Source organism: Dipodomys merriami, unplaced genomic scaffold, assembly GCF_024711535.1.
Source record: "Dipodomys merriami isolate MVZ:Mamm:240054 unplaced genomic scaffold, mDipMer1.0.p SCAF_30, whole genome shotgun sequence".
Taxonomy (NCBI): domain Eukaryota; kingdom Metazoa; phylum Chordata; class Mammalia; order Rodentia; family Heteromyidae; genus Dipodomys; species Dipodomys merriami.
In genome coordinates, this window is record NW_027204493.1 from 15804608 (window position 1) to 15876696 (window position 72089).

The 72089-nt window shown below is 39.2% G+C and overlaps 1 protein-coding gene across 7 annotated transcripts; it reads left to right on the forward strand.

The window, feature by feature from the left end:
* The first annotated feature begins 272 nt into the window (after window positions 1–272).
* On the forward strand, window positions 273–58975 carry Gpbp1 (GC-rich promoter binding protein 1). Of its 7 annotated transcripts, none has more exons than XM_070041207.1 (13): window positions 273–352; window positions 1954–2895; window positions 16723–16842; window positions 30704–30827; window positions 31188–31411; window positions 35670–35736; window positions 36685–36744; window positions 43864–44048; window positions 45962–46102; window positions 49993–50160; window positions 51160–51347; window positions 55181–55283; window positions 58481–58975. In XM_070041207.1, exons 3-13 carry the CDS (start codon window positions 16780–16782, stop codon window positions 58637–58639), a joined length of 1482 nt encoding a protein of 493 aa, XP_069897308.1. In that variant the 5' UTR covers window positions 273–352; window positions 1954–2895; window positions 16723–16779; the 3' UTR covers window positions 58640–58975. The 7 variants fall into 7 exon arrangements, with proteins under 7 accessions (XP_069897308.1, XP_069897306.1, XP_069897310.1 ...); XM_070041205.1 differs by having other exon boundaries at window positions 329–641; XM_070041209.1 differs by lacking the exon at window positions 273–352 and adding an exon at window positions 477–641 and having other exon boundaries at window positions 1954–2910.
* Window positions 58976–72089: the final 13114 nt, after the last annotated feature.

Here is a 72089-nt window from a genome sequence, read left to right on the forward strand (position 1 = left end):
GGGCTCCGAGTGGAATCCGGCAGGGGAGGGGCGGGAGGAGGGGCTCCTCTGAGAGCGGCGGGGAATTCCCCCTTCCACCGAACGTTCCCGATTGTTCACTAGCTTCACGTCAGCAGCAGGGGGTAATCCCCGACTCCAGCTGCTCCTGACGTCACCACGTGGAGCCACCGCCCCCCGCGCGTCCTTGCCTCCAGAGCCTCCTAGAAGCCCCGCCTCCAGACGTAGCCACGCCCCTTTCCCCGTCCCCCGCCGCCGACGTAGAAGGCGGAGCTTCTCTGACCGGGGCGTGAGCAGTTGCTTGGGCCAGAAGGTTCTCCGGTGGAGGCGCTCCTCCTGCTGCCCCGCCCAGTAGGTTCGTTCTCACTGTTTCTTCCACACCCTTTCTCCCTCCTCGGCCTCCTCGCCCCGCCTTCCCTCCTTTTCTCAACCCCTCTAGTTTCTTCCCCGCCTCACCACTTTCCACGATCTCGCGAGACTTGGCCCAGAACATTGCGGATCGGGTCGGCGCCATTTTGGGACTGAGACTGGTTGTGGGGGAGGGAAAAGCGGCAAAAGGGGATTATTCAAAGTACCGAAAACCTCCTCCCGGGATCGCGCGCCACGGCACCCCCAGGCCAGGGGCACCTCTGGTGGGGCGGAAGGTAACGACGGCCTCCGCGCTCCTCGCCGGAGTCCGGGAGCGGGCGGGGGGGGGGGCGCCCGTGTCGGCGTTGGGGCTTGAGGGGTCGGGAGCGGCGTTGGCGGCGCGAGGTGCGAGGCTGTCCGCCGGCGGGGGGGGGGTGTGCGGGGCGCTCGGAGCGGAGGGGCGGGCGGCGCGAGGAGGCCGCCCTCGGTGTGGACTCGGCCCGGCGGGGCGGAGGTGGCGGTTGCGGGGCGGGCGCGGGCGGCTGCGCCCCGGCGGCCGTGTGGGGGGGGGGGTGTCTGGCGGAGGCCGGGAGCGGGCCGGGCGCCCTCCCAGGCTCGGGCTTCCTCTCGCAGGCCTCTCGCACGCGCCCGCCGCCCGGGCCGCCCTCCCCCCCCCCCCCCCCCAGCCCGGGCTGAGGGGAGTCGAGGCCGACTTGGGGCCTTCGGTTGCTTCCTCGGCGGCCGGCGCTCCCGCTCTCCCCGCCCGTGCCGCCGCGGGTCGCGGCGAGGACCGCCTCGTCCCCCCTGGCCGGGGTCGGGGGGGGGGTGTCTGAGGAGACTTGCTCCTTCCTTTCGGGGAGACAGCCATTCTCCCCGTGTGGTTTACGAGTCGGGCCCGGTTCCTCCCACACCCTCCGTTTTGGAGAAACCTGTTTTCTTAATTGGAGGAAATGGGAACCTGTTCCCGGTCCGTCCCCTCGCTGCCCCCGGGGGCGGGGAGGTCTGGCCCTCCGGTGAATCTCGGAAGCGTCCTGGCTCCGCTCCGCGCCTCTCCCCACCTCTCCGGCCTGTTAGATAGTCCGAATTCGGACGGAGCGTCTCTCTGGTATTCTCTCTCTCTCTCTCTCTCTCTCTCTCTCTCTCCCCTAAGTTGGGTGCTCCGTGCCCAGCACACCTACCTGTCCTGCTTGTTTTCCTGCGGAACGTTGGACCGAATTAGGGGCGATCTTTACGAAGGATTGGGTGCCAGCTTCTTAGTTTTAGCAATTTACTCAAGAAAGTTCACTTTTGCTCCTCCAACTCTCCCTGTGGCAGGTCCACCTCGTGTTCCCAGTTCCAAGCAGTGCTTGTCCTGCGCGATACCATCGCCCAGCTGTTTTCCACCCCTTCACTCCGAAGTCTCTTTCATTTAGTAGACTTGTGATTGAGTGCTTGTTAGGACATAAACAAACCCTTTTTAAGGCTCCTGTAGGCTTGCATATTCAGAAGAGAATTTCCAGAGGTTGACCTTCCAAGGTGGGGGCGGAGGGGGGGTTGATATTTTAGCTCAAAATCAAAACTCTGTGTAATCCAAGTTTTGTTTTGTTCTGTTTTCTGTAACTTTCACAGGTGATTGAATTATTCAGATAAGAAGATCATCTTCTAGGTTTTGTGTAAAAGGCCCCGGATATTTCAAGTGGCCATTTTGGAATTACAATGTTTTTGGATAATTTTGCCCCAGAAGTTTAATAAAAATTGGCAAGAACCATCTCTGAAGTGAATTGATAGTAGTGAACAAATTCAACAAGCTAAAGAGACCCAGTCATTTCTTCATTATTTTGGTTCACATGGATTATATAACTGGTTAAAGTTTTTCAGCTGGTGGTATTTTTTTGTCTCCCCTCCCACCCCCCCTTCCCCCTTAACTGTTCTTCAGCCCAGACTGTAAGATGTTTGATGTGTATACTGAGTAGATTCAGCATTTTCAAATTACTGTTTATTGCTGAAATTTCATGGCAGTTTATTTTTACCTTTATTGAAAGTTTTAGGAATTTTTGACCTTAGCCCTTTTCATGTCACAATGGGACAACTTTTCTAAATGAAGACATTGAAAGAATACAGAGTTTTTTTCTTTCTATCTTTTATTTACGTGGAAATTTAAGATGTTACAGTTTTGCACCAGCATGGTAGTGTTGAGATAGCTATTTGTATATGCTGGTGTTGAGAAATATTCCTCAGATGTGAAATTTTCTTTTTTATTTGTACTCCTTGGCTTATAAGTTGGATATTTTCATCTGGAGTGGATAAGTACAACAGTGACAAGTACATGGAATAATAAAGAAGACTTTGTTCTTAAACCCAAGGAACTTGGCTAATTCTGGAGATAGCCATATGAAAACTTTAAAACAGAAGTATGGGTAGCTGACTTGAAAAACTCTATGTCAAATAGTCATAGGTTAAGTATCTTCAAAGAACTTGGATATTTCAGAGGATACAAAATCAAAAAACAAACTGGAAAACATAAAGATAATAGAGAAAACAACACCTTCCTGTGCAGTCCTGTTGGAATTTGTAAGTACTGTTATGGTGAGCAAATCAAATCTTCATTTGTAAACTAACGAGAATCAAATTTAACCTATTATTCTTGGAAACCTTTCAGTTTCTTGCAATAATATTGCTTGGCTTCAGTTTCCTGGAAAGTGTGAAAATAATCATTAACCATAGTTTGAGTAAACTGAAATGCAGAAAAAATAATTTTAAGGCTTAAGAATATTTCAAATTTGTAACAGTTCTAAGTTACAAGTTTTTTAAATTTATTTTTTGTTGGTCATGGGGCTTGAACTCTGGGCCTGGGCACTGTTTTTCAGCTCATCAGTTCAAGGCTAGCACTCAACCACTTGAGCCACAGTGCCACTTCTGGTTTTCTGATTGTTTATTGGGGACTTTCCTGCCCTTGTGGCTTTGAATGTCTCAGCATCCTGAGTAGCTAGGATAACAGGCCTGAGCCACTGGCACCTGGCTACAAGTTTTTTACTTTTAAAGAAAAAAAAAAGCTCAGTCCATCTTGTCGGTATTTACTGAAGGCTTTATAGATTGATATGATGGTTAGCTATTTTGCTTTTTTGTTTTTTACTTTAAAAACTTTTTGTGATAATAAAGGTGACGGACAGAAGGGTTATGGTTACATAAGTCAGGTAAAGAGTAAATTTCTTCTTGGACAATATCAGCCTTTTCCTTGCTCCCAGGTTCACTTCCATTTTAAATGTATGCATGTTGGTTGCAGTTTGCCTTTTAAATGTATGTGTAGACTGCATTGCCCATAGAGCACTCAGGTTTGGATTTGTAGTTCTTTAAAATGTGTTATAAGGAGCTAGGAAGATTGCTCAGTGGTAGAGTGCTTACCTTGCATGCACGGAGATCCTGGGTTTGATTCCTCAGAACCACATAAACAGAAAAAGCTGGAAGTGGCGCTGTGGCTCAAGTGGTAGGGTGCTAGCCTTGAGCTGAAGGGCTGAGGGATAGTGCCCAGGCCCAGAGTTCAGGCCCCACAACTGACCAAAAAAAACAACCACCAAAAAACCGTGTTATAATAAGGTATTTGATTTTTAACCTGATACATTTTTTTTTTAAAAGCTTAGTTTAAGTTACAGCCTATTCTAACATACAAATTAAGTTTTTGAAACAATTTGTTGAAGTGGTTTTGCATTCAAATTAAGTTTTTAACTTCAAAAAGAAAACTCATTGCCAAGCAATAAATAGGAACTGAGTAAACTGAATTAAAAACTTTTTTTTTCCAGTCAGGCTCATGCCTGTAATGAGGCTGAGATCTGAGGATTACGGTTCAGAGCTATGCCGGGCAGGAAAGTCTGTGAGACTCTTTATCTCCAATTAACCACCAGAAACCGGAAGTGGCACTGTGGCTCAAGTAGAGTACTAGCCTTGAGCAGAAAAGCTCAGGGACAGCACCCAGGCCCTGAGTTCAAGTCCCCCAACTGACAAAAATAACCTTTTTTTCTATTAGTAATGTTATACTGACAAGTTTATAAGCAATGTGTGCAATTTTTTTTTTTTATGTTGGTTGTGGGGCTTGAACTCTGGGCACTGTATCTCAGCTCTTCAGCTCATGGATAGTGCCTTACCACTTGAGTCACAGCGCCATTCAATGTGTGCCTTTTTAAGAACTTCTGTAATAGAAATCTGTTTGACAAATGAGAAACTTGTAATGATACTTGTATATTTTCAGGTTTGAATGATTTTAGTTGCTATTAGCTACTTATATTTAATTTTAGTGAAGTGCAGGCATTCAGAGTGGTTTTTTTGTTTTGTTTTTGTTTTTGTCCAGTTTTGGGGCTTGAACTCAGAGGAGCCTAGGCTCCTGAGCTTCTTTTGCTCAAGGCTAGCACTCTACCATATTATCCACAGTGCCACTTCTGGCTTTTTCTGTTTCTGTGGTACTGAGGAATCGAACCCAGGGCTTCATGCTTGCAGGGCAAGCACTTAACCACTAAAGCTACATTCCCAGCCCGAGGAATGTTATTTTTAAAGAATTCACTAATATTTTAAACAGTACATTGGTGAATGCACCAGCTGAGTTTAGATTTTATTCCATCTAATTTTCTTTTTTTTCTTTTTTTTTTTTTTACTAGTCCTGGGGCTTGAACTCAGGGTGTGGGCACTGTCCCTGAGCTTCTTTTGCTCAAGGCTAGCACCCTACCACTTGAGCCACAGCGCCACATCTGGCTTTTTCTGTTTATGTGCTGAGGAATTGAACTCAGGGCTTCATGCATACTAGGCAAGCACTCTACCACTAAGCCACATACCCAGCCCATCATCTAATTATCTTTTTGAGATATGTTGTAATTTTTGAAAACTTTTTCCAAGGTGCCTTATTAGTTGTTCATTTATTTCTAGACAGAGCTTTTTTTTTTACTCACCTGTTGAATTCTGTTTATTTTCTTAGAGCAAAACAAGTATTAAAAGGATCTAGGTATTCATATACTCATATTTAGACATTTTCTGCTCTAAAATTGAGATTAGGGAGTTTAACAACTCCTCTGGCATAACAAGCTAAGGTTGTGTATATTTTCATAGTTAGATCAATTTGTAGTATTTTTTTTTTTGCCAGTCCTGTGGCTTGAACTCAGGCCTGGGTTTTGCTCAAGGCCATCACTCTACTGCTTGAGACACAGCACCACTTCCGTTTTTTTCTGTTTTATGTGGTGCTGAGGAATCGAACCCAGGGCTTCATGCATGCACTGTCGTATTTCTGTTTTTAATTAATTTATGAGACAGGCTCCCCTTAAGCAGCTAGGCTTGCCTATCCTGCAACTCAACCATAAAACCCAGGCTGGCCTCACTCCCATCTTCATGCCTCAGTGCTGGGATGGATAGCATTATACTACCAGATTTCACTTGTAGTGCATACAAATTGGTGAGAACATTCTATTCTCCTGCACTTGGGAGAACCTGTATTTTATGCATTTCAGTTTATTGATTTATTGACTTCAAGTTACTTGTCTATTCTTTAATGTGAATAAGAAGTTGGTCTGGAATTACATGACCTTTTTTTTTTGTTGGTCTTTGGGTTTGAACTTGGCCTGGGTTCTGTCCCTGAGCTCTTTTCAGTTCAAGGCAAGTGCTCTATCACTTGAACCACAGTGCCACTTCTGGTTGGTTCTCTGGTAGTTAATTGAAAATAAGAGTCTCAGAGACTTTCCTGCCCAAAGCTGGCTTTGAACTGCAATCCTCGGATCTCAATCTCCGGAGTAGCTAGAATTACAGGTGTGAGCCACTGGTGCCTGGCCTGCCTGACCTTTATTCATAGAGAAGAAGCATGTAACACCCTATTGGGGATGTTTTTGCAAATAGTTGAATAAATCACTGCATTAACCACAATTTTTAATACTTCTTTACTAGTTTTAACTTTGTGAACTTCGCTTACAGCAATAGTTCTAGGACAGATTTACTTTACCTGAATGTTTTGATATTTTCAATATTTTATACTTTCTGGCTATTAAAGTATACATTATTACTTTTATAATTAGAACCATTGTAGGACTGTTTCCCTTCCCCAATTTCTCCCTGTTGATTTTTCCCGCTTGTCCAAACTCTAGGTCTATAAGTAATAATTATGGCTGACATTTATGGATGATGGTACTGTCATATGTTTTGCTGTGTATTTTACATGGCTTCTCATGTGTGTATGTACACATGTGCCTGTGTGCTGGTACTTAGTCATGGCCTCAAATTCTGAATTAACTTCTTTTTTTTTTTTTTTTTGGGTTCATTCGTGGGGCCTGAACTCTGGGCCTGGGCAGTGTCCCTCAGCTCTTCAGCTCAAGGCTAACGCTCTACCACTTGAGCCACAGCACCACTTCCGGCCTTTTTTTTTTCTGCTGAGGAATCGAACCCAGGGCCTCATGTATGCAAGGCAAGCGCTCTACCACTGAGCCACCTTCCCAGCCCCTGAATTAACTTCTTCACTCAACTCTGGTTCTATACCACTCAAGCCACACCTCCACTTCCATCTTTTGCTTGCTAATTGTGGATAAATTTCTTTGTCGATTTTGTGCAATTGTCTTCCTGGGCTGGCTTTTAGCCTTGATCCTTAAATCTTAGCTTCCTGCATAGCTAGGGTTATAGGTGTGAACCACTAGCATCTGTTTTACATGGAATATCTTAAATTTTTTTTTTCTTTTTTTGGTTTGTCGTGGAGCTTGAACTTTGGGCCTGGGTGCTGTCCCTCAGCTCTTCAGCTCAAGACTAGTGCTCTACCACTTGAGCTACAACACCACTTCCATCTTTTTCTGTTTATGTGGTGCTGAGGAATTGAACCCAGGGCCTCATACATGTGAGGCAAGCACTCTACCACTGAGCCACCTTCCCAGCCCCCATTGAATTCTTTTTTTTTTTTTTTTTTGGTCCAGTCGTGGGGCCTGAACTCTGGGCCTGGGCGCTGTCCCTCAGCTCTTCAGCTCAAGGCTAGCGCTCTACCACTTGAGCCACAGCGCCACTTCTGGCTTTTTTCTTTTTTGCTTATGTGGTGCTGAGGAATCGAACCCAGGGCCTCAGGCATGCAAGGCAAGTGCTCTACCACTGAGCCACCTTCCCAGCCCCCCATTGAATTCTTAATAATACTATGTATTATAATATTGTACGTAACATTTCATCGGTAACTTCTACAAATAATGCTATATCTCACAATGCTATCAATACTAATAGTATTACTATTAAATATTAATGCCAATATTAAAATTGTTATTAATACTAATACCTTACATAGGTAAGTAAATTAGGATTTTGGGGAGGCTGAGACTGGGAGAAAGTTACTTAGAATTGGAATCTTGACTGAATCTCTAAAGCACTTTAAATATACAGTTGTCCATCTCTGTTCTCCACACCCTTTGCTTTTGTGGGTGTCTATGAGTTATAGTGATACCGGGAATGATCTTCACTCACCATAATAGGCAAGTGCTGTCTATTGAACAGTACCACAGTTTACTCTGAACCACAATACTGAAGTATCCCAAGTTCCAGGGCCGGTGACTTGAACCCACGATCAGCAAAAGGAGTCATCAGCACTCAGTCTGGCTGGAAGCCTTTTATTAGCCACATGGCATCTGTCTCCAGCTCTCAGAGCTTCAGAGAACAGCACCTTTTGATTTTCATGGGGGATTTTTATAGGAAGGGGTTTCATGTAGGTGGAAGCAAGCAAGCAAGGTTACAGAAGCATAACATATCCTTGAGTCACAAGAGCATGGGCAAAACAATCTTAACTTAGCATGACTGATACTATCAATACAAAAAGTCAAAACATCATTGGATTACAGAAGCCAAAACATAACCTTGGGTAGGGGTAGTCTATTTTAAATCTCAAAACATCGGAAACTCATTCCCATGCTTGGGGGTGCACTGAAATTTTCTATACAGAAAAGATTTTTATTGTAAGCTCCTGGCTAGTTCAGCAGCTCAGTACAGCTGATGATAAGCCTCAAAGTTGTCAGTGGCCGTCAGCAAAGTTTGTGGTAAACTGCAAAGCTGTCAGCCTGTGAAGTTTGGGAGAGGAAGAAATTTTAGCAAAGATGGAAAGGGGCTGAGACTGACTGCTGGTCAGCATTAGACTGGTGTTTTTCTTTACCAAGAGGTTTTGTCCTTTATCAATAATTTTGTTCTGTTTTCTGATTTCACATTTTTGTTCCCATGGATAACTTTCTTTTCTAAGGGAAAGAGGCTCAGGAGAGAGAGTAAGTTTCCTGTAGCAGGAGGGACTAAGGCTAGACAATAGAAGGAACTTTTCTGCCAGTGAATAGTAACTCATACACCTTGATTTTTTTTTTTTTTTCTGGTGGGGATCATCACAAATACCATACTGCCTCTGACTTAAAAAACTTTTTTTTGTTAGTGTAAAGATGATTGGAGAGGGGTTGCAGTTAACGTAAGTCAGGTAAAAAGTGCATTTCTTTTTGTACAGTGTCACCTCTTCTCTTTGCCTCTGCTTTCTTACGGATATTACTTTACTAATTCTATTTGAACATTATACTTGATATATATATATGTGTGTGTGTGTGTGTGTATATGTATATATATATATATATATATATATATTTTTTTTTTTTTTTTTGCTGGTCATGGGGCTTGAACTCTGGGCCTGGGCACTGTCCCTCAGCTCTTCCGCTCAAGGCTAGCACTCTACCACTTTAGCCACAGCACCACTTCTGGTTTTCTGGTGGTTTATTGGAGATAAGAGTCTCACGAACTTTCCTGTCCGGGCTGGCTTTGAACCGTGATCCGCAGATCTCAGCCTCCTGAATAGCTAGGATTACAGGTGTGAGTCACCAGTACCTGGCTGGTTCTTTTTTCTTTAGTGCTAGTCCTTGTGCTTGAAGTCCAGGCCTGGGCGCTGTCCCTGAGCAGTTTTTCCCCCCTCAAGGCGAGGGTTCTACTACTTGTGCCTTTTTGGTTGTTGGTTAGAGGTAAGAATCTCATGCACTTTAGTGCCAGGGCTGGCTTGGAACTCAGATCCTCAGATCTCAGCCACCTGAATAAACTAGGATTACAGGTGTGAGCCAGGGCAGCAGCATCTGGTTTGTGTCAGAAGTTCTTAACATGAATTCTTTTGGATATATGGATGGGAAATGGGAGACTGATACCTGAGAATTCATAGTTTTATGGCACTTTTATGTATATTGGTGTATTTTTTTTTTTTGGGTCGGTTGTGGGTCTTGAACTTTGGGCCTGGGCACTGTCCCTGTGCTCTTCAGCTCAAGGTGAGCGCTCTACCACTTGAGCCACGGTGCCAAGTGGTTTTCTGGTGGTTAATTGGAGCTGAGTCTCAAGGACTTTCCTTTCCTGGCTGGCTTTGAACCTCAAATCTCAGATCTCATCCTGAGTACCTAGGATTACAGGCTTGAGCCACTGGCGCCCAGCTGAATGTTATTTTTTAAAAGGGCCTTCATGAAAAACAGTATAATAATAAACTGAAAAGAGTTGGAGATTGTCGCTCAGTCTAGCATGTGCAAGGCTTAATTCCCCAACATTACAAACTCCAGAAATTTTTATGTTACTTATTGTCTGTGGATTGGCAATCAGGAGTAGCTTTGCTGGTGTTCTTCCCTTCAGTCTTTCATAAAATTTCATCCCAGATGTTGGCTAAGGCTGTAATTATTTGAAACTTTGGGAATTAGAGGGTGACAGTTGAAGTTTCTATGGCAGGTGATTTGAGGAGAGAGAAATGGTTACAATACCTTTTATAATCTAGTTTCAGAAGTCCCTTTTGTCAAATTCTGTCAGCTAGCTGCAAGCCATTCAATTTAGCTTGAAATCAGAACAAAGGGTTTTAGGCCAAACCTTGTATCAGTGAATTTGTGAACATATTTTAAAAACCATGTAGGAGATGGTCCTTCACAACAAGTGGTTGTCCTCATGATTAGCTAGTTTTTAGGCCACAGGTGAGCTATTACATAGGCTTAAAAATTTTTTTTTTTAAATTGTAAAGGTTATGTTCAGAGGGGCTACTGCAATTACATGAGTCAGGTAATTAGTACCTTTCATTTTGGACAATGTCACCCCTTCCCTCCCTCTCTCCTAGTTTTTCCTTTTATCCCTACCCACAAGTTGTATAGTTAATTTTCAGTATAGTGTTAATTCAGTATAGTGTCCATTGCTGCACTTGTTCGTCCTTTGTACATAGGTTTTTTTTTGGGGGGGGGCAGGTTTGGGGCTTGAACTCATGGCCTAGGTACTACCCTGAACTTCTTTTTGCTCAAGGTTAGTACTCTACCAGTTGAGCCACAGTGCCATTTCCAGCTTTTTCCTTTTGTTTAGTGCTGAACCAGGCTTCATGCATGCTAGGCAATCACTCTACTAAAGATTCCCAGCTCCTGTACATAGGCTTTTGTATATAGATTCTGGTGTGCTTTTTGGGGAGTAGATGTTAGAAACTTTCACCTTTGTAGCTGATAGCTGCTCTATGAGATTTGGAGGTAAGTTTTTTTTTTTTTTTTTTTTTTTGTAGTAGTACTAGAGATCCAATATAGGGTACCTAGGGCTTAGAATAAGCTAGGCAAATGTCTTACTGCTGAGCTATTTCCTTAGCCTTGCTTTTTGCTTTCATTTTGCCTCCCCCCCCTCCACCTTGGGACTGTGCTTCTTTCTTTTTGCAATAGGGCTGTTTACTAATATAAGTTTGATGGCCTTTATGACATTTTTGATGGTTCTGTATATTTAAAGGTATGTTATTTTGTGCAAGTGTCTGTATCTGAATTATTTTATCTAACATCAGAGATTAATATCTTTTATTGTTCAGTATATTAAAAGACATGTCATAATTGGTAGAAGCGTCAGTCAGTTCAAAAATAACCCAAAACAGAATGCAGTCATTGCATGGATCTTGTTTTTTGATTCAGTCTTCTGTTCTTTTGATTGGAGAATTGTCCATTAATGTTTAGGGTTATTATAGAGATATGCCATTTAAAGCATATAGTTTATTTTTATTTATTTATTTTTTTGCTGGTCATGGGACCTGAACTCTGGGCCTGGGCTCTGTCCCTCAGCTCTTCAGCTGAGGGCTACTGCTCTACCACTTGAGCCACAGCGCCACTTCCGGCTTTTCCTGCTTATGTGTGCTGTGGAATCGAACCCAGGGCCTCATGAATGCAAGGCAAGCACTCTACCACTGAGCCACCTTCCCAGCCCTAGCATATAGATTAGTAGCATGAAATAATTTAATTACTGTGTAGTCATCACTACTACTCATTACTAGGAATTTTTTCATTCTCCCAAGTTTAGACTATAGTCATCCCCATTTTCCCTTCTGCCTAGCTCCTGGCAATCGCCATTTGGAAAATGCTTTCTCCAGTGTAAGGGTTTAAGAAACTCGTTCCAAAATTAAATATTTTTTTTCTGTGTGTCTGTGTCTGTGTCTGTGTCTGTGTCTGTCTGTCCTGGGACTTGTAAGGGGCTTGGCACTTTCCCTGAGCTTGTTTGCTCAAGGCTAGTGGTCTACCATTTGAGCCACAGCTCTACTTCTGAATTTTTGGTGGTTAATTAGAGATAGGAGTCTCATAGACTTTCCTGTCTGCAATGGCTTCAAATGATGATTCTTAGGTTTCAGCCTTTTGAGTGGCTTGGATTAACAGGTGTCAGCCACCAGTGACTGCCTTATGACCTAATTTTTGCTTTATCAAATAGTTCCTTACAAGGTTATCATTAGAATGAGGCAAAATTTGAAAGCAAAATGCCATGAAATTGTAGCATAATATAAATATTAATAGTTTTATAGCTGGCTAATAGATGGTAATAGTTGATGACCAAGTGATCAGCTAAGAGGTAAATTAGGGAACATAGGTAAATGTGAAATGAAGGCAGGACATAATTGAGCAGAAGCCAGATATATTTAGATTTCATTTTATGACACAGAGTTGTTAACGTAATACATTCTTAAATCTTTGTATAGTCAGATATGGCAGCACTGCTTTAAAAGGTATCTTTACTTAAATCTTATATTTGAAGTTTGAATATGTAATGTGCAAAACTTCTTTTTCCAGCCTCATACTTCTCAAGTGTTTTATTTATTTTTATTTATTTATTTATTTTGTCAGTTGTGGGGCTTGAACTCTAGGCCTGGATACTGTCCCTGAGTTCTTCAGTTCAAGGAGAGCACTCTACCACTTGAGGCACAGCACCACTTCTGTTTTTCTGGTGTTTAATTGAAGATAAGAGTCTCATGGTCTTTCCTGCCCAGGCTGGCTTTGAACTTAGATCCTCAGATCTCAGCCTCCTGAATAGCTAGGATTACAGGTTTGAGCCACCAGCATCCTGAATAGCTAGGATTACAGGTGGGAGCCACCAGCATCTGGCCTCTGAAGTGTTTGATGGTCCACCTTATCAAGCTAAAACACCTGGAAATCATCTTTGTATTCCTTCTTCCTCCATCTAACTTTTTTTTTTGTCTGTCATGGGATTGAACTCTGGGCCTGGGTGCTGTCCTTGAGCTCTTCAGCTCAAGGCTAGCACTCTACCACTTTAGCCACAGCGCCACTTCGGTTTTCTGGTGGTTAATTGGAGTGGAGGTAAGAGTCTCACAGACATTCCTGCCTCGGCTGGCTTTGAACTATGATCCTCAGATCTTAGCCTCCTGAATAGCTAGGATTACAGGTATGATTAAGATTATGGGATTACTGGTGCCAGGCTCATAGGATAATTCTGTCTTAAGCTTTCTGAAGAATTGCCAGACTGTCTACAGTGGTTGCATCATTTAATTTTCATATCAACTACACAATGTTCTGGGTTTTGTTTGTTTGGTTTTTTTCTTTGTCTGTCTTGGGGTTGAACTCAGGGTCTGGGTGCTGTTCCTGAGCTCTTTTGACCTCAAGGCTAGCACTATCACCTTGAGCCACAGTGCCACTTCTGGTTTTCTGGTGGTTAATTGGATGTGGTTTTGATTTGCATTTTTCTAATGACTAATGATACTGAGTGTATTTTATGTGCCTACTGGTTACTTGTAAATATAAGAGAAATATCTAGTGAGATCTTTTGCTTATTTTTAAATGGGATTGTCTTTTAACGATGGTGTAAAAAGTTTTTAATACGTTTTTTATGCCAGACCTTATTAAATACGATACGCATGTGTCTTCTATTCTTTCTGTTGTTTTCATCTCTTGTGTGTATCCCTCACTCCTTTTTGGAAAATAAACCCAATGCTTCACACATGCTAGGCAAGTATTACTAGGACTGAGCCACCAGTGCCCAGCCCGGCTGATAATGTTTTTGTTGTTGTTGTTGCCAGGCCTGGGGCTTGAACTCAGGGCCTGGACACTGTCCCTGAGCTTCTTTTTGCTCAAGGCCAGCACTCTACCACTTGAGTCACAGCACCACTTCCAGCTTTTTCTGTTTATTTGGTACTGAGGAATTGAACTCAGGGATGCATGCATGCAAGCATTTTACCACTAAGCCACATTCTCAGCCCTGCCCTTAATGATGTTCTTTGCACAGAAGTTTTTATTGTTCACAAAATACAGTTCATTACCCCCCCCCCCCCCCCGTTCCTGATTTTGGTGTAAATATCTAAAAATCTCTTGATATATCCAGGGCCATATATTTTTCATCTTTGTGTTTGCTTCCAAGAATTTTATTTCAGCTTTTATGTTTAGATCTTGGTCAATTTTTTTCAGACATAAAACCATCATTTATTATAGTCATTATAGTTGTAGAAGTTATTTTTCCTTTTTGACATTTGTGGAATATCAAGTGACATTTAATACATGTACATTATAGTGTAATGATCACATCAGGGCAATTAACATACCTATTATCTCAGATACTTACCAGTTCTTTGTGATAAGAACATTCAAAGTTGCAATTTTCTTTAAAGCTTGGTTAGTGTAACATCCACACAAGTCTACATTGATTTGATTACTCTGCTTATTAAAAGGCTGGTGTGCTAGTATATGCTTAGAATTTTAGCATTCTAGAGGCAGTGGGGGTGTGTGTGTGAATTTGAGTCGAGTCTGAAGCTGCATGGTGAGATTCTGTTGCAACTCCTTCCTCCCCTCCCCCCCAAATAATAAACAGACAAAAAATGGCTTAAGGTGCTGGTGGGATGGTAGCTTTTCAGGAGGCTGAGATTTGAAGCCAGTCCCGAGCAGAAAAGTCCGAGATTGTCTGTAGTGCAAGTGGTAATCAGCTTTTACTTTTTGAAACAATCATCTGATAAAGAACCAGAAGGTCCATTCATTTTGTATGCTGTGCACTATGCCAGTCATTGGAATAGTTGAGTTTTGCAAGAGGAAAAGTTTATTTATGAGGTGGCCAAATTTGAGGACACAGGGAAATAACCCTCAAATCTGCCTTCCTGATGTAGGGTTTAAGGTACTTATGGGATAAAGAAACAGTGGTCTCAGATGTATGGAAAAGTGATTGGTGGGGTGTGCATGTGTGATCAGACTTCATGGTTCTTCATTGGAGAAAGTATAGAAAGTGTTGGGTTTTAGCATGCTCTGAGGGTAGAGATTGTGGCTTTCTGATGTCAAAACACATGTAGGCCCAAGTATAAGGTGAGTGATTTCAACTGGTTAGAGTTTTCTCCAGGTTCCTGAAAAACAGTTTATGCAACTGTTCTTTCCTTACTTGTATGTCAGAGGAATTACTACCTATAGAGCAATGTTAATGGGAGTCTATTCCTTAGTTATAAGGGGACCTTTAAAATTGATGGTAGAAGCAAATGCTAGAGGCTTTGTTTTCTGCTTGGTTTCATGGCCTTAATCACATTTCAAATTCCATTTGGGGTATGGGAAAACATATGTTGTAGATGATACTCTGTAGTTAATATTGTTTCACATCAGTAGACACTTTATTCTATTTGGTAAGTTTTATTTCTGGGTACTGGTGTTTTCTGCCTGTAATTCTAGCTATTGAGGAGGCTGAGATCTGAGGATTGAGGTTCTAAGCCATCCAGGGTAGGAAAGTCAGTGAGATTCTTCCAATTAACTACGGAAAAGCAGTGTGGTGAGGTGTGGCTCAAGTGGTTGAGTGCTAGTCTTGAGCAAAAAAGCTCGGGAAGCATCAAGACCCTGAATTTAAGTGTCGGGCCAGCATCTCCCCCTAAAAAGCTTTATTGAAGTATACTTTACAAAAGAAACCTAACTTCTAAGTATACAACTAATAAACTTTGTAAAATGTCACCAAGCAAGATAATGCCTCATTTCCCCCTAAATTCCTTCTTCTGCAATCATTCTTCCTCTATAACTGTCCTTTTTCCTTACTTTTTTTTTTTTTTTTTTTGACAGTCGTGGGGCTTGAACTCTGGGCCTGGGTGCTGTCCTTGAGCTTTTCAGCTCAAGGTGAGAGTTTTCCCACTTAAGCCACAGTGCCACTTCCAGTTTTGTGGTGGTTTATTGGAGATAAGATTGTCTCATGGACTTTCCAAATGCCCAGGCTGACTTTGAACCGAGATTCTCAGATCTCATCCTCCTCAATAGCTAGGAATATAGGTATGAGCCACCAGTGCCGGGATACATTTTTTACCTTTTGTAGGTTTTTATTCTGTGAAAGACAAACTTAAAATTAAAAGATTTTAATTGACTTTATTCTAGCCTTAGGCAGCATGTCTTTGTATAAAATAGGATAAATGTGATGATGGGTTGAGTATAAGTTGGCTTTATAAACAGAAAAGAATTAAAGAAATGGAAAGACAGATTGGTTGTTGCAAATTAATCTTACAAAGGGGATAGTGAATTATGAGGGTGGGGTAGGGATTAAGGCAGAGGGAGATTGACTATCGTGTTGATTTGGAACTGGTCTGTGGTAAACTTGGCGATTATATCTCTTTCTTGATTTTTCTAGAGGCCAGATAACAACTTAGCTTCAGTTTGGTAATGAGGAACTTGAGTGTGATTGATTTCATTTTGATTTTTAATCTTGTTGAGGCCTACTGTAAGAGCTTAATCCAAAGCCATGGTCTCCTGTGTAATTAGACTTATTATTTAACTTTTTTTATTGTCAATATAAAGGTGATGGACAGAGGGGCTACAGTTACATAAGTCAGGTAATGGGCACATTTCTTTTTGGACAGTGTCATCCTTTCCCTCCTTACTATTTTTGTGCCTCCCTGGGACTTGAACTCAGTGCTGGCTCAAGGCTAGTGCTCTGCTTCCATCTTTTTGGTAGTTAATTGGAGATGAGAGTTACAGACTCTACTGCCTGGGTTGGCTTAGAACTGCAGTTTTTAGATCTAAGCCTCCTGAGTAGCTAGGATTACAGCTGTGAGTCACACCAGCACCTGGCATAATCAAAATATTATAAATGATATAAATCTTGAGCAGTAGGGTCATGTAATTTAAAAGAAGTATGGTAATTTTGATTAGGAGCTACAGGTCTAATTCCTTCCATTTTATGTGACAGGGACTTGCCATGAGGTGTTGAAGCCTTGTTTCATTGAGTCGGAGAGACTGGACCTAAATGGCGCAGCATGACTTTGCTCCAGCCTGGCTTAATTTTCCTACTCCACCATCATCAACAAAGGTATTCTTTTCTGCATCTGTCTTCTTTCTGTCTCTCTTGCTCATGTTATATGTATATGTAACCAGAACGTGAAGGCATTGGCTGGGAATGTGGCTCATTTGCAAAGCACTTGCCTATCATGCACAAAGCCTATGTAGTAGGACAAAAAAGCAAACAGTTTATTTTTAGAGTACCAAGTTATTTCATACTTAACTTATAGGTTTTATTAAAAAGTTTTCAGAATACTACTAACAAACTAGTCCATTTTCTTTCCAAGGTTGTCTTAGTTGAGTAGTCAAGGTTCCACACATCTTACCCTTTTTTTTTTTTTTTTTGGTCAGTCATGGGGCTTGAACTCTGTGCCTTGGCGCTGTCCCTCATCTCTTCAGTTTCCACACATTTTAATTCAAACCAGTTAGCTACTTTGAACTTACATGTCAACTTTTTCCTGTTCTTTTCTTTACAGTTTATCTTTTAAAATACTCCTTGACTTTGTTTGATATTAATTGCTCTGTTAAGTAGTGAAGTGTCTGTCTGTATCTATATCTATATCCAATCAGTCAACCAACCAACCAACCAGCCTACCTACCTACCTACCTACCTACCTACCTACCTACCTATTCTATCTGTTCTATCTATTCTATCTGTTTTGTCTTTTCTATCTATTTGTGAGTACTCGGGATTGAACTCAGTACCTGGAGACTTTTTCTCACGCCTAGTACTCTACCATTTGAGCCATACCTTACAGTCCTAGACAGTATTCTTTATAAAGTTTTCTAAGTACTTTGCCAAATAACCTTTTGGGCATAATTGCATGAATGTTATTTAGAGTTAGTACTAGTTTATGCTACATTTATTTTAAATGTTACATTTATCCATAAAGGGAAAGTGAAATAATTGCCTTCCAGAGTTTTAAAGGGCATGGGCTCCCTTGTCCAGGGATATTTTCATTTTATCTGGGTTCTCTTTATCTTTTCCTGATCTTAGTAAAGCTGTCTGCCTCTTTGGTATCATAACCATCTGTTAGGTTCTATTAAATGCAGATTGATGTTATTTTCAACTATGCCCTAGGGTATAAATTGCCCCTTGTTCTGATCCAGTTTAATTGGAAACGGTATGGTTTTTGAGGCTTGTTTTGAGGTTTTAACCCAGTAAGGCTCTTCTTCAGTTTCTGGAATTTTTTCTGCTCTGAATGGCCTTAATGGTTTAGCTTGTTACCTTTCACTGAGAGTAACCACCAGCCTCCATATATGTACGTACGTATTTATTTCGATTTTGTTTTTACTTTTTTAATACCTGCTAAAATCCCAGTTGTTTCTTGGGATGCTTTTAGGCTTAAATGTACTCATCTGTGTCTCAAATAAAGCAGTTCCTTTGAGGAACAGTTTATTAGGTAGCTGTACTATGGGGAGTTGGGGGCCTCATTATTCTAGGCCTAATAAACCTAAAATGGAACCTTCCTTTTGCAAGTGGGAATGGGCAGATGAAAGGAGTCTGATTTCTTGACTGCATTCATTGGGAACTTGACAATCTAAATTGTAGTTTGAAGTGATCAGATAGCCCAGATGCCGGATGGTAGACAACTATCTTTTTTTTGGCCAGTGGTGGGGCTTGAACCTCAGAGTCTGAGTGCTGTTCCTGAGTTTCTTTTTGCTTAAGGCTAGCTATACTACTTGAGCCACAGCGCCACTTCCGGCTTTTTCTGTGTATGTGGTACTGAGGAATTGAACTCAGGGCTTCATGCATACTAGGCAAGCACTCTACCACTAAGCCACCTTCCCAGTTGAGGATCATCTTTTTTGAGCCTTAACTTCAGTTGTAGTTCAGATGTGAAGAGTAGGAGATTGTGTTTTTTTTTTTTTGTCATATGTGGGGCTTGAACTCTGGGCCTGGGCACTGTCCTTGAGTTCTTGAGCTCAAGGCTAGCTCTTTGCCACCTGCAGTTGTCTGGTGGTTAATTGGAGATAAGAGTCTTACAGACTTTCCTGCTCTGCCCGGCTGGTTTTGAACTGTGATCCTCAGAGTAGCTAGGATTATAGGCCTTGAGCCACTGGTTCCTGGCTGAGATTGTGGTTTTTATGTCATAAATTCCTGTAGTACTACTGGTGAAAACTATTAAAAAACAAACATTGTCTGTAGCTGGTGGCTCACACTTGTAATCATAGCTACTTAGGAGGCTGAGATCTGAGGATCATGTTTCTTTTTTTTTTTGGTTCAGTTGTGGGGCCTGAACTCTGGGCCTGGGCCCTGTCCCTCAGCTCTTCAGCTCAAGGCTAGCGCTCAACCACTTGGGCCACAGCGCCACTTCCGACTTTTTTTTTCTTCTGCTTATGTGGTGCTGAGGAATCAAACCCAGGGCCTCAGGCATGCAAGGCAAGCGCTCTACCACTGAGCCACCTTCCCAGCCCTGAGGATCATGTTTCTAAGCCAGCCTAGCAAGGAACATCCATGAGACCCTTCTCTTCTCGTCAGCTAACTATAAAAACAAAAACATGTAAGGTCTCCAAAATTTGTCTAAGGTTACATAGCATATAAAGAGACATTTATTCAATATATATGTGTATGATATATAGTAAGAATTTTTTTATGATCATCTGTTTTACTTTTCCCTGTATAATTTTTTTCTATCTTTGTAGATATATATTTTTCTGTAATAAGACTTTATATGACATGACTGCAATTTTAAGGATAAAATGAACTTCTCAGGTCTCACTTAGGAAACATTTTACTTATGAATAAAGATAGAGTACTTTGTGCAAATATGTTTATATCTTCCACTGTTAAATGAAATTAAAATTAGCATCTATTATTAAGACATAGTAAAAAAGTTCTGCACATTGTTAGTATTGGTCTTTTTATGGGTAGTTTATGGGCTATTAATGATTCTTTTAAATCAGTAGTCTGACAGGTATGAGATACTTGTCTATTTTGTTTTGATTGTGTTACAATATTTTTCATTAGTTTGCCTTGTTAATGAACAAAGTTTTTGGGGAATTTTCAGTCTGTCTTCCCTAGCATTGCCTAGTGTACAGACATATAAAATAACTATAGATGGACATAGATAAAAAGAGTAAATAGGGCTGGGATGTGACAAAGTGCTTGCCTAGCAAGTGCAGTGTCCTGAGTTTGATTTCCCTGGTACCAAAAAAGAAAAGACAAAAAAGTACAGTTAAGAAAAAACCCAAACAAAAAGAATAAATAAATAGTCTCTTGGCTGGGGGAGGGGAGGGGTGTTGGGGCTTAAACTCTTTCAGAGCCATGAACTCTCTCAATTTTTTTCTCTCAAAGCTGGTGCTTTACCACTTGAGCCACACCTCCACTACCTGAACATTCTTAGCTAATGAAGAAAGTAGAAGGAACCCATATCATTAAGTATTTAAATTATATTTTTGATATGTAACATTTTACTACTTATGAGATTTTTCCATAGTAATTTATATTTGAATTTAGTCAATCTATATTAAAGTAAGTAGAAAGTAATTTCAATAAACATCATTTTATATGATCATATGCCCATAGCATAATTGAACCTTTGTCCATAGTGATCTAAGAATATCCTTTCTTGGTTTCACTGTGTGAATGTCTAGAGTCCTGTATGATTTATCATGTCCAAGTGTATTTTTTTTTTGGGTCCGGTCGTGGGGCCTGAACTCTGGGCCTGGGCGCTGTCCCTCAGCTCTTCAGCTCAAGGCTAGCGCTCTACCACTTGAGCCACAGCGCCACTTCTGGCTTTTTTCTTTTTGCTTATGTGGTGCTGAGGAATTGAACCCAGGGCCTCAGGCATGCAAGGCAAACACTCTACCACTGAGCCATCTTCCCAGCCCCCCAAGTGTATTTTTTTTGTCTTTACCATCCAGCGTGTTTACATGTAGATTTATAGGCACTTTCTAATTACAACAAATAAGGGAAAACTCATACCAATCTATGTTTCTTTGGGTCTGGTTTACTTTGCTTATAATGTAATTTTTTCCAAGTCTTTCCATTTTCTTATGAATGGTACAGTATCATTCTTTTTGATCGAAGCATAGAATTCCACTGTGTGTGTGTGTGTGTGTGTGTGTGTGTGTGTGTGCTTGTATGAATTTTGTAAGTGTATACCAAATTTTCTTGATTCATTTGTCTGCTGAGAAATATCTGTGTTGATTACATATCTTGACTATGGTAAACAATGCTGCAGTGAACATGGTTGTAGCTTTAGAAATGGAAACAGGAGATTTTATGTTGTTTTTTGCTTTTTAAAATTTTCAAATTTATTTTTCTCCTTTGTCACTGTTTTTGATTTCTATACTTGTTTTTTTTTTGGTTGGTCGTGGGGCTTGAACAGTGGGCCTGGACTGTCCCTGTGCTCTTTGGCTCAAGGTGAGCACTCTGCCGCTTGAGCCACAGCTCCACTTCTGGTTTTCTAGTGTTTTTTTTTTTTTTTTTTTAAACTGGAGATAAGAGTCACTGCCATCCTCAGATCTCAGCCTCCTGAATAGTTAGGATTACAGGCATGAGCCACTGGCACCTGGTTTTCTGTACGTTTTGTATGTAAGTTTATCTGTTTTGGGGAGGATAAGGGCGAGCACAGAAATGGTAGGACAAAGGTTGAACAAATATAGCAGTGTTACTCAGAAGACACTATGTTGAAAATGAACTATACAACTTGTGGGAGAGGGGTGAGGAGGGAAAAACTGGGAGAAAAACAGGGGAAGGAGACAGTGTTCAAAAAGTACTCATTACCTGATTTATGTAAACTGTAACCCTCTATATATCACCATTACAATAAAAAAGTGGGGGGGGGGAGATAACTACAAATACGGTCTACAGAATGATTAAATTTTTACAAAAAAGCAATTTTGATGTACTTTGGTTTTCTAGACCATAGGTAAAAAACAGTCTAGAAAACACAGTACTTACAGTAGATTATTTGCCTTGTGCAAAAAGGAAAAAAAAGTGCAAAAGGAAAATTTTTTCTCTGTTCTCTCAATAAAAAAAATTGTGGTACTCTACCACTAGGTTATATTCCTTGCCCCCTTAATTAAATTCAGTTCTTTTTTTTTTGTTGGATATGGGGCCTGAACTCTGGGCCTGGGCGCTGTCCCTCAGCTCTTCAGCTTAAGGCTAGCACCCTACCACTTGAGCCATAGCATCACTTCTGGCTTTTTCTGCTTATGTGGTGTTGAGGAATCGAACCCAGGGCCTCATGCATGCAAGGAAAGCACTCTACCACTGAGCCCCTAAACTCAGTTTTAATTGTTATTATCAAGGTAATGTACAGAAGGATTACAATTTCATAAGCAATTTTCTAATGTATATCAGCTGTACCTGTTATCATATAGTTCAGTCTGATATCATTTACCTGGTTTCAGGAATTGAGAGTTAATTCATATAAGACTCCTTCCACCACAGATGCCAGTGCTAAGTATTTCTCACTTGTGCTTTCTCACTTTGTCGCCCAGGCAAGCTTTGAACTACCCCAACCTCTAAATGTTGGGATTGAGGCTACAACCGATGCTCTTTCACTAGGACATACATTATTCTAACTAGCTACAAACCAGTGAGCATGACCATCTTTTATTTGTTAAGACAGCTCACAGAATTTAGAGAAACACGAACTTTGCTAGTTATTATAAAGGATATAGATGGATAGAGTGAATTATTAGCAGGGGGTTCATAGTTTCCTGTGGTTGATTAGGGGTTCTACCTCAATTAACCTTATTAGTATGAACTCCAACATGAACTTTTAAGTGAAAAGAGATAATATTACCACTATGGAATTTTTCCAGAAGTTTTAGGAGCTCCATGATCTGTAATCTGGGATTGAGAACAAATATATTCCATATAATATACAATGTCAAAACAGACTAATTCTCGTGAGTTGTTTTCTACAGTGCTGCTTATTTGGAATTACTCTAAAGGTGCCATTTTTTTTTGGGGGGGGGGTCCGATTGTGGGGCCTGAACTCTGGGCCTGGGCGCTGTCCCTTAGCTCTTCAGCTCAAGGCTAGCGCTCTACCACTTGAGCCACAGCGCCACTTCCGGCTTTTTTCTTTTTGCTTACGTGGTGCTGAGGAATCGAACCCAGGGCTTTGAGCATGCAAGGCAAGCGCTCTACCACTGAGCCACCTTCTCAGCCCTAAAGGTGCCATATTTTATCTAGACTAATAACATCATTTATTGTAAGATGTCCTCTTGTATTTTTTACCATGGAAGAAAAAAAGCTTAATATACAGATTTTCTTTTTTGGGGGGTACTGGGGATGGAAGCTAGGATGTTGTACTTGCTAGGCATGTGCTTTGCCACTGAGCTATATTTCAACCCAACACTGTTAATGTGCATCTTGTTAAGTAATCTTGATTTTAGAGATGATAGAAAAAATTGTCTTATAGTAATTTGAGACTTTGGACTTAATTGGAAACGACTAATAGCTTAGTATCTGTATTCTACTTTTTTCCCTCTGTAATAGAGAGAAACCAAGAGAGTGTAATGATTTGTTTGGTTATTAATTAAGCTTTTATCATGATGAGGCATTCAAAAAGCAGCTATTACTAGAAAAATTTTAGCTTGAAATTTTGTTTGTCCCAAAAAAGGATTTCTCAATTGGTATAAATTTGGCCAAAAATATATTGAAAAAGATGAAGTAATAAAATTATTCTAGTCAGAATTGTAGATAGAGTTTAAATTGAAGATAGATTTTAACATTTATCTAAGTCCACTTTAGATAGTATTATTTGGAAGCTTAGCAGACTTAACTGTTTTCACATAGCTAATTAATATGAACCTGGACTAGAATCCAAGAATGCACATGCTATTGGCTTGTTCTTTCCATAGGGCCCATTCTAAGATTCCGTAAAATAATTTAAAAAAAAAATCCCATTTCAAGACTATATAAAGGGTTTGAAGTTGTCAGAAATAGAGACCCTATATTCTAATTAAGCTACCAAGATCACTTTTTGTTACTGATTTTCCTCCCATTTCCCCATTATGTAGTTTCTAGAATTTGTTTTTTGGTATTGTTTTTTAACCCCAGAAAGATTTTTTTCCCCTCCCAGGCCACTTCAGAGCATGTGGGTTTTTTGCTTTCCTTTTGTTTTTTGCTTTTGTAATGCTATCTGAAACGTATAAGACTTACTTTCTTAATTTGTTCTTTTCTTTTTTTGATGACTATACTCTTTACCTTATATATGGTGTACTCACATGCACATCTGTGGGAGGGTGGGTGGAAGGCACAGAATCAGGAAAAAGCAGTAGTGGAGTGAACTGGCTGTACTGGACATTGATGAAAGTGAACTATGCAACTTATGGGTGTAGATGGGAGGGAGGGAATGGGAGAAAAGGAACAGATGATACTACGCAAAATGAAATTGTACTTACTTAACTGACATATGTAAAGATAACCCTGTTGAATATCATTCTAAAACAATAAAATTAGTAAAAAAAAGTCATTTTTCTTTAGCTAGATTACATGCATGAACCACCAACTCCTAGCCTTACTTCAATTTTTGAGGGATCCTATGATATAATGCTCATCACTAAAAGTCATTGGCATCTGGAAAGTCACCTTTAAAAACAACCATTTAGTAATTTTTGGTGTTTTTAAAAATTGATTTTCATTTATTTTTAACTATTATAAAGGTAATGTACAGAGCAGTTGCAGTTATATGTCAGGTATAGAGTAGATTTCTTTTTGTACAATGTTACCCCTTCCCTTACTCCCAGTTTAGAAGAAAAACCTTTTCAATAATAATATATGAAAAATAGTAAGTACTATGAACTAGAGAATTCAAGAAAAGATTAGTGTGTCTTCATTTTAATATTAACTTCAAGAAAAGATTAGTGTGTCTTCATTTTAATATTAACCTGGGGTTAAGGCTGATAATTGTTAATGTGTATTGAAATCCTTAATGCTAGGGGTAATAAGTTTAACAAGAAATGTACTTAGAGCCGGGTGCCAGTGACTAACACCTGTAATCCTAGCTATTCAGGAGGCTGAGATCTGAGGATCACGGTTCAAAGCTAGCCTGGGCAGCAAAGTCTGAGAGACTCATCTCCAATAAACCACTCAGAAAACTGGAAGTGGCGCTGTGGTTCAAGTGGTAGAGCGTTAGCCTTGAGCTGAAGAGCTGAGGGACAGCGCCCAGGCCCAGAGTTCAAGTTCCAGGACCAACTGGAAAAAAAAAAAAAAAGCGAAAACTACTTATTACCTTACTTATGTAACTGTAACCCCTCTATCACTGTGACCAAAAAAAAAATAGGTCCTCATAATAATGAGTTTGCTTTGAGAATTTGGAACTGTCTATCATGATTTTTCTTTTGGTCATGGGCTTGAACTTGAGGCTTTGGTACTGCCTCTCTGAATTTTTTTTTCTTTTGCAAGGCCTGGGGCTTGAACTCCGGGCCTGGGCATTGTCCCTGAGCTTCTAAGCTCCAGGGTAGCATTTTACCACTTGAGCCACTTGAAAAAAATTGTTTTTTATTACGAACTTATTTACAGTCTGAACTTTTTAAACTAGTAGTATTTGGAATTTCTTTTTTTCCCTTGGCTAAAATAGGTTTTTCTTTTTCTTTTTTTTTTTTTTGGTTGGTTGTAAGGCTTGAACTCAGGGTCTGGACTCTGTCCCTGAGCATTTTTGCTCAAGGCTAGCCCTCTACTACTTTGAGCCACAGCTCCCTTCCAGTTTTTGGGTGGCTACTTGGCAATAAGAGTCTCATGGAGTTTCCTGTGACCTGTCTGGCTTTGGACCTCGATCCTCAGATTTTCAGGATTACAGAGTCAGCTACCAGTGCCCAGCAGACTGTGCTTTCTTAATATTTTCTTTAATATACCTTCTCTCTACCTTTCATTTTTTAAAATCACTAGTCCTGTGTTCCCATTTGTAATTAATTGCCTATTCCCTGCTGGAGACTTGTTTGCTTGTATCATTACTCCTCTTTTGTCTTGAATAAATGGAAAAGATGTTAACTGCTCTTGCATTCGCTAGTTTAATGTAATGATCATTTTCCTTTTTTTTTGAAAAGATGGTACACACACACACACACACACACACACACACACACACACACACACACACACACACACACACACACACACACACACACACACACACACACACACACACACACACAGTTAAAAATGTTTTCAGAACTGCACTTCTGTAATTTTCTTAATGGTATAGAATTTTAGCCCCATCATGTGGTGAAATTTTAAACTGCATCTGGCTGATTATGGAATAAGCAGGTTGGTTTTTGAGCTGTTTATTACCCATGGTGAAAGACTTTTTTTTGTATACATGTAGATATAACTAAAGTAAAAGCTTAATCTCCCTTTGTGCACTAATATTTTCCTTTTTAGTCTCTCTCTAGTATCCCATCAGAAATGGCACTTATGACCAGCCGGGTTCATTTTTCCATTAGTAGGCCTTGGCTTGCAGTTTGAAAAGTAAAACTTTTATTATTGGCGTACTACTCAAATAATTACAAATACTGAAAAATTAGATAACTACAAGACTTGTTTGAGATTCTTCTCATTCCCATTGTTTTAATTTAGGAGAGATAAGTAATCCCCACGAATAGGCTTGTTCTTTCCGTAGCATTTCATCTCCTTCATTGAAGGAAGATCTCAGGAATGTGATATTGAAAGAGTAACTTATCTATCCACTGGTGCCTCTCATTTATGCATAGAGTGCTTGACTTGCCTAGTAATTACAATCCCCAATACTGCATGAAAATATGGTAAGGTTGGACTGATGTATGGCTCAAGTGGTAGAGTGTAAGCTATATGCAAAAAAGTGAAGTTAGAGGTTAAAACCCTGAGTTAAAGCGTAGGTCCAAAAGAGAAAAGGTAAGATGGGTAGTGGGAAATAGAAACAGAAAGTAGATTTTTTTCCTTCTTAATTAAGCAAAACAAAATATGAGTTAATGAAATTGTGTGTGTGTGTGTGTGTGTGTGTGTGTGTGTGTGTTTGTGTTTCTAGTACTAGTTTAAGGGTTTGAACTCAGGACCTGGTCCCTGAGCTTTTTTTTTTTTTGGATATGGGATGAACTCTGGCCTGAGTGCTGTTCCTGTGCTCTTCAGCTCAAGGTGAGTGCTCTGCCACTTGAGCTACAGCACCACTTCAGGTGGTTTCTTGGAGATCAGAGTTTAATGATTTTTCCTGCCTGGGCTGGCTTTGAACCGTGATCCTCAGATCTCAGCCTCTTGAGTAGCTAGAATTAACAGGTGTGAAACACTAGTGCCCAACCTTTTTTTTTTTTTTCTCTCTGAGACTGGGACTAGAACTCATTACCACATGCGTTCTTCTCATTGACTCATTGGCTGGTGCTTTACCAGCCAATTGAGCCATGTCTCAACCCTCTGAATATTTTCTTTCTTACTCAAGGCTAGCACTCTTACCACTTGAGCCACAGGTTGCTAGTTAGTTGGAGATAATAGTTACATGAACTTTAATGCTTTTGACTTACTTCAAACCACAATCCACAGGTCTCCTGAGTAGCTAGGATTACAAGCATGAGCCAGAAGTCTGTACATTTAAAACTTTGGGAGTACTAAAAGCAAGTTCTTTAGTGGAAATAGCCATTCAGAAGTAGGTAAAGCAAAGGAAGAGTGGAGAGAAAGGCAGCTTGCTTGAGAGTTCTTGTTTTAATTCCCAACCCCCTTGCCATTCATTAGCTGTGTGACATTCAAGTAATACTGATTGATAATGCAGTTGTCTCTTCTGTTTAATATAAATGGAACTTCAAAATTAGATTTTTGGGTAGCTTGTTATCTATATGAATAACTTCTCCACTTGAGTTTGGCACTTAGTTCAGTTTTGTAGACAAGACTTACCCGTTTAGATGACAGATGGCCTTACAGCAATATCTTCTTAGAATATCATTTGATCTTGCTATTTTTGATTATTTGAATGAGAAATACTGTCCTGTTCTAATTTGTATTTTTGATTCTTTAAAGTAGGTATGTTTTCTTTTGCATTTTAGATCTTTATATTCTTCCATTAATGTCCCATTAATGTCTTAATTTACATTGATTTTTACAACTGTTTGTTTGTGTTCACTACATTTTCTTAATCTGTCCAGCTTTTTTTTTTTTTTTGTTGGTCGTGGGGCTTGAACTCTAGGCCTGGGTATTGTCCCTGAGCTGCTCTTCAGCTCAAGGTGAGCGTTCTACTACTTGAGCCATAGCCTCACTTCTGGTTTTCTGGAGATGAGTCTCATGGGAGCCCGGTTCTGGTGGTTCACACCTGTAATCCTAGCTAAGGAGGCTGAGATCTGAGGATCTCGGTTCAAAGCCAGCCTGGGCAGGAAAGGCCATGAGACTTACCTCCAGTAAACCACTCAGAAAACTGGAAGTGGTGGCTAGCCTTGAGCTGAAGTGCTCAGGGACAGAAGAGCCCAGGCCCAGAGTTCAAGCCCTATGACCCAACAAAAACAAAATAAAGCAAACAAAAAGAGCCTCATGGGAACTTTCCTGCCCAGGCTGGCTTTGAACTTCAATCCTCAGATCTCAGCCTCATGAGTGGGTAGGATTACAGGTGTGAGCCATTGGCGCCGGACACCAGCTTCATTTTTGTTTTGTATAGTTTTTCAGGACATGTTTCATAGTGCCTGTATTTTAGATCTTGGTTAAGAAAGCCTTCAAGAGTTAAAATAAAACAAAACACTCCCATATTTAAAGTATTTTTTTTTCTGTTTATTTCTTTTCCTTTTATTTTTGATGCTGGGATTTGAACTTGGAATGTTAGTGAGTGCTAAGTAGGTGCTCTACTGTTGGGATAAGTCTCTTGACCCATTAATATTTGGGTCTTTAATGCATGTAGAATTTACTTTTATTGATCACATGAGAGAGGATTCTAACTTTTCTTTTTTCTCATAGGGTCCATTTTTGTCTTCCATTGAGTTTAAATTTTATACATCTTGGGCTGGGAAGGTAGCTCAGTGGTAGACTGCTTGCCTTGCATGCATGAGGCCCTGGGTTCTATTCCTCAAGCACTACATAAGCAGAAAAGGCCAGAAGTGGTGCTGTGGCTCAAGTGCTAGAGCTGAAGAGCTGAGGGACAGCCCCCAAGCCCAGAGTCCAGGCACCACAACCGACCAAAAAAAAAAAAATTATACATTCATACAGAGAAGTGGGGGAAGAGGGAGAAGGCCATATGATTGTGAGCTTGTTTGTTGCACTATGAATTTACTCTGGGCCTCTTGTATGCTACAGAGGCACTATCACCGCACTCTATCCTGGTAATGTTTTAGTACCAGCATAACAAGTGTTCTCCCCCATCCTATCACTATGTCTTTCTTAAAGACATAGTGCTTTTTTTTTTTTTGCCAGTCCTGCGGTTTGAACTCAAGGACTAGACACTATCCCTGGGCTGCTTTTGTTCAAGGTTAGCACTCTACCATTTGAGTCACAGTGCAATTTCCAGCCTTTTTTGTTTATGTGGTGCTAAGGAATTGACTCCAGGGCTTCATGCGTGCTAGGCAAGCACTCTACTACTAAGCCACATTGCCAACCCCTCAAATGCCTTTTTTAAGAAGCAATTTTTGTGCATTATATAGTCTCCTTTTGGCATGTTGTCCAAGTTGCTCTTGAATACACTAAGAGAGCCTCTGTTTCCACTTGGATCTTAGGCTTGCACTTATTCTGGTTGGCTGCTACTTCACTTTTTCCATCCCCTTTCCTTTCCTTCCTTCTTTGATAGGGTCTCAATATGTAATTGAAGCTATCCTCAAGGTCTTCCCTTGAGATCATGGGCATGGTCACAGGCTTGCAATGCCACACCTGCAGTGTACATTTTTCTTAGTTCTAATAATGAGTCCATTCATTGAAGTCAGGAATTCTTAAAGTTGTTAGGGGTTTTGATTGTGATTTTCTCAGATTATTAGATTACTGTTGGGTCTAACTACTTAATATAAATAGTAGAGACATCTGTATGTTCCTTTCTTCTTTTTTGGAATAGTTGTAATAAATATTCTTTCCTCCCCTTTCCCTATACATGTGGTTTGAGGAGTCTAGAAATCTAGAGAATTTATTTGGGTCCAGTCGTGGGGCCTGAACTCTGGGCCTAGGCACTGTCCTTCAGCTCTTCAGCTCAAGGCTAGCACTCTACCACTTGAGTCACAGCACCACTTCCGGGTTTTTTCTTTTTGCTTATGTGGTGCTGAGGAATTGAACCCAGGGCCTCATGCATGCAAGGCAAGCACTCTACCACTGAGCCAACTTCCCAGCCCTAGAAATCTAGAGAATTTAAAACTGAAGTTTCACTTGACAATTTTGATGTAGAATAAAACCTTGAGCTAGAATAAAAATTTTTACAAGTAGTATGTGTTAAGAATATTGCTTAACTTTTTTTTTTTTTGGGTCCGGTTGTGGGGCCTGAACTCTGGGCCTGGGCGCTGTCCCTCAGCTCTTCAGCTCAAGGCTAGCGCTCTACCACTTGAGCCATAGTGCCACTTCCGGCTTTTTTTTTTCTTTTTGCTTATGTGGTGCTGAGGAATCGAACCCAGGGCCTCATGCATGCAAGGCAAGTGCTCTACCACTGAGCCACCTTCCCAGCCCCTTGCTTAACTTTTTTAAACCTTTATTTTTGGAAAAGTAGATGTCATTCTTGAACTCTTTCAGAAAGGCGTGTTACCATCCATAGATAGAAGACTAGGGTCCAACAATATAGTTCATCTCTTTTCTTTTTTGGGGGTGGGGGGTGGGGCGGAGACTGCTGGTCCTAGGGCTTGAACTTAAGGCCTGGGTGCTGTCCCTACTTTTTTGTTCAAGGCTAACTCTACCACTTGAGCCACAGCTCTACTTCCCTCACGTATTCGTTTTAACCATTTAAATTCTTGGAAATAAATTGGAGTCTTACTACTTTTTAAAGTTATAAGTAACTATATCTACTTGTATTTTGTTTCAGTCATCGTTGAATTTTGAGAAACATTCTGAAAATTTTTCATGGACAGAAAATCGTTACGATGTGAATCGTCGAAGACACAACTCTTCTGATGCCTTTGATTCTGGTATTGGACGTCCTAATGGAGGTAAATAAAGGAATGATAGTTTTGTTGTTTTTCTTTGCTCAGGATGGTACTGGGGTTTGAACTCAGGGTGGTTTGTTTTTGTGTTCTTGCTAGGCTGGTGCTGTATGTGCCACTTGAGCCACACATCCAAACCTGCATTTTGTTAGTTGATTTGGAAATGTCTAGCAAACTTTTCTGACCTGGTTGGCCTTGAATCTCTCCTTCAGATTTCTGCTTCCTAAGTAGCTAGGTTTTTTAGATGTGAGCCACCAATACCCAGCATGATAAGAGTTTAAGGATAATTTTTAATAGTCTTTTAAGGGTGTTTTGCTATTCATTCTAAACATATCTATGTTTCATTACTTTTTAATGTTATCAAAGGTAATTTTGGAAGGAAAGAAAAAAATGGATGGCGTTCACATGGCAGAAATGGTACTGAAAACATAAATCATCGAGGGGGATACCATGGTGGAAACTCTCGTTCTCGAAACAGTATTTTCCATTCTGGAAAAAGCCAAGGACTACATGAAAACAACATATCTGACAATGAAACTGGGAGGAAAGAAGACAAAAGAGAACGCAAACAGTTTGAGGCTGAGGATTTTGTAAGTTTTTTAAAATTTTAATACAATTTTCTGCAAGTTCCATTTTGCTGGCAAGGCACTCTTAGGAAGTTTTACATGATTTTCTGCAGTTGACAGGTATTTCCACTATATAAGTATTTTTTTCCTTTAATTTTCACCCATTTATTGACCTGTAATACTTCAGCTTCTTGTCATGCTTCAAACATGCTGATTGGTTCTTTCTCCATTAAAAAATTATCTTTAATTATACAAGATTTCAGTTCAATAATGTTAGTTTATGAGTACAATACATCTTGATCAGTGCCACCTCATCATTCCCAGTCCCCAGTGGGTTTTTAAGGTTTACAATGTGTTCCTTACCCTCTGGTATGTGGTTTTTCAGAACTACTGGTTTATTATAGAAAATTGAACAGTTTCCCTTAGAAATTATAGCTTTCATTGGCTATGAATATATTGTAACATTTTTAAAGATCTTATATTGATTGATAGCAGACTCTTGCAATGTTGCTCAGGTGGTTCTCTCTCTTTTTTTCTTTTTGGCCAGGCCTGGGTTTGAACTCAGGGCCTAAGCTCTGTCCCTTTGCTTCTTTTTGCTGAAGGCTAGCACTCTACCACTTGAGCCACAGTGCCTCTTCCGGCCTTTTCTGTTTATATGGTTACTGCCAGGGCTTCATGCATGCTAGGCAAGTACTCTACCACTGAGCCACATTCCCAGCCCTAAGGTGGCTCTTGAATTTATAGGCTCACATGGTCCTCTCACCTCAGTTTCCCAAGAACCTTAGACTACATGCACTCGCTACAGTTATGATTACATTTGTTTACATTTTCTGTATTTTTATTTTTTTGTCATAATTGAGGTTGAACTCAAGGCTTTAGTGCTTGTTAAGTACTCACCCTGTCACTTGAGCCCTATCCCCAGACCTTTTTGCCTTTTTTAACTTTTCAAGCAAGGTTTTATGTGTATGCTTAGGCCTAGACTTGTGATCTTATGCTTTCCACATAGGATGACAGGTGTTCTCACTGTTCAGCTATTAATTAAGTTGGAGCTAGCATTTATGCCTGGGCTGACTTCAAACCTTGATCTCTTGATCTCCACCTCCCAAGTAGATAAGATTAGAGGTGTGAACTACTCTCCTTGGCTTGTTTTTTTATGGATTCTTATTTGTTTAATTAAAAAATTGTATTGTTATAAAGGTTATGTACAGAGGGGTTACAGTTACAAAAGTCATATAAAACGTACATTTCTTTTTAGACAATGGACACTTCCCTCACTCTACCAGATTTTTCCCTCCCATTACCACTCACAAGTCATATAGTTCATTTTCTTCTTTTTTTTTTAATACGTATTGTAAAAATACTTTTTACACAGAGGGGTTACAGTTACATGAGCAAGGTAATGAGTACATTTCCTATCAAGCATTGTTACCTCCTCCTTTGTTTTTCCCCTACCCTCCCACCTCCACAACTACACTCCCCCCCAGTTCATTTTTAACATAGTGTTTAGTGAATACCACTTCTCTATTTATTCATCCTTTCTTCCTCCATTTCCATGCCCCCCCCATAGCCTTCCAGAGACAGATAAAGAAACAAGTATGACAAGAAAACAAACAGCAACCAGAAAAATCCCTCGTTTCCGTTTATTTTTAACAAATATATTTTGTCTGTCTGCTGATTGATGTGGTGCTAGGAATTGAAACTGGACTTCACTCAGGCTAGGCCAACAATCTACCATTGAGCTTTACTCTGCTCTACAAAGTTATGTTTAAAGAATACTTGATTATTCATATTTGATTCTTAAACTAATCCCAAGACAGCTCCCCATGTAGTTAAGGAAATGAGTTGTTACCCTAGGTCAAGTGCAATTAAGAATGTCAATGTTTCTACCAAAAATAATTATTCCTATGTTTCAACATGCAATATATCTGAACACTGCTTTTTTTTTTTGGTCAGTCGTAAGGCTTGAACTCAGGGCTTAGGTGCTGTCTTTTTTTTTTTTTTTTTTGGTCAGTCATGGGGGCTGAACTCTGGGCCCTGGGGCTGTCCCTCAGTTCTTCAGCTCAAGGCTAGTGTTCTACCACTGGAGCCACTGCTCCACTTCTGGCTTTTTTTTCTGCTTACGTTGTGCTGAGGAATTGAACCCAGGACCTCATGCATGCAAGGCAAGCACTCTACCACTGAGCCAACTTCCCAGTCTGAGGTGCTGTCTTTTCTGATCTTTTGTGCTCCAGGGTAGCACTCTACCACTTTGAGCATAGCTCCACATGAGGTTTTGGGGATGGTTAATTGGAGATAAGAGTCTCATGGACTTTCCTGCCTGGGCTGGCTTTGAAGTGTGATTCTTAGGTCTCAGCCTCCTGAATAGCTAGAATTATAAACGTAAATATATTCTTTGTGGTTTTGAACTTCTTGCCAAACTTTCTTTTCTTTTGGTCCAGTCGTGGGGCCTGAACTCTGGGCCTGGGCGCTGTCCCTCAGCTCTTCAGCTCAAGGCTAGTGTTCTACCACTTGAGCCACAGCGCCACTTCCGGCTTTTTTCTTTTTGCTTATGTGGTGCTGAGGATTCGAACACAGGGCCTCCAGCATGCAAGGCAAGCACACTACCACTGAGCCACCTTCCCAGCCCTTGCCAAACTTCTTGTTGCTCAATTTTGCTTTTTGAAGTTACAGAAAAGTTGATGTAGAATACAATCCCACTTATCTAGTAATAGTTCTTTCCCCTCACCCCGCTCACCCCACCCCTATTTTTTTTTTGTCGGTCGTGGGGCCTGAACTCTGGGCCGGGGCGCTGTCCCTCAGCTCTTCAGCTGTAGACTAGCACACTATCACTTGAGCCTCAACCCTACTTCTGGATTTTTCTGCTTATGTGGTGCTGAGGAATTGAACCCAGGGCCTCATGCATGCAAGGCAAGCACTCTACCACTGAGTCATCTTCCCAGCCCATCCCACCCCTATTTTCTGTAGTTGTGATTTTTTTTTTTTTTGGGTGGTTGTAGGGCTTGAACTCTGGGCTTGAGTGCAGTCCCTGAGCTATTCAGCTCTACCACTAGAGCCACACCTCCACTTCTGGCTCTTTGGGTTGTTGAATGGGAGATGAGTATCATGTACTTTGCTGCCTGGGCTGGCTTTGATCTGGGATTCTTAGATCTCAGCCTCTTTGAGTAGCTAGAATTACAGACGTGAGCCACCAGTGACTGGCATTCTTTTTGAAGTAAAAATTTATACTTTAGGAAGAGTGCATTGAAAGCAAACTCAGTGAAAAAGATAAAAGAATTGAAAAATGATCTTAATTTTCTTCTTCTTTAGACTTTATGCTGAGGAAGGGATCATACTTTATTTATGTATGTTTTTTGTCAGTTGTAGGGCTTGAACTCTGGGCTTGGGCCTGTCCCTTAGCTTTTCAGCTGGAGGCTAGGGCTCTACCACTTTCGCCACAAAGCAACTTCCTGTTTTTGTGGTGATTAATTGGAGATAAGAGGCTTATGGACTTTCCTTTCCTGTCAGGGCTGGCTTTGAACAGTGCTCCTCAGATCTCAGCCTCCTGAGTAGCTAGGATTACAGGCATGAGCCCAGCAGGGATTATACTTTTATACTGAAATTCTTTTTTGTGTGTTATATCTTGCCCAGGCTGGTCTTGAATTTTTAGACTAAAGCTATTCTGACTTCAGCTTCCTAAGCAGTACAAGTGGTGAGTTGTTGGCACTTAGGCTCTAGATTGGACTTGACACGTTCATGTAATGTTGGTGTAAATCTTAGAATTAGAATTCCTGCCTCTTGTGTCATTTTTTTCCCCCTTTTTTTCTTTAAGCTTTTTTCTTGGGTAGTCATTGGGGAAACTAAAGACTTTTTTTTTCTATCTAGCAGTTAAGTATAGAAAGTAAGTGCTTTAGGGGCTGGGAAGGTAGGTGGCTTAGTGGTAGAGTGCTTGCCTTGCATTCATGAGGTCCTGGGTTAGATTCCTCAGCACCACATAAGCAAAAAAGAAAAAAGCCAGAAGTGGCGCTGTGGCTCAAGTGGTAGAGTGCTAGTCTTGAGCTGAAGAGCTGAGGGACAGCACCCAGGCCCAGAGTTCAGGCCCCATGACTGGACCTCCACCCCCCCCCCCAAAAAAAAAAAAAAAAGTAAGCTTTAATGGTTAGCAGAGTAAGTTGGAAATAAGTATATGAGTAATAATTAATCATTAATAGCAAAGTGTTAAATCAGGTTCCTCAATACTTATGTGATCCTTTTGAAAAAGGATGTAGCTTTTAAATGTGAGACACTAATTCCAGTTTTCTTTCAGCCATCTTTAAATCCTGAATATGAGAGAGAACCAAATCAGAATAAATCTTTAGCTGCAGGTGTATGGGGTAAGTGGTTTTTTATTTATTTTTTGGGGTATAAAATGTTGGTGTTATTCTTTTGTTTTTTAATATAAAGCAGGCTAGAATAAAGCTTTTACTTTTTACACTTTTTGGTATGCTAAGCTACATCAGTTGGGGTATGATAAGAAATAATTGACTTGCTCCTGTTAGTATCATTAAGTGTACTTTTAATTTGTTATCTAGAAATGATTTTTAAGTTAATGTAATTTCTAGAGCAGCCTGGTAATCTATAAATACCAAAAGCTTAGTTTAAGATTTTAGTTTTCATAGTTAAAAATTTGATTAACTGGAAAGATAAGTACTTCTGATTGTGGTGTAATGAGATTAATGACTATTAAAAATAATTTGCATATTTTCCTATGGTTAGTCTATATCTGAAATTATTTTCCTTTTTGATTTTCAAAATGTAATGATAGTTTCTTATAACTCCCTGTTTAAAAATGTTGAGAGTTTATTTGATAGCACCTAATAGATTAAATTGCATTCGTAGTACAAGTTAGCTTTTAAAAGATTCAAGTGAAGTTTAAAATAATGGAAAATTTTATACTATAAAATTTTGTAAGATTTGACATCTGAAAAATAAATTTAATTATTTGATACCAAGCTCAAAGTTCTGTCAACTTTGACACTAAATACACATGTTCATTTGCATTTTTTAATTGAAAATCAGTAACAAATAGAAAAGGATTGTGGCTTATGATAGCATACTAGTCCTAACAATAAAGGCATTATTTTAAACTTTGCCACTTCCTATGCTGGTTGTAATTGTATTTGTCAAGTAAAACTGGGGAATTAACTTCATTTCCTTTATCTCCCTCTTTATTTAAGGGCTTTTTGAGGGTGGGGGTGGGGGTGGTCAGACACTTGTTAGAACCATGTGAATGGCATTGTTTTTTCTGTATTGCAAATTAGTATTTCTACCACTCTCCCCAGGCCTACACGCCCAGACACACACATACCCAACCAAAAAACTCTCCCAAGCTCCTCTCTTAGGTATGTTTCCTTATTATTCAGTTTTTCTGGGAACAGCTGATTGCATAAGAATATAGAACCACCTGGAGGGTATTAAATAGAATCTCTGAGTAATTAGGAATAATTTGAATTTTACTAGAATGAAAGTCAATTTTTACAATCCAGAATGTCAGCATTTATATATAAAACTACATATAGATAGTACTGGTATTGATCCTTGGTTGACTTAAAAATCTTACAAATGATTTAAAGGCAAAGATATATTTTGAAAATTTGATTAAAATGTTATACAGAATTAGATTTTACTGTTTCAGGGTTGATTTAAGGATTCTGAGTTATAGTAGAAAAAATGTTTAAATGGAAGATGTACTCTTTATGTGTTTAGGTAAACTTAAGAAATGTGTTTGCATTCAAAAAAGAAAAAAAAAAGAAAATGATTAATTGTGGCATGGTTAATTGTTAAATTCCCAGTACTTTCCCCAGTAATACAATGAAACTCTCATTGTATCCCACATCACTATTCCTTTCTTACCCTGCCCCCTCCCCCCCCTTGGGTTCCCAAGTATTGTTTTCCTCATTGCAACATTTAGAATAGCTATGTTCCTGAGGAAGAGGAGAGAATTTTAGGAAAGACTTCAATAGAGCTTTTCTAGTGCTACTTCTTTCCAGGTAAGTAAAAATTTACTAATGAAAATGTATTATTTATAAAAAAAGATATTTTGTTCCTGAAAGAACAAAAATTGTCAGATATTAAACATAATACTCCAATAAAAATAACTTGAGGAAAAGTAAGCCATTTAAATAGTTATATCAATTTAATTTGAGTTAGAACTTAGTTGGTTTTATTGCAAACATCTTTTGTGATCTTAGTGTTCTGTTTTGACAAAAGAGCACAACATAAGATTACATAAAATTAGTGGTTTTTAAGTAACCTGTCTATATGTTCTTAATAATTTAAGACTTGGAAACAGGATTTCAGTCAGCTAACATGTGTCAGTGAGAATTTCTAAATTGTCTTACTCCATTTGTGAGGATGTGAGGAAGAAACAATCATTTACAGTAGGCAATTTGAGTTCTAATTAACGGCTGTTGATTTGAAAGTTTTCAGATGTCCTTTTTAACAGTTTTTACATAAGTGACTCAGTATGTCAGCAACATAGCATTAACATATCTTAACATTTAGTGCTTAAAATAATAATGAAACATTTTGGTTACCAATAACAATTCTATTTCACTTTACCATTTTTGTGTATATTTTGATAATTTGAACTTCTTGAGTTTTGCTCATAATTAATACACTTAATAAGCATAAAGATTTTTTTGTTTGATTGGGATTTGGTTAGCCTTCTGAAGTCAAAGCTAATTAGTGAGTGGGTCTTATAGATAAGTTTTCTAGAGCATTCCAATAAAACCAAGACCTTGTGCATGCTAAGCAAGTACTCTATCATTGAGCTATATGCCTATCTGTAATTTTCTTTAGCAGATAGCCTTTTTATATTAAAATTAGGGTTCACAGTAGGAATATTTTTATTGCTTGATAAAGATTCTTTTGAGTTTGCTAATCAGTGGACATGTAGTAGTATGTGCCATCAGTGTGACCTTGACTTCACTTGTCTTTCTATATGTTCAGCAGTGTTAGGGATGATAGACATTTTGAAAATAACATGGCAATAGGGACAGCTTAATTTCTTTTTTCTCCACAATAAAGTAGTTAAGAACACTGGCTTTGGAAATGGTGAGATCTAGGCTCTAATAGTACTTTTACATAATTGTTCATTTAGATTTTGGACAGATTTAGATTTTTGGACAGATAGCTCAATATCTTGATTTCCATGTGAATTTATTATCTCTGACCTGTGCAAGATCACAGAAAGATAATGAGTAGTGCTAAACTGTTTAGTGTTTTAAAAGCCTGTATCAGGTCAAATGTTTAGATAATTATTTTGCTCAAATACAGAAAGGTGGTTCCAGTTGTAGGTTAATTAAAAGACAGAAACAAAATTTCTCCATGGTAGATCAAAGAAGTAAAACTTAATGTAATGATTGAATGGGAAATTTTATTTAGTAGGTTGTTAATATGGACTGTATAACAAAAGACAGAGGTTGAAGAATTGAGATATCAATATCAACTCTGAATTATTCCTGTGGGCAATTTTCTTTTTTCTTCTGTGGTTCATGGGGCTTGACCTCAGTGTCTGGGACTGTCCCTGAGTTTTTGTTTTTGCTCAAGGTTGGCACTGTACCACTTTGAGCCACAGCTCTATTTCCAGCATTTTGGTGGTCAATTGAAGATATAACAGTCTCCCAAACTTTCCTGTTTGGGCTGGCTTTGAACTGCTATCCTCAGATCTCAGTCTCCTGCATAGCAGGATTATACCAACACCACCTGACACCATTTTACTGTTTTTGAGACAGTCTTACTATGCAGCCCAGGCTGACTTGGAATTCTTAATCCTTTTACATCATCCTCTCTAGTGTCAGTTTAGTTCTTATTATTTGTAATGGTATTTTAATTTGTGTTCTGAAGAGTTGAGTCATTTTCAACCCATTATTAACTATTTGAGGAATAAAACTATATTCACAGGTATGAAGAAAGTGTGAGTAAAAAGTAACAAGACAAAGTAATAAAAGCCACGTATTTTGAGATTAGTTATTTGTGAAGATAGAGGGAGTAACCTTATGAAACTCCTAAAACTATATTTACCTTCAAGGTTTTTGAAATTAACTTTTTTTGGTTGGTTGTGGGGCTTGAACTCAGGGTCTAGGAGCTATCCCTGGGCTTTCCTCTTCAAGACTGGGGTTCTACCACTTCGTGCTACAGCTCTACTTCCAGTTTTCCGTGGAGACAAGAGTCCCACAGACTTTCTGTCTTGGCTAGCTTTGACTCATGATCCTCAGATTTCAGCCTCCTGAGATGTGTGAGCCCCCAGGTGCCTGGCTAAAATTAAATTTTGTTTGTGAAGGTATCTGTTCATGTGAGCTTGAGATAAACACATTGAAACTTAGTATAGAAGAACCTAAGTAATGCAAGCAATGCCTGTCTCTTCCATTACTATAGGTAACTATTAGCATTTGAGGACATCTTTTTCTTAAATGGGCAAATTCATGTACCTAATTTATTCAGAATAACTATAAAGAGATATACTGGCCTTTATCATATTTCTCTTACATTTTTTCACATTTCTTACCTCTCATGTTTTTACCCTAAAACAAATGGACACTCTTAATTGTAACAGCATGTACTTTTTTTTTGTTTGCTTTTTTTGTTTTGGGTCATGGGGCTTGAACTCTGGGCTTGGGCACTGTCCTTCAGCTCTTCAACTCAAGGTGGGCGCTCTACCACTTGAGCTACAGTGCCACTTCTGGTTTTCTCTGGTTTATTGGAGATAGGAGTCTCAGGGTCTTTTCTGCCTGGGCTGGCTTTGAACTGTGATCCTCAGATCTCAGCCTCCTGAGTAACTAGGATTACAGGCGTGAGCCGACCAGCGCCTGGCAAGCATGTACATTTTTATAGTAATTATTTTAACATAGACATAGTAACACTGAGACATGAACTCTTCTTCAGAGTGGTACAATAAATATAGTTAAGAGCTAGTTGGGAGCTAGTAAAGTAGATTTGGATGAGTTAGGCACAAAACATGTTTTCTTTAACGCTATGTTTTGATACTGGAATATGAATGTTAAAAAAGCACAACAACCACTGTCGGCTTTTCTTCCTTCTCATTCCTGATCATCTTCCTTCAAGTACCTTTGTCATCTCTTCTGTGAGTGATGTCTTAGGCTTCACGTTTCTTCCTTATAGGACATTTCATCATTCTTTGCACTGAGGACCTCATTGAAGAAACAGCCAGAATATTTCTTGCTCCAAGGAATCCAATTTAGGTGAAATTTCTAGTCAGAGTCTATTTGAGGCTTAACGATTATATGTTACTTACATATTCTACATCTTTGCCTCCTAGTTATAATGTATGATTGCATATGTATCAATTATATTTCTTCTTGTTTCTTCATCTTTCTGTATAGAGTCATATTCTGCCTAAAATACATTCTTTAGAATAGGATTTTCTTTTGGTGAATAATTTGATTTTGTCTGGAAAAGGTTTATTTTCTGCTCCTTGCCATATCTGGCACTTTCTTCTTCTTTTTTTTTTTTTTTTTTTTTGGTCAGTCGTGGGGCTTGAACTCTGGGCCTGGGCGCTGTCCCTCAGCTCTTCAGCTCAAGGTGAGCGCTCTACCACTTGAGCTACAGTGCCACTTCCAGTTTTCTGGTGGTTTATTGGAGATAGGAGTCTCAGGGTCTCTCCTGCCCGGGCTGGCTTTGAACCGCGATCCTCAGATCTCAGCCTCCTGAGTAGCTAGGATTACAGGCGTGAGCCACCAGCACCTGGCATGGCACTTTCAAATCCCAGTCTGTGAGATTTCACAAAATAGCTTATGCCATGTCTCACCTGTTCAATCCTTTATGCATTGTATTGAGATCATTCCCCTCCTGATGACATGACTCTCAAACTGTTTATTTGGTTTTGCTCCCCATTGTAGTAACAATGATGTGAGTATTTGTAAGGGAAGAAAGCTTAATATGCTTGATGACCATTTTGAACTAGAAGTGTCTTCATCAGTCATGTTTAATCTTGTCATGTATTGATAGTCTGTTTTTTTTTAAAATTGTTACAAAGATGATGTATAGCGTGGTTACAGTTATATGTCAAGTTGGACAGTGTCACCCCTTCCCTTGCTTTCACTCAGTTTTCCCCTCACATGCTTCTGTTTTAACACCTGGATTCTTCTGAAGATAAGATACCTTATAGACTCATTTCCTTTTATATTTCTTAACCTCCAGTTATTCCTCATTCTTGGGTTTTATTTAATTCAGATTTTAAATTCCAGGTAATGATTTTCTCATTAAAAACCCAATCAAAGACAAGCCTTTTCTGTATGGCTTATGTTGTGTGGAACTACTGTGCTCAAGCAGTCTTTCTAATTCCAACTGTTAAACTTCAGGGACATGCTTCCATGCTGGTTTTAAGAACTATTTAGTTTTTTTTGTTTTTTGTTTCTGTTTTTTGTCTGTCATGGGGCTTGAACTCTGGGCCTGGGCACTGTTCCTCAGCTATTCAGCTCAAGGCTAGCACTCTTACCACTTGAGCCACAACACCACTTCCAGTTTTCTGCTGGTTTTATTGGAGATAAGAGTCTCACAGCCTTTCCTGCCTGGGCTGGCTAACCGTGATCCTCAGATCTCAGCTTCCTAAATAGCTAGGATTACAGGTGTGAGCCACCAGCACCCAGCTATAACTATTTAGTTTTTGAGACATAGTCTTCACTTTGGAGTTCAATCTAAACTCAAATTTGGGATTATAGGCATACACTGACACTTATTCATCCTGGTATCATTTGTTTAATAAATGTAATCATTGTAAAACTTAGATCATTTAATTTGCTTTCTAGTATTCCTCATTGTTATCTGTTGTTATTTTATTTGTTGATTTCATTGTATAAAACCTCCCCTGAAAAGCAGTACTTTTGATGATGTACTTTTCTGTCTTCTTGTGTGCTCTAAGTCCTTTTTAGCTGTTTTATAGTGGGCCTTTTTAGTGAGCCAAGAAATGGAATGTTTGCTCTAGTGCATCAACATGTGTTTAAGATGAACTTCTTCAGGTTTGGTCTCAGCACTTAACTTTTTATTTTTTTGTCAGTCGTGGGACTTGAACTCTGGTCCTGGGTGCTGTCCCTGAGCTCTTTAGCTCAAGGCTAGCACTCTACCACTTGAGCCACAGAGCCACTTCCAGTTTTCTGGTGGTTTATTGGAGATAAGAGTCTCACAGACGTTCCTCCAGGGCTGGCTTCGAACTGCAGTCCTCAGGTCTCAGCCTCCTGAGTATCTAGGATTACAGGTGTGAGCCACTGGTGCCCAGCAGTACTTACTATTTTATCTGTTGGCATGACAATAGGTAGAACACTCACCATATTAGCTTTTACTTTTTGGAGAGTTTGAAACTTCATAGAATCTAGATTCCCCTCTAGATTCTCTTAGGAGTTCTAGTATAGTCTAGATCTAGGTAATTTTGGGGCAGAGTATCACCACAAACCTTTAGCAATTCATATATAACATGCAAAGCCAACTTTAATTTAGATTTTCTGGGATTTTTTTTTCTTTGAGTAAATTCTTAAACTTTTTGACTATGAAACAGATGCTTTCTTTATTTTTGTAAGGGAAGAAAGACATTTCTGTAATAGTTGTATGCATATGTGTGTAATGTGTATTCGGTTACACATTGATTAAACTCTAAAAATAATGTTTCAAAGTGCAATAATCCTGAAAAATGTCTTCATTTAGCAATTCCTATTTCATCTTAGAAAGCAGAATTAAGCTGGTTGCTCTGCTCTCACAGGATGCCTTGAGTTTAGTTAGTAAATATTTGAATGAATTGGTATTAAGAAAGTAAAGTGTGGGCTGGGAAGGTGGCTCAGTGGTAGAGTGCATGCCTTGCATGCCTGAGGCCCTGGGTTTGATTCCTCAGCACCACATAAGCAGAAAAAGCCAAAAGTGGAACTGTGGCTCAAGTGGTAGAGTGCTAGCTAGCCTTGAGCTGAAGAGCTGAGGGACAAAGCCCAGGCCCAGAGTTCAGGCTCCAGGGAAAAAAAAAAGAAAGTGTAATTATTTTAACTAATTAAATAGGTATTTAGAAGTAAGGGACCGTGGGTCATTGGTTATGATTGATTATAATTATATATATAGTGTGAAAGAAAAGGAATTAGAAAATTTGATTTTCTATGCAAAATAGGTAAGGAGAAAACAATGTATTTCATTTTATAAATATTTAGAATTCTAGAGGATGAAATTTGTAATTTTTTAAAATTTAACTGGAAAATTAAATTTAACCTTAGTTTTTCAGTTATATCTAGATGGATTCATTTGTATTAGTAACATTGCTCAGTTCTTGTTATGTTTTATGAGATTATGTTTTATCTTTATTTCTTTAGCTGGAATATAGTCTGCACGTAGCTTAATTACCCAGGAACCAGCTGCCATTACTATTTTAAATATAATAAAAGTTTAGAATATATTATCCCTTTAGGTGAACTTATATCATGCCAAGATTTGAAATTGTAACTCTTCTTTGTGCTTTGTTTATGCAGAGTACCCTCCGAATCCTAAATCTAGAGCTCCAAGGATGCTGGTTATTAAGAAAGGTAATACAAAAGACTTACAGCTATCTGGATTCCCAGTAGCAGGAAATCTTCAGTCACAGCCAGTTAAGAATGGAACTGGTCCAAGTGTTTATAAAGGCTTAGTCCCTAAACCTGCTGCTCCACCTACAAAAGTAAGTTCTTGAGTACTAGAAATTCATATTTTGAGTAAATGAGAATTCCCCATTTATTTTCTTTGTTGTAATTTTTTTAAAAAGTTTTAAGTGTGGAATGTTTATGAGGAACTCCTTGTTGGTGGAAAGAGTTGGCTCATTGTATGCTTTCTTTTTTTGGTTGTGGTGCTTGAACTCAGGACCTGTGTGCTGTCCCAGAGCTCTTTTACTCAAGGCTAGAGCTCTACCACTTTGAGCCACAACCCTGCTCCCAGTTTTTGAGAGGTTAATTGGAGATAAGAGTCTCATCGGGACTTTTCTGCCTGGGCTGGCTTTGAGCTGTGATTTTCAGATCTTAACCTCTTGAGTAGCTAGGATTACAGATGTGAGCCACTGGTGCCTGGCTTCACGGTGTGCTTTAATTTTTTCTTTTGTGTGCTGGTACTGGGGCTTGTGCTCAGGGTCTCTTGCTCTTTTCTTTCTTTTTTTTTTTTTTTTTGTTGGTGTGGGGCTTGCTCTCTGGGCCTGGGTGATGTCCCTGAGCTCTTTAGTTCAAGGTGAGGCCTCTACCACTTGAGCCACAGTGCTACTTCTGTTTTTTTCTGGTGGTTAATTGGAGACAAGAGTCTCACAGATGTTCCTTTCCTGCCAGGGCTGGCTTTGAAATGAGATCCTCAGATCTCAGCCTCCAGAGTAATAGGATTACAGGAGTGAGCCACCTGTGCCTGGCTCTTACTTGGCTTTTAAAAATTACACATTTATTATCTTTAAGTAGTTGAATAAATAGATTGCTAATCAACAATTTAGTTTATACGTACAATTCATCTTGACTTACTTGGCTTCTTTGCTTAAGGCTGGTGTTATACCATTTGAGCCACAACTCTGCTTCCAGCTTTTTGTTGGTTAATTGGAGAAAAGTCTCAATGGACATTCTGCTTTGGCTGCCTTTAAACTGCAATCCTTTGATCTAAGCTTCCTTAGTAGCTAGGATTATAGGCTTGAGCCACTAGCTCTGTATTTGAGCTTTTTTTCTTTCATTGGTCAAGGGTTTGAATTCTGGGCCTTGAGCTCTTTAGCGCAAGGTGAGCGAGCCACTCTACCACTTGAGCCACAGTGCCACTTTGGGTTTTCTGGTGGTTAATTGCAGATAAGAGTCTCACGGACTTTACTGCCTGGGCTGGCTTTGAACTGTGATCATCAGATCTTAGCCTCCTGAAGAGTTAGGATTATAGGCAAGAGCTACTGCTCCAGGCCTGTTGTGCTCTTAATTTAAATTTTTGTGTATTTGTGGGCATAGGTTTATATGTATCTTTTTTAGTAGCAATATAAATTAAGGTTATGCAAATTTTGTTATGTTAAATGCACTTTTACTCCTTTTAGTTGGTGCTCAGTATTATATTTTGAAATTTTTCATATAAACTTGAGCTTTATATAAGGTTTCATATAAACTTCAGGTTTATAAATAAGATTATTTAGAAAGTTGTGATTATAAAGTTTTGACTTTATTTGTAGAAAATGACAAGAGGGGGGCTGGGAAGGTGGCTCAGTGGTAGAGCGCTTGCCTTGCATGCATGAGGCCCTGGGTTCGATTCCTCAGTACCACATAAGCAAAAAAACCGGAAGTGGCGCTGTGGCTCAAGAGGTAGAGCGCTAGCCTTGAGCTGAAGAGCTGAGGGACAGTGCCCAGAGTTCAGGCCCCACGACAGGACCCCCCCCCCCAAAAAAAAAAATGACAAGAGCATGATCATGTACAAATAATTAGTTAACAAAAAATAATTGTTAAAATTTGTTGAGCTAAATGTTGTTTATTTTTTAGTTGTACTGGGATTTAACATGCTAGCAGATACTTCAGTCACAAGACCTTTTTTCCCTGTCTTTGTTTTTCTGTATTTTGTATCTGTTTTTGACAACCATTAATATTTGTTTTTGTTTAGCCTACACAATGGAAAAGCCAAACTAAAGAAAATAAAGTTGGGACTTCTTTTCCTCATGAATCAACATATGGTGTTGGTAACTTCAATGCTTTTAAATCAACTGGGAAGAATTTTAGTCCATCAACAAATTCAATGAAAGAGGTATGACATGCTTTCTTGAGAAATATCATATTTTAATGTCTTATGTTGATACTGAGCCTTGAACTCTGGTCCAGAGTGCTGTTCCTTAGCTTTAGTCTGGGACTCTACCACTTGAGCCACACCTCTGCCAACTTTTCTGTGCCTCATTGGAGGTACAAGCCTCATTCATTCACTTTTCCTGCTCAGGCCAGTTTTACACTGTGATCCTCAGATCTCAGCTTCCTGAGTAGCTAGAATTATAGCCTGGCTTTATTTTTATTTATTTAATTGTTATTATCATTTTTTTTGCCAGTCCTGGGACCTTGAACTCAGGGACTGGTCACTGTCCCTGAGCTTTTTTTTTTTCCTTTTTCTTTTCTTTTCTTTCTTTTTTTTTTGGTTGTTTGTGAGGCTTGAATTCTGGGCCTGGGTGCTGTCCCTGAGCTCTTAAGCTCAAGGCAAGTACTACAACTTGTGCCATAGTGCCACTTCTGGTTTTCTGGTGGTTTACTGGAGATAAGAGTCTCCTGGACTTTACTTTTTTTTTTTTTTTTGGGTCCGGTGGTGGGGCCTGAACTCTGGGTCTGGGCATTGTCCTTCAGCTCTTCAGCTCAAGGCTAGCGCTCTACCACCTGAGCCACAGCACCACTTCTGGCTTTTTTCTTTTTGCTTATGTGGTGCTGAGGAATTGAACCCAGGGCCTCACGCATGCAAGGCAAGTGTGAGCCACCACTGAGCCACCTTCCCAGCCCTATCTCCTGGACTTTCCTGCCCAGGCTGGCTTTGAACTGTGATCCTCAGATCTCAGCCTCCTGAGTATCTAGGATTGTAGATATGAGCTACGCCGGCACCTGGCTGTCCCTGAGATTCTTTTGTTCATGGCCACAGGGTCACAGTGCCACTTACAGCCTTTTCTGTTTATGTGATACTGAGGAATCGAACCCAGGGCTTCGTGCATTGTAGGCAAGCAGTCTACTACTAAGCCACCTTCCCAGCCCTTATTTTTATTTTTGAAGTGACGCTTCCTTGTGTTGTTCAGGCTTGACTGGAATTCTGGGCATGAGTGATTTAGCATCTTGAATACATAATTGTTCTGCCATGCATGTTTGTTAAATGATGGTATTTTTTGAATAAAGTATATAAACTCATTAAATAACTACATTAAAATGAGTTACTCTAGTTTTTTGTAAAACTTTGGTTGACATTTCCTTCTATATGCTAGTTTTTGTACTTGGAGAAAGTCTGAGTAATTTTTAAATTTCGGTAATTTTTAAAAAATTTAAGTGAATGTTTCCAGCTATCCTAAGGAGCAGAGAAAATAATCCTGTAAAGCATATTACCTAGTACATTAGTTAGAATAACTTTTAAGAAGATTGCATTTTTTTCCTTTATATTTATTTGTAGTAGTTGTGCTGTATTGACTCGTAATAAGACTCGTAATTCTGTTTTGGGAATAATGGACATTTTATTAGCATTAATCTAGAAGCAGGGAGAGAAGATGATGAAAAGGTATATATTGTTTTTGTACTGAAAATATCTGGTAACTCAAGTATTTGTTTGATTTAACACGTTTTTAAAATTATCAGACCAGTTGGGCATTGGTGGCTTATGCATGAGATTTGAGTGCTAACCTTGAGCAGAAAACTCAGGGTGATGAACACTCAGGTTCTGAGTTCAAGCCCCAGGAGTGGCACAAAACAAAAACCTACCAGACCCCAGGGAGTTTTCCTCATTAGTGACAAAGGAGATTTGACTATATTGTTACCTGATATTGCTTTGTTATCAATATGGAACACCATTATTCATTTTATATATATATGTATATATATAATTTGTTTATGTTCTCAATCATAAAAGTTTTGAGTTGTGAGGAAAGGGCCAGCATTCCTAACTAGTTTATTTTCTTTAGAGTAGTAGTTACAATATAGTATAGCTGAGAAATCCATTACTTAAGTTCCTAACATTCTATTTTCTGTTTCATCTCACCAAAGAACCAAAATAAAAGGACTTCATTTAATGCCCTTTTTCCTCTTGAGCTTTTGCTCTTTCACAGAAATTTTCTCCAGTTTAATCTAACCGGATAAACTGTGTATAAAAATAGTTAAAAAGTTGGGCATCGGTGGTTCACGCCTGTAATCCTAGCTACTCAAGAGGCTGAGATCTGGGGATCACGGTTCACAGCCAGTCCAGGCAGGAAAAGTCCATGAGACTCTTATCTCCAATAAACTATTCAGAAAACTGGAAGTGACGCTGTGGTTCAAGTGGTAGAGCGCTAGCCTTGAGCTTAAGAACTGAGGGACAGCACCCAGGCTCAGAGTTCAAGCCCCACGACTGGCAGAACAAAAAAAAAGTTAAAAATTGTATTGGAGCTATTATTGGAACCCTTGAATGCTGAAACATGTTTGGGAAACTTGTTCTATGTCTTATAGAAATGCTTAATTTTAGGAGTTTAATATTTAGCATCCTAACTAAACATCACAGAGCAAATAGTGCATAACTATAATGAAATGGACAGAAAGCCATTTCAGGGCAGGTAGCCTAGAAAATTAAATCTATTTTGAAGTAATGGTCAAAATTGGCTGAGCTTTAAAATTTTGTCTTTTTTTTTATTGTGAGAATACAGAGGAGTTACAATTACATGGGCAAGATAATGAATACATTTTTTTTTTATGAATACATTTCTTATCAAGCATTGTTGCCTCCTCTTTGTTTCCCCTTCCCATGCCTTCCCATACTCCCCCTACCTCCCCCCCACCAGATCCCCACAAAAGTTGTAAAGTTTGTTTTTCAACATAACGACTTGTTAAAGTAGAAATGTATAGAATTATAGGAATGAGCCAATGCTGCCCAGCTCATTATGACATTTTCATGTACATTTTTTTTTTTCTTGGTGATGTGTTGTTTTGTGTTTTGGGCCCATTGTGGGGCCTGAACTCTGTCCCTCAGCTCTTCAGCTCAAGGCTAGTGGCCTACCACTTGAGCCACAGCACCACTTCTGGCTTTTTCTGCTTTTGTGGTGCTGAGGGATGGAACCCAGGCCTCATGCATGCAAGACAAGCACTCTATCACTGAGCCACTTCCCAGCCCTTGTTGGTGGTGGTTTTATAGTATTGTTTCATTACGTAGCCCAGGCCGATCTTGGAACTCAGTATTGTTCCTGCTCCAGTCTCCCCTAAATGCTGAAATTACAACATGTGATAATAAATTAATGAGTTAATGTAATGTAGTGGTGGTAATGTATACAGAATAGTACTGAAAAAGAATAGTGATAAAAGCAGATTTAAATGAATAGTGATAAAAGCAGATTTTTACCTTCATCTTAAAGATAATTTTGCATTGTGAATAAAGGTAAAACTGGGAGCGGTGGTAATTTTATTATTTTTTAATATAAATTTTTATTTATGTATTTTTTGGTTGGCTGGTCCTGGCGCTTGAATTTAGGACTTGGGCACTATCCCTGAGCTTCTTTTGCTCAAGACTAGTACTGTACCATTTGAGCCACAGTGCAACTTCAGCTTTTTTTCTGTATATGTGGTACTGAGGAATTGAACCCAGGGCTTCATGGATGCTAGACAAATAACTCTACGACTGAGCCACATTCCTACCCAGCTGAGGTAGTTTTAATTGACAGTAATTCCTTTTTTTTCCTTTTTTTTAATTGTAAAAATACTGTACAGATGGGTTGCAATTACATGGGCAAGATAATGAGTACATTTCTTATCAAGCATTGTAGCCTCCTTTGTTTCCCCTTCCCATCCTCCCCCCACTCCCCCACCCAACCCTCCCCTATGTACGACTTTTACGTCTCATTGTTGCAATGGGTCCACCTGTATCCCTATTTAAACGATTTGTTTTTCCCCTTTCCCTATTCCTTTGATTCTGTATTTATCAGTTTCTGAATTTCCTTTTAGTGTAATCGCTCAAATTCCTCTTCACCTGTTGACAAACTTAATCAGCAGCCTCGGCTAACCAAACTGACAAGAATGCGCACTGATAAGAAGAGTGAATTTTTGAAAGCATTGAAAAGAGACAGAGTGGAAGAGGAACATGAAGATGAAAGCCGGGCTGGCTCAGAGAAGGTGATTTAATTTGCATAGATACTTCTTTGACCATAATATTGCCTTGGAATATTTTATATAATGGAATTTTTATCTCCCAAAAGAGAAGGCCTGATAACAATTTGATTATTAATCATTTGTGTACATAACGCTGTATTTTGCATTTCCTATGCAAAAATACATGTTTATTTGCCCATGCTGAAATTGGACTCAGATCCTTGAGTGTGCTCGGTATTGCTTCCCCACTGGCACTCTACTAATTGTGCCAGGCCTCTAGCCCAAGTTTTGAATTTTTTACAGTATACATTAGGAATGCAGGAGTGGGTTTCATTATGACATTTTCCTTTTTTTGTTGGTGGGAGGAGGAAGGCAGTTCTGGGCTTGAACTCAGGGCCTGGGTGTTGTTCCAGAACTTTTTTGCTCAAGCCTAGTGCTCTTATCATTTTGAGTCACAGTGGTACTGACAGTTTTTTGGTGGTTAATTGGAGATAAGAGTCTCAGGGCTGGCTTGGAACTCTGATCCTTGAATTTCAGCCTCCTTAGTAGCTAGAGTTATAGGCATGAGCCATTGGCGCCCGGCTCATTATGACATTTTCATGTACATTTATTGTTGGTGGTGTTATATAGTAGCCCTTCATTATGTAGCCCAGGCTGACATTGGAACTCAGTAATATTTATGCTCTAAATGCTGAAATTATAAAACATGTCCTACCTTGCTCTGCTTTAAAAAATAATCACTAAATTTCTTGGGGGGGAAGGGCAAAACTATATATTTTTCTTTTTCTCTGTCTCCATCCTTATTCTTTTGGCTTTACCTTTGTTGAATAGGTGTGACTAGCTAGACTTACAAAGTTTTGAGAATCCATTCCTTTTTAGTTTTCTATTCTTGGGAGAATTTAAATTTAATGATTATAACCAGTATATGTATTCTTAATGGGAATCAAGCCAAGATTTATTAATTTATTAAGTTATTAACTCTGTCCTTTAAACTTTCTCTTTTTTTGACTCCCTAAAAATCAGGATGAGGACTCATTTAATTTGCATAACAGCAATAGTACTCACCAAGAAAGAGATATAAACAGAAACTTCGATGAAAATGAAATTCCTCAAGAGAATGGCAATGCCTCAGTTATTTCCCAACAAATAATTCGGTCTTCAACCTACCCACAAACTGACGTTCTTTCCAGTTCACTTGAGGCAGAACACAGGTTAGTATGCAGGCTTTCAATTATTGTACAGTTCTTTTGTGATTATTGATTTTTGTAATGCTGGCTTACTGAAGCAGAGGTTTTGTATATCCACTGACCTATAGCTCAAGTCCCTAACTTATTATTTAATGTTTATTGAGATTTTTTTAATATGCCATAAATTTTACTTGTTTTAAATGTTAATAATTGTTTTAAGACAATTTTTAGTATACTCACAGAAATTCAACTGCCATTGCAGTAAAATTTTAGAACATGTCCCTCACTCCAACAGCGCATGTCCATTAAAGATTTATTCATGTTTCTCTTTGTCCTAGGTAACCAGTACTATACTTTTTGGTTTTTGTAGATTTGCCTTTTAGAGATATTTTAAATATACAATCTTTCTTTTAAAAACAATTCACTGTTCAAAGGATTTTTATTTAGCCTTTCTGTAATCCTATCATCAAGTGGTATCTTCATTCCTGTCTAATCCTATAAAACATATTGAAGCAAGGTATGTTCTGAAGAATATAGAAATATACAATCTTTTATATCTTTCTACTTAGTTTTTTTTGACAAAGCATACTTTCAGACTAATTGGAGTTTTAGGCCATCAGTACTTGATTCCTTTTTATTTTTGGTGGTACTAGAATTGAAGTCAGGGCCTCACACTTATTAGGCCAGTGCTCTGCCACTTGAGCCATACCCTCTAGCCCTTTTATTAGCTTTAGTTACTTATCATGTGCAGTCTTTCTCCCCACCCCACTCTATCCCTAGTAGTGGGATTTGAACTTAGCCTTTTTTCCTTGCTCAGCTGGCATTCTACCCACTCCAGTCCTACTTTTTGGTTGTTTTTCTGGAGATGGTGTCTTACTGATTTTGACTGAAACTGGTCTGAAACTGCAGTTTTCTATCTGCACCTGGTTTTAAACTTTTTTTTCCCCCTCAAATTAAACTTCACACCTCCTGCTTTTAGATGTTCAGCTGGGATTACAGGTGTGCCATTTTGTTGGTTGATTGAAATTGGGTCTTACTAACTTTTTGCCTGTGCTAGGATTACAGATGTATACCATATCCCCCTGGACTTTTGTTATTTACACATTATAACACATTGTGTTGTTACAAGATATTTTGTTCATCAGCTAATAGATCTCAGTTATTTCCACTTTTAAATTTTATGGATAATGCTGTGCTGTGAGCCATTTGTGTACAAATTTTTCTGTGAACATTTTTTTATTACTCTTGGGGAAATACATTTTTCCCCTAAGTTAAAAAATGTTACTTACAGCTTTCAGATTTCCAGCTTCATTTTTCTGTTAAAATCAAGTGATATGTCTGTCCCATGGTTTCATGTGTGTGTGTGTGTGTGTGTGTGTGTGTGTGTGTGTGTGTGTGTGTGTGTGTGTGTGTGTGTGTGTGTGCGTGCGCGCGCATGCGTCTGCATGCATGTGTGCTCATGCTGGAGCTTGAACTTGGTGCCTCAAAATCTTGCTTGGCTTTTTCACCTCACAGCTGACATAAACCACTTATGCTATGCCTCCATTTCTGTAGAGATGGAATCTTTCCAGGCTGGACTCAATGGATTTAAATCTCTATCCTTAGGTCTTTCAGTGGCCTGATTATAGGTGTGATCCAGTTGGTAGTTCCCAGCTACCATAAACTTAAGTGTGATTTTAGTGTCACAATACATATTACCTACTCTTCAGTTGCATTTTAACAGTGAGTTGTCAGTGATATAGTTTTTTACTTTGTTTCACTTTTTATTTATGTGATACTAAGGAATTGAACCCAAAGCCTCATACATGCTAGGCAAGTACTCTTACCATTATGTCACAGCCCCAGAGATACAGTTCTTAAGGATAATTACTTTGCTTGAATGATTTTTACTACTGTGCCCCCTCTTACCCTCATTATTTTGTTACCAGTAATTCAGTCCAGGGACTAGATATATTCTAATCATACTCCTACTGAGTCACGCCTTTAATTCAATCTTTTGTTATATTTCTTTTGTAATATTTGTGTTTTCATCTATATTGCTGGTAGCCAGTTTTAGAAGTAGTAAAGATGTAGCCAGTTTTAGAAGTATTAAAGATGTAGATCTAGCAAAAGCAGTTTAGATTTACTAGTTCTAGGATCCATATGCTCTGTACATGCTCCATATTAGATGGCATTCAGTGATAAAAGTGCATGAAAATAGCACTTGAAAGAGGCCATCTAAAAAGTTTAAAAAGTACGTTTGGAAAAAAAAAGATGATAATGGGAATGAAATAAATCATAGTAATGTTGACTTGTCCTATTTTGGTTCAGAGGTTGCAGAGTTTGGTATAGTATTAGCTTGAGAGGCTGATATCCAAAAATTCCTGTTGCCTTCTTTTACTGTGAAATAGGCAAGTTGTTTTTCCTATGTGACTTTGATTAGTCATTGGAAGATAGAGAGCAAGTTAAATTTTACTCACTCTTCCCAAGTTGTGTTCTATGAAAATTTATCAGATGTCTGATGGGCTCAAGCTGCAATCTGCTTTTTTGAAACAGGGTCCTATTTGTTGCTTGAACTACTTATATAACTCAGGTTGGCCATGGACTTGTGATCTTTCTGCCTTATCAGACTTAGCCTAAAGGAATGCAGTTAAAAAACAGACTCAAACCCACCAGTACAAGATGGAGAGGCCTAATAAGAACTAGAAACTGTGAAGTAACTGAGTCAAATGCAATATAGCTGTTGGTACAGTATTTAAATTGGTCCAATTATTGAAAAATGGTGAAATTCTCTGTCAGTCTTAAGCTCTGTTTACCTAAAAGTATTTTCATTAAAGAATGAAGGAGGGGGATTTACTTACTTTGATCCTTATTTAGCTATTAGATGATATAATACCTAGGACGTAAGACGTCTTTCAAATTTATGTGTTGAAGATAATTGACATGCCCTTTAAAGATGATGGGAGCAGAAGAATATATACAATACAAGTTAGGGTTGGGCATTGGTGACTCACATCTGTAATTCTAGCTACTCAGGAGGCTGAGATCTGAGAATTGGAGTTTGAAGCCAGCCTGGGCAGTCTGTGAGACTTTTTTCTCCAGTTTATCACCCAAAAATTGGAAGTGGGGCTTTGGCTTAAAGTAGTAGAGTTTTATTAGCCTTGAACAAAATGAAAAGGCTCAGGCATAATGAATGCCCAGGCCTTGAGTTCAAGCCCTACAACCAACTAAACAGTTAAAAGCTATCCAAGTCTTTTCAAAGTAGTAAACATAATAAGCTGCCAAGAATATGTTGGATTATGGTGGTATGGAAGAAAAGAGGGGGGAAATCATGTCACTTTTAGTACAAGAATTGGACAGATTTGTTGGGCTCTGTGGCCCACATACATCACATATTTAGTTCCTTGGGAGGTGAGATAGTGGTTTGAGGCTAAACTGGGCCTGGGTTATTATTTCAAACAATAAGAAGTTGAATGTAGTGACACACACCTATCATCTTACATATGCAAAAAGCCTGAAATGGAGGGTGGCAGTTCAAGCCTACACAGGATATTGGGGAAAACAAAATGGCCCAAGAGATACCTGTTTAGCCACATATGAGGCCCAGTTCAATCTCTAGTACCATTAGTCCATCCACCTTCTCACTAAATTTCAGTTAGGCCTTTCCTATTGCAAGATTCTAGCTTAGAGAACCTTTGACACCAACAGGTAAGCTATTTATTATTAGCAAAGATAGATTATTACCAAAAATATTTAACATAATCAAAAATATATTGTTTTAATGTAATGGTTCATGTGCTGTGTATTTTCTAGTACATAAACTAAGTGGAGGAGTTATCCTATTTCAGTGAAGCTCTAAATTAAACATTTCTTCTCAGATTGTTAAAAGAGATGGGCTGGCAGGAAGACAGTGAAAATGATGAAACTTGTGCTCCTTTAACTGAGGATGAAATGAGAGAATTCCAAGTTATTAGTGAGCAGGTAAGAAAACCTGTCATTTCTTCGTTTATTTACTTATTTTTGTGGTGGTACTGGGCCATGAATTACTGGCCCTCATCTTGGTTGGCTTTTTTCACTCAAGGTTAATGCTATAGCACTAAAGAAATGTTCTCCTCAAATGTTTGCTTGGGAATGGCTGTCTATTTCTTTGTTCTTTTTGGTGGTACTAGGCATTAACCTTTGGGCCTCTTACTTGCTAGCAAGCTGGTACTCTACCACTGGAGCCATGCTTCTAGTCCTAAAATGGCCCTTTCTTAATTAGAATAATACAGTTAAAGGTAATAATTACAGTAGAAAGACAAGTTTATAGTTTTAGGAATTTGTTAGATACTCAAATTTTGGTCAGACCTGCCTTTGTTTTAAACAAATCCACAATGATAATTTTGTCTGCAGTAGTTATGTTGATATAAACAATATATTTGATTTTTACTTAGGATGCTTTTGGTGGTTGTTTTGGCCTGGATGATAACTCTTTTTTTTTTTTTTTTTTGTGGCTAGAAGAAAATTTACTATATGTTGAGTGATTGGATGATAACTCTTAATTGACTTTTTTTTTGGGGGGGGGGTCCAGTTGTGGGGCCTGAACTCTGGGCCTGGGCACTGTCCTTCAGCTCAAGGCTAGCACGCTACCACTTGAGCCACAGCACCACTTCCGGCTTTTTTCTTTTTGCTTATGTGGTGCTGAGGAATTGAACCCAGGGCCTCATGCATGCAAGGCAAGCGCTCTACCACTGAGCCAACTTCCCAGCCCCACCTTTGACATTTTCTTTTGGTATGAGTGCATTCTTTCCTAAAACATCTTGTTTTAGGTCTCTAATTCATTCTGTCTCTGTCTCTGTCTCTCTATTTCTCTTTCTCTTCCTCCCCCCTCTCCCTCTCCCCCCTCCCTCTCTCCCTCTCCACCATCCTCCCCCTTCCTCCCCCTCCCTCTCCCCTTCTCTCCTTCCTTCTCTCTCTCTCCCTCCCTCTCCTCCCTCTTCTCTCTCCCTCTCCCCCTCCCTCTCTCCTTCCTTCTCTCCTTCTCCCCCTCCCTCTCTCCTTCTCCCCCTCCCTCTCTCCTTCCCTCTCTCCCTCTCCCCCTCTTCTCCCCCTCTTCTCTCTCTCCCCCCTCTCTCCCTCTCCCTCTCTCTCCCTCCCTCTTCCCCTCCCTCTCTCCTTCCTTCTCTCCCCCCTCTCTCCCCCTCTCCCTTCCTCTCTTCCCCCTCTTCTCTCTCTCTCCCTCTCTTCCCCCTGCTCTCTCTCCTCTGCTCTCCCCTCTCTCTCCTTCCCCTCTCTCTCCCTCTCCCCTCTCTCTTCTTCCCCGTTCTCCCCCTCTCCCCCTCTCTCCTCTGCCCTCTCTCTCTCCCCCTCTCCCCTCTCTCTCCCTCTCCCCCTTCCCCCATAGTATCACTACCAGGTTTTTCTGAGTAGTTAATTAGAGATAAGAGTCTTACAGACTTTACTGTCTGGGCTGATTTTGAACTATGATCCTCAGCTCTCAGCCTCCTGAGTAGCTAGGATTACAAGTGCCTGGCTCATAATTCCTTTTTTTTTTTTTTTTTTTTTTTTAGATTTTGTTAGGAGATTTGCGTTAGGAAGGAGGATCATGAGTTGAAGGCTACTTGGGCTGCAAGTTGATGTTCAGCTTGGGTTACATAATAAAACTGTGTCATCTACCTCCTCACAAAATAAAAAGTTGAATTTTCCCAAATCCATTATAGGAAGTTTCAAACTCAGGACCTCATGGTTGTTAGGCTTTTTAAAAATAGAGATAAGGTCTCACAAACTTTCCTGCTTGAGCACCCTTTTGAAATCTTCAGATTTCAACCTTCTGAGTAGTTAGGATTACAAGGGTGAGTGCTACTGATGTGTGGCAACAATGCTTTCTGAAATTTTCATACACTGCTAGAAAAAGAACTGCTTTTTGTGTTTGGCTATGTGTCCTGAAACTTTACTGTATTTCTTAGTTTTACAGGGAATTTTAGAGAATGATCACTGGGGTTTTTCTGTCTCATGACATCTACAGACAATTTTCCTTTTTGTTACTTACTCTTTCCAGTTAAGTTTATTTATAGCTTGTTTTTTTAAAAATCAAAAATGGTGCTGGGACTGGGAATGTGGCTTAGTGGTTGAGTGCTTGCCTAGCATGCATGAAGCCCTGGGTTCAGTTCTCAGTACCACATAAACAGAAAAAGCTGGAAATGGCACTGTGGCTCAAGTAGTCTTGAACAAAAGAAGCTCAGGCAGTACCCAGGCCTTCAGTTCAAGCCCCAGGATTGGCCCACCCCCCAAAAATAGTGCTGGAGTTTGAACTTTGCTTTTGCTTACAAGGCAAGCACTCTTATTACTTAAAGATATGGACCCTTAATAGGTTTTTGAATTCTGATTATGAAGTTGGCTATAGATAGTAGTAACTTTGTGTTTCTTTGGTTGTATGTTACATAATATACACTTCAAATATTTATAGTTTTTGACCCATGGATGCATTTTTTCATGAGAAATTTAAAAGGCTTGAATTAGTAATTATGTGTTGTCACTGATTTTTATTTTGTTTTTGTAACTTATAACAGTTTTAATTTGGGTTAACCATCTGTTTTCGTTCTGAATTTTTAGCTTAGCTTGGTTCTTATTTGTTGGTATTCTAGCTCTGTTTTCTCAGTTTCAGAAATAGAGGACTAATTTTTTTTCTGTTAATATCTGTAGTTAAGCACACAACTCAAATGATTTTGTTTCTTTGTATACCTCACTTTATTTTACATATGAATTAAGCAGATGATGGGGTGTGTTCATATGAGTCATGATAATAACAGCTATAATGGTTGCTGAATATATGTTATATCACATCTCAGCATATGTTTATTACAGTGTTCATGTAAGGAACTGAAAATTTCAAAATATTTAATACACTGGTAATTGTGACAGGGTTCACCTTTACCCTGTCTGGTTGGAAAAAATCTATTTTTTTCCTGTACTGTATAATACATTAATTCTTACAGTGTTTTGTTAGATTGTATGTATATTTGTTTGAGAGGAAATATTTTGTCTATCTAAATAGCTTATTTTCCAGGTAATGACTTGGTATGTAGAATATTGTTGGAAAATAGTACAGTTTTTTAAGTTTGTTGTATTTATTAGTATACTTCACTATTGCACTCTTCTTAATGGATAACTCTTGTAATAATGTCTATTTGAAATTTTAGTTACAGAAAAATGGTCTGAGAAAAAATGGTATTTTGAAAAATGGCCTGATCTGTGACTTCAAGTTTGGACCTTGGAAAAACAGCACTTTCAAACCCACAATTGAGAATGATGACACAGAGACAAGTAGCAGTGACACATCAGATGATGACGATGTGTGAAGGACTTCCTAACAGCTTTAGAAATTTTAGCGTGGTACATCTCTCATGCAGTTTGGGGTGAATTGTAAAAATGAAGAACTATAATTTATGTAGTGAAATACCCCATTAGAAGATGATTTTTTTTGGGGGACTTCATTATGAAGAAAACCAAGAATGTTGTGTTGGGCTATGTTGAACATTATTTCTTTGTAAATGAATGTTGTAGAAATGAGGACTTTGGTTGATCCAACATTGACTTTCTTCATCACTGCAGCATTTCTCTGACTAGCAATGTGACTATGTAACAAATGAGATTTTTCTCATTTAATAATAAAAAATTGTGTAATGTTTTGCAAAGCTTCTGTCTTAAAATGTCCAGGTCTTAAGGAAAACGGCAGCTTACAGGTTTGTTTGCAGAGCCGTTGTTTTTTCGTACTGTGGAAATTTTCAAGTCCACATTGTGCGTCGTGCGCCTTTTCACTCCACTTCTCTCTGAAACAAGACGAAAACAAAAGAAAAAAGAAAAAAAACAAAAAAGGAAAAATATAGCATGTTGGCTAAAATGGGAGCAAAGTACACTTTAAGACATTAATTTCCTGAACTTAGCTGTTTTATTAGTCACCTTTTAAAATATAAATTGCTCTTTAGCCATTTATAGTTCAATAAATGTTACAGGAGAGACTCGCCAAACTTCCAGATTTTAAGAGGTGAGTTTCAAGAGTTTTATTTGGATATGTTGTTAGGTTAGGATTTTCAGAGTTGATGGAAAAGAATATTGTGGGAAAACTTATTTTGATAAATTATTACACATACAGAAGAACTGATCACACTTAAACTGGATCTGTCCACAACATGGAAAATAAAACTGGATTTTCAGAATGTTGTTGTTCTCTGTAGTGTTCAAGGTACTGGTGTCCAAAAACATTCACTTCAAAGTTTATTATACTTTATTTCTTTGAGGTTAGAAAAAGCTTTTTTTCACTATCAAGTATGCAATTTATTTGCACATTAATTTTGGAAATATTTTCATTTTATTGATTTAGAAATCTTTTAGCTCTGTATTTGTATTTTGATTATTTACCATCATTCGTTTTTAACATTACATATAGATAGATTCTAATTGTAAACATTATCTTAGAGCAAAAACCTTTGAAGTTTTATATTTGTCTAATGTTAAATGTTGTTTGATTTTTAAAATGGTGTTTTCTCAGAAGTTTACAATTTTTTCCCCCTAATTTTACATCAGTACTCTGCCCTGGCTCCCAGTTATCACCAGAAGCTGTATACTTCCACTGAGGCTGGTGATGGTGGGAAAATTAAAATAGACATAACATACATACACTTGAGGATGAGTTAGTGGTAGCAGAAAGTATTATGTGCATCTTATTTTTTAATTTTATTTTATTATAAATTGCACCTTAACTTTTTTTTTTTTTTTTTTTTTTTGGGTCTGGTCGTGGGGCCTTAACTCTGGGCCTGGGCGCTGTCCCTCAGCTCTTCAGCTCAAGGCTAGCGCTCTACCACTTACTTGAGCCACAGCGCCACTTCCGACTTTTTTCTTTTCTTCTTTTTTTGGGGGGGGGGGCGGGGGTCCGGTCATAGGGCCTGAACTCTGGGCCTGGGCACTGTCCCTCATCTCTTCAGCTCAAGGCTATCGCTCTACCAATTGAGCCACAGCGCCACTTCCGGCTTTTTTCTTTTTGCTTTTGTGGTGCTGAGGAATTGAACCCAGGGCCTCAGGCATGCAAGGCAAGGGCTCTTCCATTGAGCCACTTCCCAGCCCCCTCGGCTTTTTTCTTTTTGCTTTTGTGGTGCTGAGGAATCAAACCCAGGGCCTCAGGCATGCAAGGCAAGTGCTCTACCACTGAGCCACCTTCCCAGCCCACACCTTAACTTTTTAAATAGGCTTAAAAAAAAAAAAAACTAAATTGAATTAGAATGTAGTATTAGTCACAAGAGCCTAAGAAATACCTTGACAGAACTGTATCACAAATTGAATATCTTTGCTCAGATTTCACTTTGATAAGGAAACAAAAACTACCTTTTATAGCTGTTTGCTAATAATAAAACAGAAGGGACTTTAGAAAAGTGGTTTATGTTGAAAAGCTACCTTGTGTTTTTGTATTTTCTAATACCAGAAACTTTTTTATTTTCTGGCATTTTATATTTTGTCAGTTCCTTCTACTTTAATTTCCATTTACTAGGAGTTGAGTGTTTATTGTGCTCTCATACAGTGTGATAATGGACTCTTTTTAAACATATGTTATGGGAAGTGGTGCTGTGGCTTAAGTGGTGGAGCACTTGCCTTGAGCTGAAGAGTGCCAAGGACAGCGCCCAAGCCCAGAGTTCAAGCCCCACGACCGACAAAAAAAAAAAATAAATAAACATATGTTATGGTGGTATAGTTGTACCATATTAAGTGATGGCATTAACAAGTTTGGTTACTAAAGGGATGGAGCCAAGCACATGTACTTAAAAATAAAGGTTATATGTTAGCATAGTTTTAAGTTGCTGTTAAATAATAGGCAACTGATATAAAATTTGGAGTATATTGTTGGAAAAGGATCACAACAAGTACGGAAACTAGTTAAATTGTAGATGTAGATTGTGGGGAATTGTTCATGGTGGTCAGAACAAAGTAAAAGCTGTATGCTTCAAACTCATCTCTGACAAATTTTCAAAAATCACATAAGGAATAGATGGACATAATTAACACAAAGCATAAAATTTGAGGAATTGTTCCATAAAATCACCCCAACCATGGTAATGAACTTTGTTACTTCTCAGAATATCTTGGTACTCGCTTCTCCAAAAATCTCTTCCTTTCTACTACTACATTTTATTTGTATCATGAACAAATTCTTGTGGTAATGATTTGCTTAGAACTGCAAGTGCTGGTGGCTTATGCCTGTAGTCCTCCCTAAGGTGAAATCATTGAGATTGAGTTCCCAGGCCTGCCACTACCAGGGAGGGAAAATTTCTCAAGATCTCTTCTCAACAAAGAGCTGATTGCAGTGAGACCACCTGTTACTCTAGTTACTAGGAAACCTAACAGTTGGATCACACCCAGAACATACCTGGGCTGGAAGTGAGACCCTGTCTCAAAATAATAGCCAAGGTTAGGTGCTCATGTTTGTAATCTGAGATCTGAGGATTGTGGTTCAAAGCCAGCCTGGGCAGGAAAGTCTGTGAGACTTACATTCAATTAACTAAAGCTTGGAAGAGCAGTGGAGAGTAGAGCAGTGGCCCACTAGCCTTGAGCAAAAATGCTCAGGGGGACAGTCTCTGGCCCTGAATTCAAGCCCAAGAAAGGACTGGCACAAAACAAGAGAGCAAAGATAAGGACTGAAGGCATAGCTCAGTGGTAGGAATGCTTGCTTGCAAGCACAGGGCCCTGAGTTTAAAACTTGAGTATTGCCAGTTTTTTAAACAAAATATTTCAGAAATTGTGTCTTACTTGATTTTTAAAGATAAGAATTGAATATTTTCTGTATTTTTGTTACAATGGAAGTAAAGTTTATTTTAGAGTCAGATTCAGTAACATCAGATTTATATTGAAATTATGTTTAGGGCATCTGGCTTCTAAATAGTTTATAATCTTCCACCTTTTTTTGTGGGGGAGAGATAGTATTAGATTTGAATTTGGGGTCTGTGCTTGCTGAGAAGGCACTTGTGCCACACACCAGCCCAATATTTGCTTTATTCAGATAGGAATGTTGTCCTGTCTGTGCCTCCTGTTTAGTTAGGATTACAGGCTTTTTGTCAGTTAAAGTATGCAAGCATCCATTTTGCTAGTATTTTGATTTTTTTTTTGTTGTTGCTTGCTCCTCCCACTTTCTGCCTTTGCTAATGCTTATATACGCTGTTAGATTATTATATAAATTACTCAAAAATTTCTTTTCCTTAGGCAAAACTGGGTACTAGGATTTAATAACATAATGGAACTCTTTTTTTTTTTTTTTAGTTGGCCGTGGGGCTCGAATCTTTGGCTCAAGGCGAGCGCTCTACCACTTGAGCTACAGCGCCACTTCCGGTTTTCTGGTGGTTTTTGGAGATAGGAGTCTCACAGTCTCTCCTGCCCGGGTTGGCTTTGAACCGCGATCCTCAGATCTCAGCCTCCTGAGTAGCTAGGATTACAGGCGTGAGCCACCAGCGCCCGGCCATAATGGAACTCTTTAAGCCCAGCTTTGATTGTTAGTGTAAAATGTATAGTTCAGAACTTGGTAATGTGTAATTCAGTTGTTATCTTTTTAAAAGGTTTTATAATTGTTAATTTTTGTTTATGAGGTGTATAATTTGTGCAAGTTAATCACTTTTCACTTTCAACTAATTTATCATTTAACTGTGCCTTCCCCGTGGACTATTTAGTAGACTCAGTCTTAAGTATGAGATGATTGAAGCATATTATAACCATATGTCTGTCCAGAGGACACTGCTGTTGGATGTTCAGTGCAGCAGAGAACTGACTCTTGTGACACATAAGAATAGCCAGGGGGGTCTGGGAAGGTAGAGTGCGCCTTGCATGCATTAGGTCCTGGGTTCGATTCCTCAGCACCACATAAGCAGAAAAAAGCCAGAAGTGGTGCTGTGGCTCACTAGCCTTCAGCTGAAGAGCTGAGAGACAGCACCCAGGCCCAGAGTTCAGGCCTCATGACCAATCCTTCCCCCCCCCCCAAAAAAAAAAAAAACAATAGTAGTAGTTCCCAAACTTTGCACATTGGTATTTGTGGAGAGCTTCCATAATTTGTGGTGGCTGAAATTATGTTTTGTTAAGATTGGTAGATTCTGGGCTGAAAAATACTTAAAAGTCTTCCTTGTAGTTCTAATACGTTGATGTATATGGTAGTAGAAACACCTGGTTTTAAACCTAATTTTGCCCCTTGCTAGCTGTGACTTTAATTCAGCTATTTAATCTAGACAATGCCTATTCCACAGGGTTATTGGGATGAAAAATTGTTAAAAGCACCTAGTTTAAATTCTGGTGCATTGTCAGAATTCTGTTAATTTTAGCTGCCCATTCACTATAAACACTGTGTTAGTCTGTGGATGCTCTAGGATCATGTAGTACTTTTTAAAAAAAAGTTAAACATTTTAAGCAAGGCAGGTACTGTTCTAAATGGTATGAAATGTTGGAGTTCTCACAGTGAATTCTCAACTGTTGTCATCTGCTTCATTTATTTGGCATTATGCTCGGTTATTAGCTAAGCTTGATAACCTGATTTTTATCCATTCTTGAATGTGGTATTTTACCAGTTTAACTCAAATATAATCATTGAACTTTAATGGTAAATCATTTTTATCAGCTAATTACAAGGATTGGTTTCCGTGCTTTCAAATATTTAAAAATAGAATTACTTCCACTAAGACACATCACCTGATGATTTTTGTGGAAATAAGGTAAGTACTATAATAAGGTAAGCTGGAATTTATTACTATGCTCATTTATTTATTATTATTATTTTTTTGGGTCCGGTCGTGGGGCCTGAACTCTGGGCCTGAGCGCTGTCCTTCAGCTCTCCAGTTCAAGGCTAGCGCTCTACCACTTGAGCCACAATGCCACTTCCGGCTTTTTTCCTTTTGCTTATGTGGTGCTGAGGAATCGAACCCAGGGCCTCATGCATGCAAGGCAAGCGCTCTACCACTGAGCCACCTTCCCAGCCCTATGCTCATTTATCGTTTTTCTCATTTTCTAATGCTGAAGATGAACAGAGATCATTGGTTAAGGAATAATGATGAGAGACATAATTCACCTTCAGTTACCACTTTTATGGGCACTTGATATCTAAAGCATAGTTAAAGTAACATCCTGAGAAAACTAGATTTAGGTGTGAACTCTTGCATAATACTCTTTTTGAGTTAGATTCAAGAATACCCTTTTTCAATAGGGATGATACTTGTATTCTAAAATACAGGTAAATACTTGGAATAGTACACACACACACACACACACACTTAATTAGAAGTTGACTTGGTGAAAAAAAGTATTTGTGGTTTATAGTTTTTTTCTCTTAAATCTGAATTTTAATAGAGTGGCGGGGCTGACGTAGCTCATGGGTAGAATGCTTACCTAACATTCATGAGGGTTTGGTCACCAGCACTGCCTGTGTCCCCGATCCCCCCAATTCATTAAATTCTGACTTTGGCAGAATTTGATGTCTGCTATTTATTTAGAAATTGTTTTCTAAATTGAGTGTTGACAAGCTTTTTGTTTGAAGAACATAAATATTGTTAACCTCTTTGATAGGACTCGGCAATTAAATCACCAGAACAGCTATATAAACAGATAAACAGGTGGCTCACGCCTGTAATCCTAGCTACTCAGGAAACAGATCTGAGGATCATTCAAAGCCAGCCTGAGCAGGAAAGTCAATGGGAAAACTAGAGGTCACTATGCTTAAGCTCAGGCTCTGCCAAGGCCCTGAGCTCAAGCTCCATGACCAAAAATGACTCCAAACACCAAAAAACTGCCAGTTAGTGGCAGCAGGTTACTGGTAGTGATTCTAAATATTGCAACTTAGATATTTGGAAATTTTCAAGCAGAAGGTTGTATTTGTCAATACCTCTGATTTTCCAGTTCTTTTCAGTATTTTTTTTATAAAACATGATTGCAATATTGTGCTCACAAAAGATAAAATAAAAAAATTTAGCAATAAAGTACAAATAGATTTACTGAGAAAATGGGAAACCTGGTAACATGGAAACAGTTCTGAAAGGACAGACATTTCTGTTCTCCAAAAGTGTTTTCTTTCTTTGCTTCTGAAAGCTTTTTGTGTAAAGTAATGCCTGGTTAAAGTGTGTGTGTTTGCTTGCATGCGTGCGCATGTGTGAGTGTGTGAGAGGAGGATGTGTGTGTATGAAGTTTATTCTAAGTCAAATATTTGTGATTATGGCTGGTGAATGCAGATTCCATTTACTCGAGTGATAAATTCCATCATGTAGGAACTGTATTAATGTCCTAGAAAAAGGAAGTCAATATAATAAATATTGGTGCAAGCATCAGGCTATTATGAGGAGGGAAAGTCAACATAATTTCAAATGTCCTTAGCTTGAGGATTGTGGGATGATAGAGATATGTTTAATATTATAAGAAGTTGAGGGGCTGGGAAGGTGGCTCAGTGGTAGAGTGCTTGCCTTGCATGCATGAGGCCCTGGGTTTGATTCCTCAGCACCCCATAAGCAAAAAGAAAAAAGCCGGAAGTGGTGCTGTGGCTCAAGTGGCAGAGCACTAGCCTTGAGCTGAAGAGCTAAGGGACAGCGCCCAGGCCCAGAGTTCAGGCCCCATGACCGGACCCAAAAAAAAAAAAAAAAAAAAAGTTGATTATTAGAATGTTAGGTCAGATACAGAGGTTAGTAGTAAATTACTTAAAATAGTTCTGAAGATTTCCTAAAGATAATTTTGACCCTTGATTCTCAATACAGACATGTTTCATAGCATCCCAGCAAAGATGACACATCAGATGTGGTCTCTTAACCTCGTCTCTTCCTTCAGATTCATAAGCCAAATAAACTATTGTAGATTTTGGAAATGTATTTTCAGGAAATTTAATATAGTATTCCCTACTTTTGAGACTTAAAAAGTTTAATAAAACCATGTCTTTTTTTTTTTTCTCTTTTTTTCTCAATTAGATTGTGCCAGTAGGAAGGGTCAGTTATTTTGAAGAACTTTTGGCTGCCTTTGGTAGAAATTAGTTTTTTGTTTTGCCAGTCTGGGGCTTGATCTCAGGGCCTGGGCACTGTCCCTGAGCTGCTTTCGCACAAGGTTACCTCGAACCACAGGGCCACTTCCAGCCTTTTTTGTTGATGTGGTGCAGAGGAATTGAACCCAGATCTTCGTGCATGCTAGGAAGTACTCATGCTAGGAAGCCACATATTGCCAAGCCCTAGAAATTTGTTTGTATTTACAGTGAGAAAGGGTCTTAGCAATAAATATCATGTGTCCGCCTCACCCACCATCCCTTAATATGAGAAAGAAGCATCTCTACCAGCAGCAGGAAAGAAATAAAAGCTTTGAAACAAATGGGGATCTGAGGTTTAGTATTGGAAGTGGATTTATTTTTATTTTTTTTAAATTAATTTGAGCTGGTCCTGGGGTTTAAATTCCAGGCCTGGATGCTGTTGTTGGGCATTTTGCTAGAGGTTAGTGCTCTTGACACATGAGCCACAGCTTCACTTCAGGCATTTTGGTGGTTAATTGGAGATAAGAGGCTCTCAGACTTTCTTGCCCCAGCTGAGTGAATCGCAATCCTCACATCCCAGCTTCCTGAGTAGTTAGATTTACAGGCACGAGCCACCTCTGATGGTGCTCAGCTTAATTTTTATTTTGTGTGTTTCTGTGTTTTCTTTTTTGGTACTGGGGAGTGAACCCAAGACATTGCACTTGTTAGGCAAGGGCTTTGCACTGAGTTACATCTCAGCCCCTTTTTGTTTTGAGACAGGATGTCATGTCCTCAAACTCATGACCCTCATTTCTTTACTTTGTGCCGGGATTACAGTCATTTACCATCACATCTCCCCCCTCCCCATCCCCTTCTCTCCCATGTCTTTCTCTCTCCTCCCAACGTGCTTAAACTCAGGGCCTGGGCTTCTGTCCCTGAGCTTCTTTGTGCTCGAGGCTAGTGCTCTATCACTTGACACTTGAGCCACAGCCCACTTCCGGTTTTTTTGAGCAGTTTATTGGAGATGAGTCTTGTGGGGACTTTTCTGCATGGGCTGGCTTTGAACTGAGATCCTCAGATCTCAGCTTCCTGAGTAGCTAGGATGACAGGTATGAGCCACTGGCACGCGGCCTGCCTTTCTCTTTTTAATGGGGTGGAAATAAGTGAAAGATATAGGGGGGCATAGAGCTGAAATCCATATACCGGGTCTGATACCCAGATACTAGGTATTTCTCCAGCCAGTGAAACCATCCTTGAAGTACCATGTGAGGTTTAAATCCAAATTTAAAAAGGACATAAGAAGTTGCATTGACAGAAACCTACCAAACTTACTTAGAGGCTAAGCTAACTGGTGTCTTAAGGCACCAAATTTCAAGGGATTTTGTTGTGCTAGAGGGAAAGCTTCCCTCCACAAATTTTTGTCTTAAGTATGAATGGCTACTTTGGTAGTGAATACACCACCACTGGACTGCAAGTTGAAAAAAAAGCAAAAGAAGTTCAAGAACAGTGCCCTGTATCCTAAATTCAAGCCACAGAACTGATGCCAAAAAATAAAATGAGCCCTAGTCCAGTGACTAATAACCCTCCCCCACCCCTTTCTTTTAGTTGTCAGTCATGGAGCTTGAACTTAAGTCCTTGAGCTTTTTTTTTTGGTCTGGTCGTGGGGACTGAACTCTGGGCCTGGGCGCTGTCCTTCAGCTCTTCAGCTCAAGGCAAGCGCTCTACCACTTGAGCCACAGTGCCACTTCCGGCTTTTTCTTTTTGCTTATGTGGTGCTGAGGGATCGAACCCAGGGCCTCATGCATGCAAGGCAAGCGCTCTACCACTGAGCCACCTTCCCAGCCCCTTGAGCTTTTTCACCCAAGGCTAGTGCTTTACCACTGTGAGCCACAGCTCCAACTGGGAGTGATTAATTGGAGATAAGAGTCTCCTGGACTTCCTGCAGGAGCTGGCTTCAAACGGCAATCCTCAGATCTCAGCCTCCTGAGTAGCTAGGATTACAGATGGGAGCCACCAGTGCCTGGCATTATTTTGTTACTATTATAAAGGTGATATACAGAGGGGTTACAGTTACCTAACTCAGGTAAGGAGCACATTTCTTTTTGGACAGTCCTCCCCACCCCCTTCCTTCTCTTCCAGATTTTTTTTCCCTCCCATCTCCACAAACATACAGTTCGTTTTCAACATAATGGCTAATATCACTGCTGCATTTGTTCACCTTTTATGCCTCCGTTTCTGTTCCTGCCTTACCCTCCCAAACCAAAAGAAAAAACAACATTGTTTTCATTTTTTTGAGTGATATAAGAGAAAACTTCTCTATGAAAATGGAGGCAGATTGAAGTCATTCTGCCACAAGTCAAGGAAGATGGATTATATATAGGCTGTCCTCAAATACTAGAACCAGGCAAGAAAGATCCCTGCCTAGGCCTTCAGATTAATCTTTTATTAAGAAAAAAAAAAAAAAGAAACTGATACTCAAACTGGGTGCTGGTAGCTCATGCCTATAATTCCGTCTAATCAAGATGCTGAGATTTGAGGATCACGGGTTGAAGTCAGCCTAGAGAGGGAAGTCTGAGTTACAATTTACACCCAAAAGCCAAACTTGGAGGTGTGGTCTAGTGATAACAGCACTAGCCTTTGAGTAGAAAAGCTCAGGGACAACTCAGGGCTTGAGTTCAAGCCCCAAGATTGGTACATTTAAGCAAGAACAATAACAACTGATAAATTAGTGTTTTCTAAGAATTTGGAGAGCAGAAATCCTGGACATTAAAATTTCCTGTTGAGTTACCACCATTGTGGGTAGTTTAGCAGCAGCCTTTAATTTCTGGTTTCTAGTTTCTCTTGGCCATTGTATCAGCAAGCAATGCACTAGTGACAACCCTTATAATTGGATTACATTCCAGGTTATTTTCAGTGACACTTTTTTGTGCTTTCTTCTGTAGCAAATTGTCCAGCTTATTTAAGATTATTATTGTTTTTTTTGTTTTTGTTTGTTTGGTTTGTTTTTTTTTTTTGGTCTGTCATGGGGCTTGAACTTTGGGCCTGGGCTCTGTCCCTCAGCTCTTCAGCTCAAGGCAAAGGGTAAACCGCTTGAGCTACAACACCACTTTTGGTTCTCTGCTGGTTAATTGGAGATAAGAGTCTCACAGACTTTTCCTGCCTGGGGTTGGCTTTGAACTGCAATCCTCAGATCTCAGCTTCCTGAGTAGCTAGGATCAAAGGCATGAGCCACCGGTGCCCAGCCCTAGGATTATTATTGGAAAGAAATGCTTTTTACAGTTTTTTTTTTGCATTTTGTATTAAGAAATTGGAAAATCTTCCTATTAGACCTGGCATCATACCTTTAGTGCCTGGGATAGACTTTATTCTTGCTAGAGATTAACTTTCATAGGAGCAGATGGTTACTGGGGAAAAGAAAAGATGGTGAAGAGAAAGGGAATCCTGGGAGATGACCTTTCAACATCTATTAAATGTTGATGGGGTAGCCAATGGTTGAGAAAAAAAAATAATGTCTTCATTTTAAGCCAACTGTATTTTTGAATTGAAAAAGATTTTTATTTTAGTTTAAAACACTAAATCATGAAATATTTTAGATTACAAATATTTAAAAAATTCTCAAGAAATTTAAAATATTGATAAACTATATTTAGTACTGTTTCACAGAGGTCTAAGAAAATTTTATGAGCTTCCAAATATCAATTCATTGGATAAATGAGATTTTGGAAATCACTGTAGGTATATGTGAAAATATGGAGAACTGAATTCTATCTCTGAAAGCACAAATTTATCATTACTACCTTAGAATTTCCAAATGTACTATGTATAAACATGTATTCCATTAATTACATGTCATTCAGCCTTTGGAAAACTCCATGTTATTTTTATGAGATGATACAACTAAAAGAGCAAAAACACTAGTATTTTAATCAAAATAGTTTTGCCTTGATCAGCTCTGAAGGGATCTCAGAAACTCAGAGTCTAGGTTCCAACTTAGAGAGCACCACTATAAAGGACAGATTGTGTTTAGACCTAATGCTAGTAACTAGTTCAAAACTTGACCATTTGGGCTGGTAGTATAGCTTAGTAGTCAAGAATTTGCCTAGTTGTTTGAAAGGCCCTGTGTTTGATCTTCTGCATCTGAACAAACAACACATACATGCATGCACATGCACCCATGCACATAGGTACACACACTCACCCAAAACCAAGGACATTCTCCACTGCAGCTGTAGAGCCGCCCATACTTCTGAATAGCCTAGAGCGTACTGTCCTCAAGGCCAGTGATTATGTCTTATTTACTTTTGTATCCTTATTGGAGCTCATAGTCTATGAAAGCATATAATAATTTTCCATAAAAATGCTCAGGGATTTGAAAAACTTTGTATTTCAGCAGAAAGTATGAACAGATCACTAAAGCTTTGGTGCCCTCAGGTGGCAACACATTGTAAAGCAACTTAGAAAAAACTGCAACTGCATGTATTATTACTTTTTAAAATCTTGATTTAAAATTTTGATTTAGGTTGCTATTTCTAGTTATAGTAAGACTTTTCTTCCCCTTCAACATATTTCACACATGTAAACTACATTATATGAATTCCATCCATACTTCTTACCATGTTTTGATACAAGTTCAAATCATGGTTATTCAATGAACTAGTTTCTCAATAAATCTCTCCATATGACAAAATCTTCCATACTGCTTCATTTCTTGGTCTTTCATTGCAAAGACAAGTTGAGTGGTTCTCATTGTTGCAGTTAGCTTTCTTATAAGAGAGATGAGTTGTGTATTCGACAGGGTTTGTCTGACTTGATTATAGTCATTTTTCTTTATTGCTTACTGTATTTCTTTTGAGAGCAAACATACATTTTCTATTAGGAAAGGCAAACATATATATTTTTATTTTCTGCGTTCAGTCAGTTTTCCCTTTGTTATGACTCTTACAAAATAAGTGAATTTTTAACTTACATTTTTTTTTGTCGGTCGTGGGGCTTAAACTCTGGGCCTGGGAGCTGTCCCTCAGCTCTTCAGCTCAAGGCGAGCGCTCTACCACTTGAGCTACAGCGCCACTTCCGGTTTTCTGGTGGTTTATTGGAGATAGGAATCTCACGGTCTCTCCTGCCCGGGCTGGCTTTGAACCGCGATCCTCAGATCTCAGCCTCCTGAGTAGCTAGGATTACAGGCGTGAGCCACCAGCGCCCGGCTTAACTTACAATTTTTAAGGTACATTTACTTCCAACCAAAAGAGTGATTATATTCACAGAGAACCTTAGCTATTATGGAAAAGTTGGGTCATTCTCCCAGTTATCATTAGCAATTTGGAAAATCTGATGACATGCTGTAGGTGTGCTGAGCTGAGTTCTTTCAGACTTCTCTATTTCCCTGATATCCAGTACAGTTGACCTTCCATATCTACACACTACATTCAACTAACAGTAAATTGCAAATATTTGAAAACAAAGTTGTGTCTACAAAGAACATGTACAAACATTTTTTCTTCTTTTTGTCTGAGTAGGGTATCACTATATAGGCTAGGCTAGCCTCAAACTTAATCTTCCTGCTTCTGCATCTTGAATGCTAGAATTACATCTGTGCATCGCGATTCTTGGCCACTTCCATTATTTTGTAAACAATAACAACAATTTATATGTCATTTGCATTGTTTTAAGTATGGTAGAGATGACAAAGTGACAGGAGGAAGAATGAAAGTTATATATAAATTCTTCACCAGTATGTAATGGTCCTGAGCATCATTGGATTTTGGTATCTACAGGGCCCCTGAGATCAATCCCGTATGGATACCAAGGGAAAAGTGTAC

Bases quoted from the DNA above. Each gene is read 5' to 3' on its own strand.
- Gpbp1 (XM_070041207.1), top strand. From the start codon at position 16,780: ATGGCGCAGCATGACTTTGCTCCAGCCTGGCTTAATTTTCCTACTCCA. The intron at 16,843-30,703 runs GTATTCTTTTCT...ATTTTGTTTCAG, and splicing joins CTCCACCATCATCAACAAAG to TCATCGTTGAATTTTGAGAA. The intron at 55,284-58,480 runs GTAAGAAAACCT...TTGAAATTTTAG, and splicing joins TCCAAGTTATTAGTGAGCAG to TTACAGAAAAATGGTCTGAG.